The 72,089-nt window shown below is 45.8% G+C and overlaps 1 long non-coding RNA gene across 1 annotated transcript; it reads right to left on the reverse strand.

Moving 5' to 3' along the window:
• Positions 1-14,152: 14,152 nt before the first annotated feature.
• On the reverse strand, positions 14,153-31,630 carry LOC134810536 (uncharacterized). The gene is made up of 3 exons (XR_010158859.1): positions 30,828-31,630; positions 22,326-22,423; positions 14,153-15,439 (listed from the first exon to the last, which is right to left on the reverse strand). It is a non-coding gene; the product is annotated as an uncharacterized LOC134810536 (long non-coding RNA).
• Between the last annotated feature and the right edge of the window lie 40,459 nt (positions 31,631-72,089).

Here is a 72,089-nt window from a genome sequence, read left to right on the forward strand (position 1 = left end):
CATATGTTTTCGTGACCTAAAGGCTGACATTCAAATAGCTGTTACCTCATGTTCCACATCTGTGACCTTGGCAGGGGGAGATCCTCAACCCTGAACCTCACAGAGCTGAGTGGGAGAAGCCAGAGGGGTCTTGTGTTGTCAGGGACCTGGCATCATGCCTGGCACAGAGCACTTGCAAAATCTTCATTCTCAAGATTGGCATTTGTAGCTCTGGGGGATACACAGAGAGGTCTGTGTATGTATGGGTGGGTACATGTGGATAGGTGTGGGTCTATTTGTGTGTGTGGGAGTGCATGTTTCAGGGACACAGGCTATCAAAACCAGCACAAGGTGACTCCAATAAGGGAAGGGAAGAAAGCACATGGTAAACCAGGAAGACACTCTAGAGATGAGGCTTCCTGCACCCCGCATGCTCTCTTGGTGCCTGTGCCATTGTAGTCTTCAGTGCTCATGCTTGTCCTACCCTCAGGGTCCTCCCCCAGATCTCAGTGCCTGGCCTGTGGAAAGCTTCAGTAAATGGGGAAACATAAATATAAGGGAATATAACTAGCTTATTAGGGTAATTAAGTGAGAAGTAGCCATTTCCAACATGCATTAAGCTGTCCCTGATTTTTAGGGGCTGGAGGTCTAGTGAGAGACACAATTTGTGGCATGATGGGGAGGAAGTAGGATTCACAAAGAAGGTGAGCTGGGCTTTATAGGTTAAGTAGAAATTCACCAGGCAGGGAAGATGTAGGAAGATGCTCCAGGCAGAGGAGCAACAGGATCAAAGCCATGTGGTGAAAGAACAAGGCAAGTGGGTCAGCAATGCTACTAGAGGGGGAGGGGAAGAAGTCAAGGTGGAAATGGAGGGGCCTCAGCTCCTCAGAGCCTGGGGTGTTATGCTAAGGAATTTGGATCTTACTCTTTAGTCAAAGGGACAAGGGAAGGACATGACCAGGTTTGCTGTTTGAGAAAATTATCAGGCTGATATCTGGAAAGAGGAAGGTCTGGGGCAGCGAGACCAATGGGAGGCTTCTCTGCTCAGGTGAGAGACGGTGGTCATCTAGATTAGGGAGAATTTGAACCCACGGCTGTAGGAACTGAGAAGACAGTTCCAGTTTACCATATGAGGAGTACCTGCTGTGGCTGGCAGGGCACCAGCACTTCTACCCAGATTATCTCATTAAAATTCTAAAGTAGACCTGGTCAGTTCTGGAAGCCACCTGGGCCTCAGGCATGAGAGAGGAGGAGGAATTGGGGCAAATCTAGTGGGTGGGTGCAGTTGGAGATGCTGAGCCTATTAGCAAAGAGGGGACAGGAAAGTGGGGAGCAGGGAAAGGAGTGGCAGGGAGAGTGAGGCCTTTCCCTGCCTGGCTGCAGCCTTTACCCATGAGCTTCCCGTTCCTCATTCCTGCCAGATTGGCTGGACCCAGGACCAGGACCCTGGTTTGTGTTGAAGGTTCTGTCTCCTCTGTGGGCCTCCTTCCCTCTGCTTCTTCCTTCTGAGTATTGCTCAATGTTCTGCCTAAACACGAGTCTGACTGCATACTCTTCTGCTGATAAATCTTCAAGGATGCCTCTGATACTGGGCAAAGCCTGAGCTTCTTAGTTTTATGCTCTGGGGGTCTCCATTGTTTGATATCCCCTCCCCAGCTTCAACTCTGCCTGTTCCTCCTCATCAAAGTACCTGTATTTTAATATGCTACCTCCTTCCTTTTCCTCCAAGATTTTCAGAATTGTGGTTGTGATGATGATGATGATGGTGAGGATGGTGATGGTGAAGGTGGTGATAATGATAGTGATAGTTATGTTGAGGATGATGGTGAGGATAGTGATGGTGATAATGTTGGTGATGGTGAGGAAGGTGATGGTGAAGGTGGTGATAATGATAGTGATATGCTGAGAATGATGATGATGGTGAGAATGGTGAAGGTGAGCATGGTGATGGTGATGATAAGGATGGTGATGGTAAGGTGATAATGATGGTGATGATGAGGATGGTGATGGTGAAGGTGATAATGATAGTGATAGTTATGCTGAGGATGATGATGATGATGGTGAGAATGGTGAAGGTGAGCATGGTGATGGTGAGGGTAAGGATGGTGATGATGAGGTGATAATGATGGTGATGGTCAGGATGGTGATGGTGAAAGTGGTGGTGGTGATAATGATGGAGATGGTGAGGGTGGTGATGGTGAAGGTGGTGATAGATACTGATAGTTATGGTGAGTATGCTGCTGCTGATGCTGGTGAGAATGGTGAGGGTGAGACTGATGATGATAATGATGATGGTGATGGTGAGTATGGGGATGGTGATGGTGCATCCCTTGATTTGGCAATTCGACATCTTAAGAATTGTTCATTTCTTCTAGTATTTTTTTTTTTGAGTCAAGACTTCCCTATGTTGCCCAGGCTGGCCATGAACTACTGGCCACGAGTGATCCTCTCACTTTGGCCTCCTGAGTAGCTGTGATTACAGGCATGAACCATGGTGCCTGGCTTTACCTAGGAATTTATCCTGAGGAAATAATCAGACAAGTGTGCCAAGCGGTACTTAGAGAAGGGTATTTATTGTTGCATTGATGATAGTAGGTAAGACGTGGGAAGAATGTAAATGTCCAGCAATAAGAGATTGGCTAAATAACGGTGCTACAGCTAGGCAAGGGGCTGGCTTATGGCCATTCAGAACACAGACCCTCCTGATTGAGTCAAATCTCCTGTCACTGCTCTCACATTCCACACACCTCCCTCCTTTTCAGCACAAATTACAATCATAATTTTACATTTCTTTGTGAACCTCTTTGATGAATTTCTGTATCCCTAATTAGATGCTAAGCTCCATGGAGGCAAGGAGTATACTATGTTCATTGTTGTGTCCTCCATGCCAAGTTAAGTTCCGGGAACACAGTACACTCGAATAATTTGTTTTTAAATGAATGACTGAATCTATATTTCTTAGTATGGAAAGATGTTTGAAATACGCAATTAAGAGAAAGAGCAGATTATAAAACAGCATGCATGCTGTAGTACACACTGCAAACTCCCTCCTTTCTTGATCTTCTTTGGGGGACCACATGTGCACTCTCAGTCAATAAATTATGATTGATCCAAAGTCGATCATGACAATGCTATTCTCTACTGCTAGGGATGGTCATGAAATCAGGTTCTGGCCAATCTAAACACAGATTTCCACACCTAAAGAGAAATCCTCTGGGGGTCACCTCTGAAGTTCTTGCTTTTCTAATAAGAATACAGAAGTGACTGCTTTTGCTGGCCTTGTAAACTCATGTAGTGGTTGGAGCTGCAGTAGCCATCTTACAGCTGTGAGCTAAATTCCAATAGACTCACAAAGATGCTGGGCCTAACATTGTTGAACCAGTGAACTATAGCCAGGAACCATAGATACTCTAACTATGTAAGAAAAATGAACCTGTCTTTGTTTAAGTGACTAAACTTTCAGATTAATGCACTCCCCACAGATACAGAGCATGATCCCATATATACCTGTATGTACAAATATGAATAGAAAAATAATTAAAGTGATTATCTCTGCGTGGTAGGATTCTCCTTCATATTTTTTTATTTTATAAAGTTTTCCCAAAGGGCATGTAAATAATAATCAGACATATATTTCTGTACATTCAGAAAATAAACAATGGTACTAATTTTATTTTTTAAAAATAAACAAAATATTGGGCCCCAGAAGGTAGTTCACTACCGTATGATAAGTTAATTAGCCACTACTGAGATGAACACTTGTGGGTATCCTGGAGGACAGGTTCGGCAGCAGTGAGAGGGCCCCTCCAGAACAGTGGTTCCAAACTCTGGAAGGCGGGGCAGACCCCGAGGAAGTAAATGAGAAGCTGAGGGGAGAGAGGATGAGGCTCTGTGGGGAGAGAGGATGTTCCTCAGCCCTCACAAGGACATGTCAGTTTCACTTGAGATTAGGTCCCGGCCTTGGCTGGGCAGCCTGCCAGGCAGGTTCTCAGCAGCATGGGGTGATAACAGGAGTACGGGAAGCCTGGCAAGCTAGGGCAGCTCTGGGTCTTCAGGTGGGGCTGTCTTGGGCAGCAACTGTGTTGGCTGTAAACACAGATTTCCGGAAGCAGAGCGTTGCATTCTCTCCCACCACAAACCTGGACCATCAGGGATGTTTCCATAGCAGCATCCGTGCCAGTGAGGAATCTGGATATGATCTGTGATCCCCTCTCCCACTTTTCCTTTTCTCTTAGAATGGGACAGAGCAGACTGGAGCAGCTAGTGTCCTGTAATGACTCCAGTTTGCTGCTCTCTTCCTTATCTTCTTCCTCCTGCCCTCTGTCCCCTCTGCATCCTTCACCTTCTACATGAGGAAGGTCAAGTCACCGGGCTGAGCCTGGGCTTCTCATCTAAATCACGGAGTGCCAGTCAATGCCTCCCTTCCTCTTCCCAGGGAGCAACTTCAATCTTCCCTGCGTGCAGTGGAGAGCTAGACCCTGTTCCTTATTCCCTGTGGGACCATCCGCAGCCTGTTTCCTCACCCCTGTAATGGGACTGCAGTCCTCCCTGCCCACCTGGCAGTGCTAATTCCAGGCCGGGGGCCCTCCTGGGAAAATCACCAGTGTGGGTGATATGGTGGGTGTTTGTGTGTGTGGAGGGGTGGGGCTGCCACCTGGACATTTATAGACCCCATCCTTCCTCTCTCCCTGTGCTTGTCGCATGTCAGGAATCCCTCTCCTTTGTGCTATGAAACATAAGGCATTTTCAGGTCCATCATCTCATTGAGCCTTGCATCTCCTTGGTGAAGTTGGAGTTATTGTCACCATTTTACTGATGAGTAAAATGAGGCTCAGAAAGGGGAAAGTCGTTGCCAGGGTTCTGCTGTGGACTTATAGCGGAGCTGGGATTAGGATGCGTGTTCTGGATTCCTGGCAGGGTCCTAGCCCATCTGCAGCTAAGGCCTGTCTTTCTGCTCCCATGAGGTCCCTTTTCCATTCCTTTCCTCCCTATGACAGCCACTGTCACCACCACCCAGGGTCTGTGCTCACTGTCACACCACCCCTCACTGACGCCTGCGTCTGGGCTGGAACCCACTGTGTCCATCAGATGGATTTTCCTCAATGGTGGTTGGGCTCCAAATCCACTCTCCCCAGACTGACACAAATTGCACTACAGGGGGCCGCAACTGTAGGCATTTCTGGTCTAGAGAGAGAGAGATGGTCCCATAGAAATGTCAACATCACTTGGTGAAGAGGAGAGTGGAAACACAGGAGAAAGTTCAGGGAGTGACATCAGGAGGAGGTGGCCCTTGAGTTGGGTCTTGAGGGATGTGTAAGAGTTACCAGGCAAGGAACACTGGGAAGGGCATTCCAGGAGGAAAGAGCAGCATTCTCCAAGGCTCAGACTGGTCTGGTGGCTACAAGGTAGAGCTGGGTGACCTGGACCCCTTGAGACAGTGCTCCTTTTTCAGGAGGAAATCTGCAGTTCCCATACTTTGGGCTGTCTCAGAGTCCCCCAGAGATCTTGGGAAATTCCTGGATCCAGTTCCAGGGATTCTGGTCCAGGCAGAGGAATCTGCACTTCTCACAGGCAGGGGCTGTGACCTCACCCCACTGTTCTGATGCAGTTGGTCCCTGGATCACTCTTGGAGAAATACAAGCAGGACTGAGAGGCTTTGACCCAAGCACTGTGCAGGGGGTGGGATGGGGATAGATGTGGAATGGGCCAGAGGAATAGTGGTTGGAGCTATACCCTCCTGGACCACCCTGTCTAAAATGTGGCTCTCCCATCCCCCTTTCCCACTGATACATTCCATCCTCCTTCACTTTTTCTTTATTTTATTTTATTTTTTGTAGATACAGGGTCTCACTATGTTACCCAGACTGGTCTCAAATTCCTGACCTCAACCATCCTCACATCTCAGCCTCCCAAAGCACTAGGATTACAGGCATGAAGCACCATGCTGTCATCACCAACTCACATGCTGAACATTTGACTAGTTTATTTATTATCTGTTTCACTCTACTAGCATGAGGTCTACATGAGGAAAGGGACTTTGTCTATGTCATTCACTGCTGTAGCCAAGTGTCTACAATGTGTAAGTTCATGGAAGCTTTTTCTGTTTTGGTTTGTAATTTTAATTTTGGGAAGCAGAAGATATCTGAGTGGACTCAGTGACTGACAGGAAAAGGGAGAACAGTCTTGGTGTGCACAAGAGTGACAAGGAGACCTAGACAGAGAGATGTCAGAGGACAGTTCCTGGAAGAGGCTGACGGAAAGGTGAGGCAACTGGGGAGGGTCTCTCTGGAAATCAATTCCTTTGAAGCTGGCAGGGAGGGAGGAAGTGCATGGGTGGAGAGGAATGCCTGAAGAAGACCTCCTTGGCTTCCATATTCTTCATGAAGTGACAGGTGAGGGGCTTCCTGGGAAGAGAGGGCAGGAGGGGAGCAAATGTAGGCTGGTGATGGTGGGCCTGCAGCAGTGCCCCAGGGTGAAGGGGTGAATGCATTACTGAGGCTGGACCCTGGTCATGACCCTTGCCTTGGCCTCAAGACTCATTAAAAACCAGCCTCCTCCAGTGAGCTTAGATCATGCCACTGCACTCCAGCCTGGAGACAGAGTGAGACTCCATCTCAAAAACAAAAACAAAAAAACAGCCTCCAGTCCCAATGTGCCCAGCTGGACCATGCACTGCTTCCTGGATGTGCCACCATCACAGCCGGAACACAAATCCTGAGTCACTGCCTCTACAAAGCCTGCCTGGTTTCAGTGCCCATCGGACTGGCCTCCTGCAGCACCTGGTCTGCCACTACTATGTGACTTGCCTCTGCCTGCCTCTTATCACAGGTGCCTGTGTTTTTACCTGCCTCAGTGAGGGCTGTTGAGGACCGGGCCAGGCTGATCCATCTTAGGGGCTACAGCAGGTGCCAGCAATGGCTGGGCTGTGTCAGGGCTGGGCAATAGGCAAGCCAGGTTCTCACACTGGGCACTGGGTGCCCTTTGTGGACTCAACTGGGCATGACCACTGCTTCTGAGTGGCCAGAAGATTCCTGGGAGAGGCCTGGTTATCTTGGGCTGACCCTCGCTCCCCAGTTCCTTCCTCCCTCCCTCCCTTGCTGAAACCCTTTTGCATGTCCTCAAAATCCTGCTCCAGCACCAGCAGCCCACTGGTTTTCAGCAGCCTCAGGGAACTCTTCCTTTTCTTCCTTGCTGTGAGTAAGAGGCCTGATCCCCTGAGGTCACTGCTGCCTTGCGGTCCTCTGCTGCAGCCCTTCCCTGGGCCTGAGCAGGATAGGTCCTCCTTGCTTCTCATTGCCTCCCTCTTTCAGCTCATCATCCTTCTCTCCCATAAAAATACATTCATGTGCCAGGAAATGATGTTTCTGTTAACCCAGACTGCATGTGCAGTGGTGGACCCATGAAACTATAATGGAGCCAAAAGACACCTACTGCCTACCCCAGTGACATAACAATTGTAATGTTATGGCACAGTTACTTTAAAAATATATTTATTAAAAAAGATTTATAATTCTATAGAAAAAGAAATATATATCTCATAATTTATCCTAAGTGTCCAGTGTTTATAAAATCTACAGTAGTGCACATTCATGCCCTAGGACTTCACCTTCACTCACCACTCACTGACTCACCCAGAGAAGCTTCCAGCCCTGCACGTTCCATTCATGGTAAGTGTCCGAGACCAGTGCATCATGTCTAGGTACCATACTATATTTTTATATAGTGCAATACTATGCTTTTACTGTACTTTTCATGATATGTTTGGATGCACAAGTACTGACCATTGTGCTACAACTGCCAACAGTATTAACTGCAGTAACCTGTGCCCAGGTGTGCAGCCTGAGAGCAGTAGGCTGTGCCATAGAGCCTACGTGTATGGTAGGTACAATATTGAGGTGTGTGTAAGCACACTCTGTGACGTTCACACAAAGAAAAATTACCCAAGGACACAGTGACACAAGAAGGGAATCAATATTGAAGCTCTTGCCCTCAGATTGCACCCAGGGCCACATCCTTATGCATTGAAGACTTAGCTCCCAGTTCATGGACATTGTCTCCTACTGAGGTGATGCCAGCATGTACATAGAGAGTCCTCCTCATGCTCTGGCTCTTGGTCCCTCCACCCCTAGAGACCTTGTCTCCACCCTACCTGAGTCACCCACTCCTACCTGTATATTCTTGTCCTTGTCACTGCAGAAAATGTAGCTACTCCAGATCCTCAATTTCAAACACCCTTTTTTTTGACCACCACTTTCCGTTTTCCAGCTGCCTCCAAAATCCAACACACTTCAATGACTCCAAATTTTCACTTTTGTGTCTCACTCACTTTCTTGCAAATCTCCCCTCCTCCCAACTGAGACTATATGGTCCAGCCTGTCATCCATCCTCTCTAACACTCTCCACTCTCTTGCCCCACAATTGATTGTACTCCCAGGGCAAAACTGCACTCTGCTGAAAACCAGCCACCCACTCCCTCTGCTCCTGCACTCAGGTGGCTGAGCACAGCCAGAGAGAAACACACATGCCTTTTGCTCTCATTTAATCATCAAGCCCAAACCTCCAGTGTGCCCTTGATGATGTCCTATAAACTCACTCATTTCCTGAGTCCATAAGTCTGCCAGACTTCATTTGTTATCTTAATAAAAATGTATACAATCTAAGCATGTTATGAATACCAACTGATTTAATTATCATAAAACTCTATGAATCTGTTCTATAAGAATCACCATTTCACAGCTGAGGAGATGCTGGCACAGGAAGAGATGAAGTGACTTGTCCTGGAGCCCAGGCACCCAGCTCTGGAAGTGCTGCCCTGTCCCTAAGCGACAGTATCGTGCCTTCTCCTTCCTCCTTAAACCTCTAAAACCTTCCCCAGCCTTCCTTACACCTGCTGCCTTGCTTCCTATTTCAATTTGAAAATAGATGCAATAAAGAGAGACCCTTCCCTGGATCCCACCCCCACATCTCCCCAGCTGCTTGCCTCTGTGCTTCCTTCTCCACCTTCGCTTGTTATTGTAGCTGGAGTGTCTGCACTCATGTTAGGGGTGACTTTTCTCCATCATATCCACAGCTCAACCCTCAGGTTCTTTCCTAAGTGTCTGCTTTGCACACTGCCCCGTTCCACAATGCAGCTTTCCCACCCATCTCACACCCCGCATGCTTACTTATTCATCATCTGTTCTGCCCTGCTACAGTGAGGGCTACACAGGGGCAGGGATTCTGGGTATCTTATTCACTGCAGATTCCAGCAGTACCTGGCATCTAGAAGGTGTTGGTATTTAATGAAGTCAGTCATTTTATATGTCAGGCTCTGGCCTGGTGCTGGGGACACTAGGGTGATTCAGACAGGTCCCTGCTTATACCAAGTTTACAGTCCCATAGGGGAGACAAACACATTACCTGACAAATTTGCAGGCAGCCATTTATATTTTTCATCGTACAAAGTGGCCATTATTGTACTTGAGAGGAAATGCACTCAAGCCGTGAGCTGTAGCCCCACCTCCCCTACTTCAGGACAGAAAGCCCCAGGCTCCAGCCCTTACATTCCTGGGCCTCCAGGGCTCCCTGGACTTTAGGAAACAGCTAGTAAGGGAGTCCAATTCCACTTTGACTCAGAGCTGTGGGATGTCAACAAGGTGCTTCCCCTCTCCGGTCCTCAATGTCTTTGTCTATTACAAGAGAGGATGGTGCCAGCTCAGCAAGCTCCACGGGGCTGGGGCAAATGGGACAGGGAGGGTGAAAATGATTTGTGGACAGAGAGGAGGAATTCTGAGTGGCTATCAGAAAGGCACCATGTTTATTTGACAATTTCAAACATGACAGAACTGCAGAACACAGACATCAAGACTCCCCTGTAATTCCATTTGGAGTCTAAAGCTTAGATTTTGTTTTGTTTAAGCAGTGGCAAACATTATGTATAGATATAGATGTGGGATCATAAAATGTGTTTAAAAGTTATTGATGTGGGACAACTTTGCATATCAATATACAAGCATTTATTTTATTTGTTTTAATAGCTGTGAAATATCCCATTGTATGAAGAGACTAAAATCTGTCCTTCTATTGTGGATATTTGGAATGATGAACCATTGGAACAAAACAGAGAGGGCAATCAAAGCATTTGACAGCCTGGCAGGTCAAAGTGAGAGGTTTATTACAGAAGACAGTAATGCTAAAAGGGGAGGAGAGCTAAGTGAATCCACCTGCTGCAATGAGAGCCCGGAATCCCACCACCCTAAGAGGCAGGAGACAACGTGGCCAAAAGGGCAGAGGCCCCCAGGGCTCCCAGCAGTGCCAGATGCAAACTTGTCATCCCACCCTGTGTGTGGGCTTCCTATGCCCTGGACAGTCTTTCCTGAGGCAGAGGCTGTTTTAAGAGCTTAGAGCACCCATTCTACAGCAGAATTTCTTATGAATGAGGTCCCTGTTCTGTGCTCCTCACCTATCCTGGGCCCTTTTCCCAACTTGACTTTGGGTAGTGGGTGGATATAGGCCCCAGGTAAACACGAGGCCCCAGGTGGACATCAGGGCTCAAGTGGACACACAGGCTCCAGGTGTATATCAGGCCCCAGGTATATACCATTTTCCTGGTACATATCAGTAACCAAGGGGACATTGGACTCCAGGTGTACATCAGGCTCACAGGTGGACACCCAGGCCCCATATGGACACCAGCCTACAGGTGAGCATCAGGCTGCAGGAGGATACCCAGGCCTTAGGTAGATATCAGGCCTTATAAGGACACCAGGCCTCAGGTGGACATCAGGGCCCAGCTGGGGACTCAGGTTCTAGGAAGACACCCAGGTCGCAAGTAGCATCAGGGCCAAGGTGGATACTAGACTCCAGGTGGACATCAGTACCTAGTTGGACACTAGGTCCTAGGTGGACACCTGGGACCCTGGTGACCATCAGGCCCCAGATTAACTCCAGGCCTTAGGTGAACATCTGATCCCAGTTGGATATCAGGCCCCAGGAGAACATCAGTCCCCAGGTGGATATCAGCTTCCAAGTTGACATCAGGCCACAAGTGGACACTGGACTTGAGGTGTACATCAGGCCTCAGATGGACATTTGGAGTCTAAAGGCCCCAGGTGTACAGCAGGCTCAGGTGGAAATCAAGGCACAGGTAACACCATGCCCTAGGTGGTTACCTAGGCTTCAGGTAGACATCAGACCCGAGGTGGACACCTGGGCCTCAGGTGGTCATCAGGCCCTAGGTGGAAACTCAGGTCCCAGGTGCACATCACGTTCCAAGTGGACACCCAGGCCCCATGGTGATACCCAGGTTCCAGGTGGGCACTGGGCCCCAGATGAACACCAGGCTCCATGTGGATACCAGAACCTGGGTGCACACCCAGCTCTGAGGTGGATATCGGGCTCCAGGTGGACATCAAGCCTCAGGTAGATATCTAGTCCCCAGGTGGACATAAGACCCCAGTTCAACACCAGACCCTGGGTGGATACCTAGGTCTCGGGTGGATGCATCTCCAGCTGAACATCAGGCTCCAGGTGGACACCCAGGCCCTAGGTGAACATTAGGTCTTAGGTAGACATTAGGTCCCAAGTGGACAACCAGGTCCCAGGTGGACACCCAACCTTAACATGGACATCAGGCCCTAGGTAGACAGCAGGTTCAAGGTGAATATGAGGCTCCCGATAAACACCGGTCCCCAGGGAGACCCTTGTCCCCAGGTGAACACCAGCACCCAGGAAGACATCCATCTCCACCTGCACATCATTCCCCAGGTGTATACCTAGGCCCTGTGGGAGCACCAGGCCCCAAGTGAGTACATAGATCCCTGGTGGCCATTAGGCACCAGGTTGACACCCAGGGCTTAAGTGGACATGAGGCCCAAGATGAATGCTAGTCCCCACGTCGATAAATAGGCCCCAGGCATACATCAGGTCTGAGGTCTATACTCAGTGTTCAGGTGGACACTAGGCCCCAGGCAGATACCAGACCCCAGGTAGATACCAGGCCCTATGCAGACACCAGTCTGCAGGTGGACAGCAGTCCCCAAGAAGACATTATGCCCTGGGTGACACCTAGGCTTCAGGGGAACACTAGGCCAGAAGTGGTTACCTATGCCCCAGGTGGACATCAAGCCTTAGTGGAATTCCTAGTCACCAACTGAACATCAGGCCACAGGTGGATGCCCAGGCTCTAGGTGAATACCAGGTCTCGCATGGACATTAGGCCCCAGGTGAACATCAAGCCCCAAGTGAATACCTAGGTTCCTGGTGAACATCAGGACCCAGGTGGCACTCAGGCCCTACACTCAGGCCAAAAGTGGAAATCAGAACATATGTGGACACTCAGGGCCCAGGTGGCTATCAGGCCCCAGGTTTATATCACTTTCCTGGTAGACATCAATACCCAGGTAGATACTGGACTTCAGGTATACATCAGGTTCCTAGGTGGACACCCAGGCCTCAGGTGGACACCAGCCTACAAGTGGACATCAGACCACAGGAGGACACCCAGGCCCCAGATAGATATCAGACTCCAGAGGAACACCCAGGCCTCAGGTGGACATCAGGTCCCAGGTTAATTGCAGGCCCCAGATGGAACTCAGGCCCCACCTGGACAAAAGTCCCTAGGTAGATACGTAGGCCCTGTAGGCACTGGGGAACATCAGGCCTTAGGTGAAGTTCTAGGTTACAGGTGGACACCTTGCTCCAGTTGGACATCTGGTCCCAAGTGGACATCAGTCTCCAGGTGGACACAATGTCCCAAGTTGGACATCAGGCACCAGGAGGACTTTAGTCCTCTGGTGAACACCAGCTCCCAGGTTGACATCAGGCTACAAGTTGACACCTAGGACCCAGATGGACATGTGGCCCCATATGAACACTAGTCCCCAGTCAGCTAGGGACTGGGTCCACCTGGAGCCTGATGCTTAGCTAGAGACTGGATATCCACCTGAGGCCTTGGTATCTACCCAGGGACTGGTGTCAAAGTGGGGCCTGATATCCACCTGGGGACTAGGTATCCACCTGGGGCTTGATGTCCACCTCAAGCCAGATGACCTTCTGGAGTCTGATGTCCACCACAGGCCTGGGTGTCCATCTTGGGCCTGGTGTTGATTTGGATTCCAATGTCTACCTGGAACGTGGGGCCATGCTGTCCATTTGGAGCCTGGACTTTTCACCTGGGGCCTGGTAGACATCTGGCCCCAGTAAACATCAGCTTGGGGCCTGGTTGTCCACTTAGAGCCTGGAGTTTTCACCTAGGGCCTGAAGATCACCTGGGACCCAGGTGTCCACCTGGGACATCATGCTCCAGGTGTACACCCAGGCTCCGGGGTACAACGGGCCCCAAGAGAACTCCAGACCATATTAAACATCAAGTCTCAGGTGGATGCCCAGGCCCCATGTGTACACCAGGCCCCAAGTAGACAGTGGATGCCAGCTGAACATCAGCCCCAAGGTTGACACCCATACTACAGGTGGATATCAGGCCCCAGGTGAATACCTATGCTTCAGGTGTGCATCAGTCCCCAGGTGAACATAAGGCCACAGATAGACATCAGGCCTCAGGTGCACATCTGGCTCCAGGTAAACATCAGGTCTTACGTGGATACCCAATCCCCAGGTGGACATCAGAGACCAGGTTGACACAAATCCCAGTGGGTATCATGTCCCAGTGGACGTCCAGGCACCAGGTAACTGTAACCACTGTAACGAGAAATGGTAGGTCTAAGTACCATCATGCTCCTTGCTCACAAAAGGATGCTTAGCTATTTTATTCAAAATACAACTCCATTCATCACTCTGAGCAGCGATGTGTAGAAAGGAAAGAAAAATAAACCAGGCCCCAAGGAATCCATCAAAAATGAGGTAGATATTATAAGGGACAGAAATCCCCAAAGGAAATGTTATAGTTGACATAGAATAGTCTTTAAAACCCATTAATTTTCTCACACATTTGATACAAAGCATTATTTCCAGAGACTGAACCTAGAAAGAATTGCTTAAGACTAGGAGTCTTGTTCCAGTGTAGATCCCACACTGTTGAACATCTATACTTAGTACATCACATTATACATAGCACGGACATGACCTGTGTGCATTTAATTTTCTAATCCTTGTTCATCTCTGGCATATTTTACATATATATATATATAACATATATAACATACATACATACAAGTACACATGCACAAAAAGTATATAAGGGTAGGATAGTATAATTGTGCAGTAACGTTTCTTGTGAAAGTGGTGGAAAGTGGATTGCGTTGGCGACATGCTGGAATGTGCTTCCATTGGCAGAAGTAAGGCTTTCAAAACTAGTCGTTTCATTTTTCTCTAGCAACTGGGAATATTAATAATTGAAGATGTGTTGGTATAAAAATAATCATAATCACAATGAAGTGGTGTTAATAATTCTATCACAAGATATAATAGACATTATAGATATTATAAGATGTCAAAAAAAAGAAGATGCCACAAAATCTTTGAGATGATTGACACGTTAAATGCAGCCTCCTGTGCTGCCCTGGGGCGCCACTCTCACTGGGTTCTTGGCGGTGCTCACCCTACTCCACCTGCTCAACCCAGGCTCCTGCGCCCCCGGAGTCACGCCATGGGAGCGAGGAGCTTGCCGAGGCCCTAGACAGGGACCATGAGGAGGGGGTGCACGTGGAGTCCCCGCGGATAGGCTGGACGCCGGGCAGGAGCCTTTGCGGGGGTGCACAGCCTTCTCTGGAAGCCCTGGTCGCTGCCCGGTGCCTGCTGCGCCCTGCGAGCTCCACGGCGGTGGAGCCAGGCCTGCACTGCCTGCTCTCGGCCCTGCCTGCGGACCCTCTGCTCTTTGTCTTGCCCGTGGGGCCCGGGGCCTCAGCTGGCCCGGGATTCCTGAAGTTAGCTGATGATGGGCTGGCCTCTGGGACTGGGTCGTGGGCCTTGTGCACTGGCCGCCACGTCACCAGCGCCTACCCGGGGTGCTGCTGGAGATGCGGGATGCCCGGGCTCGGGCTCTGCTGGGTCCCCTGGCGCTGCGAACCCCGTCACCTTCCATCGCGGCCACCATGCTTCCCGCTGGTCAGCCCTGTTCTGCAGCCTTCCTGCGACCCCTCTGGCCCCAAGGAGGCATCACTCACAGCCGCTTGCGACACCGGGGCCGCCTGAACCTCCGCCAGGGCTGCGCCGCGCAAGTGGCTCCAGCCAGCCAGCCCTGGCCCATGAGCAGGACTTTCCGCTCCTCGAGATGATCGCCCTCGGCAGGGATACACGGCTATGGAGGAGGCAGCGGATACCTTCCAAAGTTTGTGGACACTCTTCTGCCACACCCAAAGTTTCACCATCAGCTGCGATGCCGACTGGGGCGTAGAGACCACTCCAGGATGTGGACCAGGCAGTGCCTTTGCTGGGCATCCGCAGAGCTGACCACCCCAAGTGCAGACCCGCACTTCGTGTAACTCCTACTGCACGTTCCACATCCAAAGTTCTGTTACCATTTCTAAGCAAGAGAAATCAAAAGAAACTGAAATCAGAAAGAAAGAGAGACAGAGAGAGAAAGCCATGAGCAAAAAAAAAAAAAAAAAAAAAAAAAAAAAAAAAAAAAAAGAGCAAAGCCTTTTGGAAAGCATAAAACACCCCAAAGCCAAAAACTAATTCTTATCTCTTTTAAACCTTCTGCACTTCTCCAATGATGAATGATTTTTTTTTTTTTTACCACTGACAATTCGTAATTATTAACTTCTCCGGCATTAATGAATAGAAATTGAATCACATGTGGGAGTATAATTTGTATCATATGAAGCTTTTCATATTTTAAAAAATAATTGTTCAGTTTTTCTCCATGGATTAACAATTAATGGAAAATTTTCAACATTGCTGTGTTAATGTCTCCTGAGATAATTAGATGTGAATAATCTTTTATAAACATAATTTCCTGGGTGGAATTTCTCATCTTCAGGAGCTCCATAAATAACCATGTCCCAAGAGAACTGTGAATTTGGGAACTGCAAGAACTGAGTCCCAACTTGTCCAGCCTGGAAGCTTTTGGGTGATCACTCTTGCAGATGACTTCACTGCCTTCTGTTGAAGGGCCAGTGAGAGCCTGGGGGTTTCAACCTGCAAGAGCCTTACCATTTTAGGGTTAGCTTTAACAATGAGGAAAAGGCATACTTTTTTGATATTCTCCGTATGTAATAAAATAGTTACCAAAACAAAGCAAAGTGTGAGTGGTGACTGTTGAGAGGACCCTTTCTATCTTTGCTGGATTCCCAGAGATTTCTGGGTTTCTTTTGGAGTCGATAGTATTTCCATGTTAATTCTGAGCTCTTAAAACCCACAATATGAGTTGCAGCCAGTGACTAGAGTTGCAGCCAGTGACTAGTGTTGCAGCTTGTTAAACTGATCACTGGTGGTAGAGCCTTTTCATTCTGCTCACTTCTTAAAAGGTCGGCTTGGTCAGGGATTAGTGCTCCCTTGCCAGAAATAAGCAGTTAGGAATCAAGTAAAGGAGTCAGCTAAAAGCGTAATTACTAAGTAGTGAGGTCACAGCTAGATGGTTGTTGATCTCATTTTCTCTCTGCTGCTGATTTCAAGGCTTTACACCATGTTTTGATGTAACATAGAATGTATACTATGAAGGACAAATAGTCTGTTAGCTTCTTGGAGCTATGCTCCATTACTGGAGCAGGGGACAACAATTTGAAGGACATTACTACTTAGACAGTTTAATCTGCCTTTGGCTAGAATAAACTTCAAGTTCCAAGGGCTGGGTTCAGTTGTTATGCAAATTTAGATTGTTGCGGTAAAATTTCCAAATAAAAGGATAGGACTCTTTAGATGAAATAAGAATTTAACTGTATTTGAACCCTGTTGAAGGCCAGACAAGTTTAGGCAAAATCCCATGACTGAACACTCTGTGATGAGTCCCTTTAAATTCCAACATATAATCTATGTTGGTAAATATGATACGTGCACTGGAAAAGGATGTGTATTCGGTAGTTGTTGAGTGTCATGTTCTGTATATGTCAGTTTATGTCAAGTTTCTTCATTGTGTTCATCAAATTTCCCTTTCTCTTATGGTTTTTCTTCTGTTGGTTCCATCGGTAATTGAAAGGTATGTTAAAATCTATATTGTAGATTAGTCCATTTTTCTTTTAGTTATATCAGTTTCTGTAGTAAATAATTTGAAGGGATATTTTATATTTATACATATTTAAAATTGGCATACTTTTCTAGTGACTGACATTGTAAAATCTTTTTTATCTTAGCTATATTTCTTGGCTTAAGACTAAACTTTCAATAATAACAAAGCAACATGAGCTTTGTGCTGATTAGTGTTTGCAGGCATGTTTTCCATCGTTTTACTTCCAAATGTCTGGATTCTTGTATTCAGATAAATTAAATAAACATAAAAAATAAATATAATATAAAACATTAAAAACTAAATATTCTAAAAATCCAGCCAGAGATGTTTCACTTTTAATTGAAGGGTTTAGGACCATGGCTCTCACACTGTGTGCTAAGGTGCCCTGAGATGCTGTGTTTAACTGACAGGGGCACCAGCGGATAGTGTGTGAGTATGTGTATGTGTGTGTGTGTATTTGAGATGGGGGTCTCACTCTGTCCCCCTGGCTGGAGTGGAGTGTGAGGTCTAGGCTCACTGCAGCCTCTGCCTCCCTGAGTAGCTGGGACAACAGGCATGCACCACCACGCCTGGCTAAGTTTTGTAATTTTAGTAGAGACGGGGTTTTGCCATGTTGCCCAGGCTGTAAATTTTTGAGAGAAACAAAGCAACATTTGCTGGAAACCTTAAGAACTACTAGCCTGAGGCAGTTCATAGTTTCAAAAGTAGTTAGTTAGAAGTGCATTTCTTTACCTTTAAGGTGGGTGTTGTTAATCACCGCGATGAAAGCAAGTATTGTGCTAAAGTCAGTGTGGAATAGGAATAAGGTCCAGTGGTTGAGATCCAGTCCGATTTTAAGATTTGAAAAGTTGTGCTGTGTGCCCAACAGGCACAAACATCCCATTAGTAAGTAAATTGTGCTTTTTTAAGAAAGAAACAAAAATACTGTTTCTACTTCCATTGCGTGTTATTTTTTATGTGTACTTGCAAATCCATCACCAAAATAAAAATAATGAACATATCCAGCACTCATAAACGTTTCCCCTTGCCCTTTTATAATCCCAAACTTTCTGTATCTTCCTACCTTACCACTCTCCCTGGCAATCACCAATCTGTCACTATAAAATAGTTTGCCTTGTCTAGACATTTATATAAATGAAATGTAGTATGCACCCTTTTTTGGAGGGGTCTGGCATCTTTCACACAGCATAATTATTTTGAGATTCAGCTATATTGCAGGCATCAATAGGTCATGAATTTTATAACTAAGTAGTATTCTGTTGTGCAGATCGGTCACAACTTACATATCCATTTGCCTGTTGATGGGTTTTTGCATTGCTTCCGGTTTTGGACTTATACAAATACATTTGCAATGAACATTCATGTACATAAGTTCCTATAACTTTGAGTAAATATTAGGAGTGCAATAGCTAATAGGTTTAGGTTTAGTTTTAAGAGACTGTCAAAATGTTTGCTAAAATGGTTGTACCATTTTATATTTTTATCAGCAGTATATAAGAATTCCACACTCTTGCCAACACTTTGTATGGGCCTTCTTTTAAAGTTTTAGACATTTTCATGTGTGTACAGTAGTATTTTATTGTGGTTCCATAATGCCTAATAATATCTAGTATCTATGTACTTACATGCCATCTGTATATATTTGGTAAAGTGTATGTTCACTTTTTTTTTGGCTTCTTCTTTTTTTGTTTTTTTCTTTGCTTTTTTTCTCATTATTAAATTTTAATAGTTTCTTTATATACTCTGGATTCAAATCCCTTATTAGATATGAGACTTGCCAGTATTTTCCCCTTGAATTTTCTTTTTTGTTCTCATAACACTATCTTTCAATTAGCAGATGCTCTTAATTTTGATGGGGTCCAATTTATTAATTGTTCTCATGCATTTGGTTTCTGGGGCTTCATCGAAGACATTTTTGATTAATTGAATATTATGAAGTTTTTTTTCTTTATTTTCATCTAAAAGTTCATATCTTTTAATACTTTATTTTATATTTAAGTTAATGGTCCTATAAGTGACAGAGCTTTAACCCAAGTCACTGTCATGCATAGCTGGACCCAGGGGCTTATATAAAATCATCAAGAAATGTTCTCCTTCTTTCTCTTGACACTTTTCCTTTTGTTTTAGCCTCATTTTTTCCTTCTGAAGATGACTCTCTTCTCTCTCTGTAGCAAGAGACAGTGCTACAAATAACCTACTTTACTTTGTCCTCACAGACCACAGTGGTAGAAAAAGCAAGAGTCCTTCCTGATGATTCCAAAAAAAAAGTACTGAAACAGTTGCTATGATCCAAGGGTAGAGTCTTTTGCCAGAGCTGGGCATCATGATCGCCTCTAGGGCTGGGGCTGGTAGGTTGGGTCAGGCCTAGTTGGTGCTCATTGAAATGGTCCTCAAAGAAAAGGGGGGCTCTCAAGAGGAGGGTTGCTGAACACCCCACCAAAAAATAGCCACTGTGTACATACCTACAATTCCTTGCCAGTTTATAAGCAACTGGTTGGGTGGAAAATGACTAGAAATTCAGTTGTCATTAACTTTCCTTTATAATGTCAGTAGGATGAGCCATACATTTAACCTGTTGTGGGTTATGTCCATGATAGTCATTTCTGTGTATTAGGTATCAATTTGGAGTATCATCTGAAGAAATATACTATTTTGTGATGTTATCCTTAAATTAATATTTTTAGGATAAAGAATTATAGGATGAAAGAAAAGTGTAGGATAGAAATAAAAGAATAGAGAAAATGAGAGCATGGATATACTGCAGAAAATGGCCAAACAGGAAAAGTACTTGTGAGAGGTACTGAAGTACATAAGTGATATCACATAGACCTCCAGGAAATTACAACTACTGGCATAAGAACAAATTATCCGAATAGTCTTTGCTAATACTGAGTCTTTTCTGCTTGCAAAACAAGTAAGAATGGTAAGGAATCGGGACATTGTTCAGATAGGCCTCAATGCATTTATTCATTTACCTGTTGATGGGGTTTGGGGGTATTAATGAAGGATGTTAAAAAATAATAATGGGCATGTTAGGTAATCATAATTGATTTGTCCATTTGGTGTGAAGAACATTTTGCCTACCTTCTTTTTTGTCGAGGGATTCATTTTCAATGTCATGTTGGATTCTATGGCTTACTAAATGTGTAATTGCCTATTTATGGATTCTGAAGAATTTTATAAAATGTATTTGCCAAACATTTTGAAAGCTTAGAACTTCTCCAAGGAAGAAGTTCTTTAGTGCTTTAGTGCTGCCCTGACAAATATGGTAGCCACAGCCATGTGAATATTGAGCATTTGAAATGTGGCTAGGCTGGATTGAGATGTGCTGTCAGGGGAAAACACACACCAGATTTTGAAGACTTAGTAGGAAATAAAATTAAACATATCTAATTAATAACTTTTATATTGGTTACACATTGACATAATATTATGTATGTATTTTACATATAAATATACATTCATGTGTATGTGTAATTAATATCTTCACATGAAATACTTCTCAATTACAATTGGAAGAATGATGACTTTGTGGTGGAGAAATCTGGCACAAACTTGATCATATGCCTCCTGCTGTGATGTCCTAGGAAGACCACAGCATTATTTCTGTGGTTTTCTTGTGAAAGATACGTGACCTAAGTGTGGATGTGGAAACCCATCAGATGGAAAAAGGTGAACACATCCTTCATAAATGCTTATGCTCTTTAAAACTCTTAAGGTTATGAAAAATAGGGCAAAACAGGGGAACTGTTTGAAGTTGAAGACTTCACCTTGTCTTCATGACATGACATGACATGACAATTAATGCAATGGGAAATTGTGGATTGGATCCTGGATTACAAAGTTCAAAAAAATGTATTTAGGGCGCCACTGAGAAAATTTGGATGAGATTATAACATCTGTTGATTGGACAGTAGTGTTGGGTGAATGCTGATATCCTGACATGGATGATTATGTTCTGGTTATGAGAACTTTCCCCAGATTCTTCATCGTTTGCCTATTGCATTCATGGACAATGTGGCGATGGTAGCAGGAGAAGATGCTACATGTTTCCAATAACATGAACTTCCCTGCAGCAGTGCTGCCTACTGCCCAGATGAGTGCCCTGACTGCCGACAATGAGCAATGCTGAGACCCTGGAAAGAGGAACTACCTTGCTTAGACCAGACAGATTTCTGGTAATGTTGTAATAATATTTTTTCCCTTCCTTCATGGAAGTGGTAAAGAACTGCCCTCACTGGAATAGATGCATATCGGAATATGGACTCTGCTTCATATGCTTCTCATAGCATCAAATTATTTACATTTGCTGAGTTCTTATTCTCTGCTATCATACAATTACTACTGATGATGGAGCTTATTTTATAAAAAAAGAAGTGATACAATGGGCTTCAGCCCGGATTTATTGGTCTTGTGACATCCCACATCACCCAGAGGAACATGACCTCACAAGAATCAGTTACTTCACCAACTGTGAGACCCTGAGGGGCTGGGTTTCTATCCTCCAAGATGTGTTAGATGCCCTGACCCAAGAGCACTCCTACCCAGAATGCATGGTTCCATGTAGCAAGGATCATTGTGATGGTGGTGATGATGATGGTGAGGATGGTGATGGTGAAGGTGGAGGTGGTGATAATGAAGTGATACTTATCTTGAGGATGATGAAGGTGATGATGATGGTGAGAATGGTATAGGTGAACATGGTGATAGTGAGAATGGTGATGGTGGTGATTGTGATGGTGATGATAAGGATGGTGATCGCGAAGGTGGTGATGATTATAGTGATAGTTATGGTGAGGATAATGGTGATGATGAGGATGATGATGATGAGAATGGTGATAGTGATGATGATAGTGAAGGTAATGATGATAATGATGATGATTATGAGGATGGGGAGGGTGACAATCATTATTACGGTGAGGATGGTGATGGTGAAGGTGGTGATAACGATAGCGATAGTTATGGTGAAGATGCTGGTGTTGATGATGGTGAGAATGGCGGGGGTGAGAATGGCGGGGGTAAGAATGGTGATGGCGATGATGATAGTGTTGGTGATTGTAAGGATGGTGATGGCGATCATGGTGATGATGATGATGGTGATGACTGGGCTATAAGGTAAAGGAGGCAGAAAAGTGGCAGTTTCTAGGAAGTATAGAGCCAGCTGGGAACTGCAAGGCAACCTTAGTGGGGGTGGAAGATGTCGGGCCCTTGCCTCATTTCTAGACATCTGGGGAAAGCTCACCCCTCACAGTAGTTCCAGGAACCCCTATCCAGCATTTCCTTCTCGCAATCAGCATGGAGCTTTTGGGGTGCAGAGAAGTGTCTTCTTTTCACTGCACTCTGTGGGAAGGGAAAATGGGGAGTGATATTTATGAACCCAGTATAATACAGTAGGGTCTCATCTCGTATATTTTGGGAGAATTTTCAGCTGAAGAGAGCAAGCCTCAGAGAAGTCAGGTAACTTTATCTTCAATAGCATCCAGTTGTGATTTATTGAGCAGTTACTATGTGCCAGGCAACATGCTGGGTGGTTCCTTATATGTTATCTCATGAAATCCTACAGCAACACAAGGAGACAGACATAACTACCCCATTTAAAAAATTGTGGTAAAATAAACTAAAATTTACTGTCTAACTATGTTTAAGTTTACATTTCTGTGGCATTAAATACATTCACAATGTTGTGCAACCAATTTCCAGAATGCTTTTCATCTTGTAAAACTACAATTCTGTAACTCATTTAAAAACTACTCCCCAATCCCCACCCTCCCCAGGACCTGGTAGCCACCATTCTCTTGTCTGTCTCTATGGATTTGACTACTCTAGGTGCCTTGGAAAAGTGGAATAATACAGCATTTGTCTTTTTGGTCTGGCTTATTTTGCTCAGCCTAATGTCCTCAAGGTTCATTCTTGACGCAGCAGGTGTCAGAATCTCCTTCCTTTTCAAGGCTGAACACTATTCCACTGTATGCATAGACAGCATTTTGTTGATCCGTCCATCCATCCATGGACACTTGGCTTGTTTCCACCTTTTGGTTATTGTCGATGATGCTGCTCTGAACGTGGTTGTGCAAGTATCTCTTCCAGGCTAGCCCCATTATACAGAAGAGCATAGAGAGATTCTGGGAGGAGGCATGACCTGCCTGGGGCCTTTGGTGAGGTGCTGGTGGAGGATCTCCCAGACCTCAAAGGCAGAGCTCCTCTCCCCACCCCATTGCCTTTCTTAGGACCTGCCTCCTGCTCCACCACACAGTGCCCACTCCCTGGTACTAGACTTGTTAAGGCCTCTTTTTTTTTTCTTTTATTTATTTATTTATTATTATTATACTTTAAGTTTTAGGGTACATGTGCACAATGTGCAGGTTAGTTACATATGTATAAGGCCTCTTGATCCCTGAAAGTTCAGGGACAGGAACTGGTGCACACAACTACAGTCACTCACTTCTCTGTCCCCTACTTCAGATTCTGTGCCAAAAAATACATGACAATGACCTGCTTTCCACTCTTTCACCAGATGTGGATGAGGCTCTTACTGCATGCCAGGCATGTGTGGGCACTGGATGGAGACCCCTGGGAAATGAGATGTGAGCTCCTCAAGGCCAGGGGCATCCCTTTCACTTGCTGCTACCCTGTGAGGGATGGAGGGGAACCCTGAAGCATTGGAGAAGTACATGAGTGACCTAGCTCAGATGATGATATCATAGTAACCCTGTTTATTATGACCTACCATGTGCCAGGCATTGTGCGAAGTAGTTTGCACACATTACCGGCTGTAAAGCTCAGAGACAACTGTAGGAGTGAATCTGTTATACCTCCCACTTTACAGGGGAGGAAACTGACCCCCAGAGAGGTGAACCAGTCTTCCCCAGGCCTTGCAGCTAGTCTCTGGGATGTGGATCCAGGTGGTCTGACTCAGAGATCCCCTTATCCTCTTGGTTTTTGTCCCTGCAGCCCTCTGGCGTGTCTCCAGGGCCCCGTACCCTTGGCCATCCCCAAGATGACCTGGACATGGGCTTCAGCAAAGGCAGCAACCCGAGCACATCTCCATTTGATAGGGAGGAAGCTCAGGCCCACCACAGGAGACCTGGGCTGCAGGTGGTGTAGGTGCTGGCTGAACCACGGTGCACCCATGTTGGAGGATGCATCCTAGGATGGGCAGAAGCAGGTGGTCTCCCTGCCCAACAACTGATAGTGGTACCTGAGAACAAAGGAGGAGGAGGCTTGGGACACAGGTATGGAGAAGCCCAAGAGGAAGAAGAAGATTTGGACTATGGGCTGCTGGATGGCCTCAAGGACCCCCTCCCAGAAAAGGAACTTTGAGACTTATACCCAGGGCTGAGATGAAAGTGCTCCCTATTTTCTACCCTGGAACTGCTGCAAACCTCAGTGTGACATCACAGGGCCTCATTTCCCTATTTGTAAAATCGGATTTTATGGGGGTTCCAATGAGACACTGGACCCAGAGCATTTTGGGAATTGTAAAAAATGTACAGTGAGGGAATAATTATTATCAATGGACCATTGCTCTTCCAATAGTTAGTATTCTTTAGCAAATATTTGAAGGTAAAATATGATTTGTTGAGGAGGTTTGCAGCAGCTGAGGCCCTCAAGAGTCTTTTCTGTCTCCATTCAAAGCTGGCCTCTGACAGGGACCTTCTTGGTGTTACCCCTGGGCCCCTCATCCTTTGTGCAGGCTTCTCACGGTTCTTATTTCTATTGCATCTTGTGGTTCCCTAGTGGATGGCATGCTCCGTCTTCACTCAGAGCTAACTGCATCTTCTCCAGGCCCATGTCCCTTGTGCAGCACCCACTGCTCCCTCACCAGGATTCAAAACCTTCTGTGACTGACCTCTGCTGACCTCCCAACTTTATCCCCCCTCATTCTTTCTGCTCCTCCAGTTCCTTGCCTGCGCACCTCAATCCTGTGGCTCACTCTCTCACCCAAGCTGTTCTCCATCAGGATTTCCTTGGCTCCCTTTTCTGCTAGGCAAATTTGTGTTCATCCTTCCAAGCCCTGCACAGATGTCCTCCTCTGAAAGCTCTCCCTGAGGTCACAGAGTCCTGGAAAAAGGTAGTCCTTGCTCCTCTGCTGCCTCTGGGTTTTGTGCCTTTATCACTTTGGTGTGACTGCCTGCCTCCTGCTGAAGGGAGGCATTTTGGCTTTACTCACCTCAGTATCTCCTGGGTCCAGCTGGGTGTCTGGCCTGGCACAGAATCGGTGCTCATCAAGGGTGTATAGAACTCACAAGGACCCAGGAATGTTTGGCAAATAATACCACCCTCCCACACTTCTCCAATGTTTACTTTCTAAGCTCCTTTACTCTTTGACATTCAAATTTCTAAATGGCCTGTATGTATTTACAAAGCCTTGGAAAACGCCTTCAGAGGGCAAACACACCCCACCAGCAGAGTGTGTTTGCATTGACTAGGATTATGGATGAAGTTGAGCTTTCTGGCAAATGAATCATTTGGCATTGGCTGAGTATCTGCTCTGTGCGGGATACTCAGCTGTGATCTCTAGAAAGAGAAGTGAACTACTGACGCAGTCCTTGACCCCGAAGAGCTCAGAATCCAGTGAGCTTGATTTCTTGTAAGTTAGAGACAGAGTTCAGAGCAGAGCTCAGGCAGGAGAAGAGAAGTAAGGTGGACACACCAGAGGCAGTGACAGCCACACAGCTGTCTGGGGACACTGAGTGCAGCAACAAATAGCTTAGGCTGCCTTGGCAGCCCAGGAAGGTATCACAGTCTCCTATTGCAGCATCTCAGTGATACTTTTGTTATGCTGATCTCTGCAAAGCCCCTCTGTGCCCCAGCCCAGGATGGTGGCAGCCATGCTGTAGAGAAAAGGTCAGTGACCAGGACCACAGGCTCAGAGCTTGCACCCTGGACCACCTGGGAATGGGAGCCCTTCACATGTTCTCTGCCTCTGTGTTCAGGTTGGGGGTTGGGGGTCCTTGTCAAGGAAGGGAGATGACCCCCATGCTGGGTCAAAAGGACACACTCCCAGGAACAGACTGTCTCTTCTTTCTGGGTAATTTCTGCCTCTGCAGTGAATGGTGAAACCAGACACATCCTCTCTGTTGGTATGACACAAAGACAGGCATTCCTGCTCATGGGCTGAATCTTCAGATGAGGGGAGGTGTAGCACACTCCTGTGCTCTGCTGACTAAGGCAGGGACACATGTCACCCCATCAGAATGAGTGCCAGACCAATGGCTACAATAAAATCATTTCCAATATTCAAAGGAGTCACCTTCATTCATCTACAAATAGTTTTCCTTTTCTTTTCTTTTCTTTTTTTTTTTTTTTTGAGACGGAGTCTTGCTCTGTCACCTAGGCTGGAGTGCAGTAGCATGATCTTGGCTCACCGCAACCTCCGCCTCCTGGGTTCAAGCAATTCTCCTGCCTCAGCCTCCCAGGTAGCTGGGACTACAGGCGCCCAACACCACATCTGGCTAATTTTTGTATTTTTCATAGAGACAAGGTTTCGCTATATTAGCCAGGCTTGTCTTGAGCTCCTGACCTTGTGATCCGCCCACCTTGGCCTCCTAAAGTGCTGAGATTACAGGTGTGAGCCACCGTGCCTGGCCCAAGTTTTTTTCTATAAAACCACCTGTTGCACTCAGGGTAGGGTAAATGACGCATCATGCCTGCTGGCAACATGGGCCCTATCTGGAAAGTGAGTGCCACCACCATGGCACAGTGCTGTGCAGTGCCTGTGTGGTGCTGAATCTCAGGAGCAGCCCCCATCCTGTGAACCACAACTACAGGGAAAGCCAAAAAAAGTGGTGGTGCCTAGGCATGTGCCCGGTGGAAGGGGGGAACAAGTGACATTTCCATCACAGCAATGAAAAATTAAAGAAAAGCTGGGAACCAGGAGGGGGCTTGTGACTGACCAGAGTCAAATTTTGAAATTCCTGCCAGAGGAGCAAAGAGGTTTCTGCAAAATTCACCCCACCGCCAAAGCTCCGTCGCCCAGGTAGCCCTCACACAACGTCCCCTGCAACAAGACCCAGCCCCAGCCCCAGCCCCAGACCCAGCCCAGTCCCCTTGGTTCCCTGACATTCGTTAAAGCCAAAAGATCCAGGGAGTCAGTCCACCCAGGAGCAGAGGAGAGGATGTCCCTCAAGAATGAGACAGGAAGTGCAGAGGAAATGTGACACAACCTGTGCTAGAAGACAAGGCAAGGCCAAGTCGGCTAGAGCTCATTCTAGGCAATCCACCCACCCATGAAGGGAAACATGGAGAACAAGCAAGCTTTTCTGTCTGAGACACTTATGGGAGCAAAGAGCTCCACGGTCACTAGATCTGCCCAATCAAGCAGAAACATGTTTGGAGAGAGAAACAATCATAACAGGGATCTCCAGGAAATGTCTTCCTGACAGAGTGGGAAGTCAAGGACTGGGAAGTCCCTCACGGACAGGGAAGACATGTGGCCAGAGCGTGAGGCATCTAGGACAGGGGAGGCAGAGCAAGAGGGAGGAAAGAGGAGAAGGAGCAAGAGGGAAGACAGCGCAGAGGGAGGACAGAGCAAGAAGGAGGACAGAGCAGAGGCCGGAGCCCAGGCAGGATACAGCATCGTGCCACCGCCACGGGTATAAGGGGAGGGGTTCCAAAAGGGTGGCTTGTCCAGAGAGGCCAGCGTTCCAATGACAGGGATTGTTGCCATCTCCGATTCCCGGCTTCCTCCTGCAGACTGTATTGTAGTGTGGCTTCATTTCTCAGAGAAGAGCCGTGAAAAGATAAAGTCATCTTCTCTGACGTGGGTCCGCTCCTCTCTTGCGGGACAAAGAGCTCCTGTAGGGCTCTTGTCCTCGGCTGCAGTGTGTTCATCTTGATCCTAGAAAAGAGGCCGCTCAGGATGGGGATGAGATTTCAATTGCTCCAGGACCGATGCATCTCCTCACATGGACCAGGTCTTCACACACCCAAAGCGGCTTCGCAGTGGCAAAAACAATTGACAACCAGCCTCATGACCCAGGCAGAGATGCAGAAAGAGGCTCACCAAAGACAGGCCGCCATGAGAGAAATCGCTTTGTGGTGCAAAGGGCGCATTCGGACAAAGACACACACACACATGGGCGCACACACACACAAACCGACAGAGAGAGGGAAAGAAACACACAGAGACTGAGAGACAGAGAGAGAAAAGAGAAACGGACACACACACAGACACACACAAACACACACACACAAACACAGACACACACACAGAGTCATACAGCAGAGGCATTGAAACTCACACCCCCAGGCAAGCCCTGAGGCTGCGGGGTTCTGCTCTCGACGAGAGCGACACTTGGGTGAGAGAGCAGCCCAGGGGCATGCAGGCAGACCTGTCCTCGAGATGACGGCGGCACGACTTTTGGGGAGACTCACCCCAACCAACACCGTCTGGGCAGGCCTGAGGCTGGGATGCCGTGCTGCCTCCCCCAGACTCGGCCTGGGGTTTCCTCATCCTGGTCAGCCCTTTGCGACTCCTGGCAGCCGGAGACGTCCCTGTCGACCCCGTGGAGAGGTCAGGCCGGAGTCTCAGAGCCCCGACACCCAAGCACTGCCACGGAGGGCTCCTGTTAGCCAAGCCTCCGGGACTGGTTTCTAAGACAACCGTGGGAACCACTGTGAGGGGAGAAGGCGCTCGCGCCTCACGCATGCGCATTGGCTGGGCCAACTGGCTCTCCGCTCCTGGCAGTCAGGCCGCGTCCCCTTTAAAGAACGCCGCCGCGGCGGCGGCGGCGTCTGGATCTGGGGTCCAGTTTGGGGCAGCGTGGGAGAGGGGGCCGCGGGTGTCTTGTCCTGTCCCAGGGCCAAACCCCCAGGAGTCCTGCCCTCAGGACCTCCTGGAGCCGACTTCCACCGAGGGAGGGGGAGCTTCAGGATGACTCCCCTGAAGATCTGATTTTGGCCCCCTACGAGTGAGATAGGATGGGCTCACCGCATCTGGTGAGGCAGGCAGGGCCTCGCTGCAGCACAGAATGATGCCATAGGTCTCAAGGCCTAGTGTCAGCTGCAACTTCACTGATCCATCAGCCCTCTGTGTCCCTCCTCCTTGGAAAGAGCAGTGGCCTGCCCGGCTTCTAAAAGCCCTGGGGCTCCGGAAAGCCGACTGCTCTTTACAGGACTCGAGCAAACAGGAACAGGGGCGAATCCGAGGGGGAGACCATGTGACCACACGCGGCACTGGCGTATCCCACAGTGGATGGTGTGAACGTGTGTCACCGGAGGCATACGGGGCCACCGTGAAACAAACGGTGGTGTCCAGGCATGTGCCGGTGGAAGGGGGGAACGAGGGAACTTTCCCTCAATGCCAAGGAAAATCAAAGAACACCTGGGACCCGGGGGGTAGGAGTCCTGTTCCTGACCCAAGCCACGTTTTCCAATGCCTACCAGGGGAGCAAAGAGGTTTCTGCAAAATTCGCCCCACCCCCAACCCTCCACCGCCCCAGTAGCCCTGACGCAACTTCGGCTGCACCCAGCCCCAGCCCAGTCCCTTTGGTTCCCTGATATTCGTTTCGGCCAGAAGATCAAGGGAGTCAGTGCACCCTGGAGCAGAGGAGAGGATGTCCCACAAGAATGAGACAGGAAGTGCTGAGGAAATGCGACACCACCTGTCCTGTAAGACAAGGCCAGTCACGGTCGCCCAGCGCTCATTCTAGGCAATCCACCCACCCATGAGGGGAAACGTGGAGAAGAAGGAATCTTCCCTGCCTGAGACAGGAATGGAAACCAAGAGCTCCAGGGTCATGAGACCTGCCCAATCCAGCAGAAACACGTTTGGAGAGAGAAACAATCGTGTGACACGGATCTCCAGGAAGTGTCTCCCTGACGGACTGTGAAGTCATCTTTCTTGAAGACATTTGGCCAGAGCGAGAGGCATCCAGGCCCCTGAGAAACAGGAGACGCAGAGTAAGAGGGAGGACAGGGCAGAGGCCGGAGCCCAGGCAGGATACTGCACCTTGCCACCACCGCGGTCATAAGGGGAGGTGGTCCCAAAGGGTGGCTTGTCCGGAGAGGCCAGCGTTCCAGTGACAGGGATTGTTGCCATCACCCATTCCCGGCTTCCTCTTGCAGACCGTATCGTGGTGTGGCTTCATTTCTCAGAGAAGAGCCGTGAAAAGATACAAGCATCTTCTCTGACGTGGGTCCACTGCTCTCCTGCGGGACAAAGAGCCCCTGTGGGGCTCTTGTCCTCAGCTGCAGTGTGTTCATCTTGATCCTAGAAAAGAGGCCGCTCAGGATGGGGATGAGATTTCAGTTGCTCCGGGACCGACGCATCTCCTCACGTGGGCCAGGTCTTCACACACACAAAGCGGATCCAGGGCGGCGAAAACGATTGACAACCGGCCCTCATGACCCAGGCAGAGGCGCAGAAAGAGGCTCACCAAAGACGGGCCGCCATGCCAGAAGCCGCTTTGTGGCGCACAGGGCACATTCGGCCAAAGACACACACGCACACGGGCACACACACACAAACCCACAGAGAGAGGGAAGGAAACACACGGAGACTGAGGGACAGAGACAGAAGAGAGAATGGGTGACACACACACAGACACACACACACAGACACACCCAGATACACACACAGAGTCATGCAGCAGAAGCATTGAAACACACACCGCCAGCCAAGCCCTGAGCCTGCGGAGTTCTGCTCTCAACGAGAACAACCCCTGGGTGTGAGAGCAGCCCAGGGGCACGCAGGCCGACCTGTCCTCGAGATCACGGCGGCACGACTTTTGGGGAGACTCACCCCAACCAACACCGTCTGGGAAGGCCTGGGGCTGGGATGCGGTGCTGCTTCCTCCGGACTCCGCCTGGTGTTTCCTCATCCTGGTCAGCCCTTTGTGACTCCTGGCATCCGGAGAGGTTCCCGTCGACCCCGTGGAGAGGTCAGGCCGGAGCCTCAGAGCCCCGACACCCAAGCACTGCCACGGTAGGCTCCCACTTTGCCAAGCCTCGAGGACTGGTTTCTACGACAACCGTGGGAAGCACTGTGATGGGAGAAGCTGCTCGCGCCTCGCGCATGCGTATTGGCTGGTCCGACTCGCGCTCCCCTCATGGCAGTCAGGCTGCATCCCCTTTAAATAACGCCACCGCTACTTGGCAGCGGCGAGGCTCCTGATGCAGCTGAGGCAGCGGCTGGATCCGGGGTCCAGTTTGGGGCGGCGTGGGAGATTGGGCCTTGAGTATCGTGTCCCAGGGCCAAACCCCCAGGAGTCCAGTCTTCAGGACCTCCTTGATCCGACTTCCACCGATGGAGGGGGAACTTCAGGGCACCTACTGGGTTCTCAGGACTCCTCTTCAGATCCTAGTTTGGACCCCTCCTTGTTAGAAAGGATAAGCTCAGCACATCTGGTTATTCAGGCAGGGCGTCGCTGCAGCACAGAATGTTCACATGGCCCTGAAGCCGTGGTGTCAGCTGAAAGTTCACTAATCAGTGAGCCCTCTGCCTCCCTCCTCCGTTGAAAGAGCAGTGACCTGCTCCGCTTCTAAAAGCTGTTGGGCTCTTGCAAGCTGACATGGCTTTCCAGGATAGGTGCAAACAGGGACGGTGCAAATCCGAGGTGGAGACAATGCGATCACGCATGGCACTCGCGTATTTCACAGCAGATGGTGTGAATGTGTGTCACCGGAGGCATATGTTGTGATGGCGAAACCAACATTGGTGTCCAGGCATGTGCCCAGTGGAAAGGCGGAACAAGTGGCCTTTCCCTGAGCTTGAAGGAAAATCAAAGGACACCTGGGAACAAGGAGGAGGCCTGGGCCTCAGTCCAAGCCGCATTTTGAAATGCCTGCCAGAGGAGCAAGGAGTTTTCTGCAACATTCACCCCACCCCGAAGCCCCTCCCCTGCCCAGGTAGCCCTGATGCAACCTTCCCTGCACCCAGCCCCAACCCCTTCCCCAGGGCCAGCCCAGTTCCTTTGGTTTCCTGACGTTCGTTACAGCCAAAAGATTCAGGGAGTCAGTCCACCTATGCGCAGAGGAGAGGATATCCCTCATTTGTGAGACTGGACGTGCAGAGATAATGGGACACCATCTGTCCTAAAAGACAAGGCCAGTCACGGTTGCCTAGCGCTCATTCTAGGGAATCCACCCACCCATGAGGTGAAACAAGGAGACCAAGGAAGCTTCCCTGTCTGAGACACGTATGGAAGCCAAGTGTTCCAGGCTCATCAGACCTGCCTAATCCAGCAGAAACAGGTTTGGAGAGAGAAAGAGTCATGACACGGATCTCCAGGAAGTGTCTCCCTGATGGACTGGGAAGCGATCTTCGTATAAGTTATTCAGCCAGACCAAGAGGCAACTAGGCCCCTCAGAAACAGGGGAGACAGAGCAAGAGGGAGGACAGAGCAGAGGCCAGAGCCCAGGCAGGTTGCAGAACCTTGCCATCGCCACGGGCATAAGGGGAGGAGTGCGAAACACGTGACTTGTCCAGAGAGGCCAGCGTTCCAGGGACAGGGATTGTTGCTGTCTCCCATTCCCGGCTTCCTCTTCAGAATTGTATCATGGTTTGGCTTCATTGCTCAGCGAAGAGCCATGCAGGGGTACAGCCATCTTCTTGAAGGTGGGTCTGCTCCTCTCCTGCCGGACAATGAGCTGCTGTGGGGTTTTGTCCTGGGCTGGAGTGTGGTCCTCTTGATCCTAGAAAAGAGGCCGCTCAGGATGGGGATGAGACTTTGATTGCTCTGGGACCGACGCATCTCCTCACGTGATCGAGGCCTTCACAAACCCAAAGTGGAACCGCCGTGAAAATGATGGGCAACCGGCCACAGGACCCAGGCAGAGACACAGAAAGAGGCTAACCAAAGACTGGGAGACATGCAAAAAATCGCATTTTGGCGAACAGAGCACATTCGTCCAAAGACACACACGCACACGGGCATACACACACAAACACACACACACACGCAGACCCATAGAGAGAGGGAAAGAAACACACAGAGGGTGAGAGACAGAGAAGAGATAATGGGAGACACACACACACACAGAGTCCCACTGCAGTGGCACAGAAACACACACTCCCAGGCAACCCCTGAGGCTAAATAATAGTGGAAAATATGTATCTAAGAATACACTTGGAACAGAAATGTGAAAAACCAAAAGTAAGACATATTATGAAGGATCAAATATAAAATGACCCAGTGCTAAAGAGGCAACAAAGAAAATTGTAGAAGAAAATGACAAGAGGCATTGTGCCTTAATGAGTTTGTGCTACTATATAAGAAAATACACTAGGTTGGGTAATTTCTGAAGAACAGAAATGTATTTCTCACAGTTCCATAGGCTGGAAGTCCAAGATCAAGGTGCCAGCAGGATTGGTGTCTGGTGAGGGTCTGCTCTCTGCATCCAAGATGCTATCTTGAGCACTGTGTCTTCAGGAGGAAATGCACTGTGTCCTCACATGGCAGAAGGTGGAAGGGCAAAACAGGGGAAGCCCACTCCCTCCAGTCCTTGTGTAAGGATCCTAAACTCATTCGTGAAGACTCTCCCTTCATGACTGAATCACTAGCTAAAAGCCCTACTTCCTAATCCTATGACATTGGTGATTAATTTTAGGGGGACACATTCAGAGCATAGCACCCTATATTCAATTTCTTAAAAATTATTTTGTTGTTTTGCTTTTCTGTTTTTCAAATGGCTTAAAGTGCACAAAATTGGATTAATCATAATCCTTGGATCATAGGATACCTTGGCTCCATTTCATCCTTGTCTGTGCCTGGGCCTCTGTGTAAATGTATTTGAACAACATGGTAATTACTTGTGAACTTACAACACAACCAAAGAACTAGGGTTCTGACCCTAACATCTCCTCCTCTGTCCTTTTTCCCAATTTTCACCCTTCAGCCCGAGGGTAACTACTACCCTGAATTTATGTTTAGGATTCTCTTCCTTTAAAAAAAAACATTGTTTTATTGCATACATATGATTACCCTAAATGACATATTATTTAGTTTTTAAGGGTATAATTTATTTACCCATTCTTCTATTAATTTACCCATTCTCCTATTAATGAACATTTGGCTTACTTCCAGATTTTTGCTATTACGAATGGCATTACATGAGCATTTTTTTTTTTTTTTTTTACTACTTCTGGTACATATGGGCAAGAGTTTCTCCAGGGCCTATGGTAGAGGAATTACTTTGCCATAACATATGAGAATGCTCAAGTTTATAAGAATCCAAATTGCTTTCCAAAGTGGTTGTTCTAATTTAAACTCTCACCTCCTGTATTAGTTCGAGATGATCTTGTTGATCCACAGTCTCTCCATATTTGGTGATATGGTTTGGCTGTGTCCACATCCAAATCCCAGCTTGAATTCTATCTCCCAGAATTCCCACATGTTATGGGAGGGACCCAGGGTGAGGTAATTGAATCACGGAGGCCAGTCTTTCCTGTGCTATTCTCATGATAGTGAATAAGTCTCATGAGATCTGATGGGTTTATCAGGAGTTTCTGCTTTGGCTTCCTCCTCATTTTCTCTTGCTGCTGCCATGTAAGAAGTGCCTTTTACCTCCTGCCATGACTCTGAGGCCTCTCCCACCAGGTGGGACTGTAAATCCAATTACAGTTCTTTTTCTTTACACCTCTTTTTCTTCTCAGACTTGGGTATGTCTTTATCAGCAGTGTGAAAACAGACTAATACAGTAAATTGATACCAGTGGAGTGGGGTGCTCCTGAAAAGATACCCAAAAATGTGCAAGCGACTTTGAAACTTGGTAACAGGCAGAGGTTGGAACAGTTTGTAGGGCTCAGAAGAACACTGGAAAATGTGGGAAAATTTGGAACCTCCTAGAGACTTGCTGAATGACTTTGACAAAAATGCTGATAGTGTTTTGAACAATAAGGTCCAGGCCGAGGTGGTCTCAGATGGAGATGAGGAACTTATTTTGAACTGGAGCAAAGGTGACTCTCGTTATGTTTTAGCAAAGAGAATGGCAGCATTTTGCCCCTGTCCTAGAGATTTGTGGAACTTTGAACTTGAGAATGATAATTTAGGGTATCTACTGGAAGAAATTTCTAAGCAGTAAAGCATTAAAGAGGTGACTTGGGTGATGTTAAAGACCTTCAGTTTTGTAAAGGAAGCAGAGCATACGGTTTTGGAAAATTTGCAGCCTGACAATGTGATAGAGAAGAAAATCCCATTTTCTGAGGATAAATTCAAGCTCTCTGCAGAAATTTGCATAAGTAACAAGAAGCTGAATGTTAATCCCAAAAACAATGGGGAAAATGTCTACAGGACATGTCATAGGTCATCACAGCAGCCCCTCCCCTCACAAGCCCGGGGCCTAGGAGGATAAAATGGATTTCTGGGTTGGGCCACGTTCACTGTGCGGTGTGTAGCCTAGGGCCTTGTTTCTCTGCGTTTCAGCCCCTCCAGCCATGGCTGAAAGGGGAAAACATAGAACTCAGGCCATGGCCTTGAGAGTGCAAGCACCAAGCCTTGGCAGCTTCCACGTTGTGTTCAGCCTGCACATGCATAGAAGTCAAGAATTGAGGTTTGGAAACCTCCACCTAGATTTCAGAGGATGTTTGAAAACACCTGGATGTCCAAGCAGAAGTTTACTGCAGGGGTGGTGCTTTGATGGAGAACCTCTGCTAGGGCTGTGCAGAAGGGAAATGTGGGGTTGGAGCCCCTACACAGAGTCCCTACTGGGGCACTTCCTAGTGGAGCTGTGAGGAGAGGGCCACTCTCCTCCAGACCCCAGAATGGTAGATTCACTAACATCTTGCACCATGAGCCTGGAAAAGCTGCGGACACTCAACATCAGCCCATGAAAACAGCCACGAGGTGGGCATACCCTGCAAAGCCACAGGGACAGAACTACTCAAGGCTGTGAGAGGCCACCTCTTGCATCAGCATGACCTTGATGTGAAACATGGAGTCAAAGGAGATCATTTTGAGCTTTAAAATTTGACTACCTTGCTGGATTTTGGACTTGCATGAGGCCTGTAACCCCTTTGTTTTGGCAAATTTCTCCCATTTGGAACAGCTGTATTTACTCAATTACCTGTACCCCCATTGTATCTAGGAAGTAACTAGCTTGATTTGGATTTTACAGGGTCATAGGCAGAAGAGACTTGCCTTGTCTCAGATGAGACTTTGGACAGCAGACATTTGGGTTAATGCTGAAATGAGTTAAGACTTTGAGGGACTGTTGGGAAGGCATGATCTGTTTTGAAGTGTGAGGACATGAGATTTGGAGGGGCCAGGAGCAGAATAATATGGTTTGACTATGTCCCTACCCACATCTCAACTTGAATTGTATTGCTCAGGATTCCCATGTGTTCAGGGAGGGAAGCAGGGGAAGTAGTTGAATCTTTGGGGCTGGTCTTTCCCATGCTATTCTTGTGATAGTGAGTAAATCTCACAAGATCTGATGGGTTTATCAGTGGTTTCGTCTTTTGCTTCTTTTTCCTCCTTCTCATATTCTCTTGCCACTGACATGTAAGAAGTGCTGTTCATCCACCGCCATAACTCTGAGGCCTCCTCAGCCATGTGGAACCCTTAATCCAATTAAGCCTCTTTTTCTTCACTGTCTTGGGTATGTCTTTATCAGCAGTGTGAATATGGACTAATACATTTCGTATTGTCAAACTTCTTAATATTTGTGGAGAGAATAGATGTGTAGTATCTTGTGCATTTCCTGGATTACTAATGAGGTTGAGAAAATTTTTATGTTTTGCAGCCTTTCTCTTTTGTGAAATCCCTATTAATGTCTTTTCCCAACTTTCTGTTGGGTTGCTATTTTTAAAATTAATTCATAGGAGCTCCTTATACTTAGTTGATATGATATTAACTCTTTCATAGGTTTCAGTTACTGCAAATATCTTCTCTAATTCATAGTTTATCTTTTCACTATTTTACTTTATTTTTTAATTTCTATTTTTTGTTTTTGAGACAGAGTCTCACTCTGTCATTCAAGCTGGAGTGCAGTGGCTCACTGCAACCTCCACTTCCCGGGTTCAGACCATTCTCGTGCCTCAGCTTCCCAAGTAGCTGGGATTACAGGTGTCTGCCACTAATACCCCGCTAATTTCTTGTATTTTTAGTAGAGATGGGGTTTCACCACATTGGCCAGCCTGGTCTCAAACTCCTGACCTCAGGTGATGCACTGTTGGGATGACAGGCTTGAGACACTGTGCCCAGACTATATTTCCACTTTTTGATGTAAAAAGTTCTTAATTTTGTGATAGTCAAAATGTCTAATCTTTTTTAATGGTTAAATGGCTTTTTGTGTCTCATTCACTTACATTTTCTACGAAAAGTTTAAAGTTTTGTTTCTGACATGTAAGTCTTTTGTCCGTCTGGAATTTAATGTTTGTATATAGAGTGAAGTAGGAATATAATTTCATTTTGTTTCTTATATCGATAACCATTATTTTTCTATTCTATTTATTGAAAAGTCCTTTCTTTCCTTGCTGATCTGCCATGTCACCTACATCACATATCAAAGATTAAATTTGTGGAGATTTGCTTGGGAACTCTCTATCCTGTTTCGTTAGTCAATTTATCAGTGAGGACCACACTGTCTTAATTGCTGTAGCTTTATAAAAGTTCTGATATTTGGAAGGACAAATCTTTCCTCTTCTTCAATGTCTTTGATATACTTGGCCTCTTCCCTTTTCCATACACACACACACACACACACACACACACACACATATATATGTATTTTATATATATATATATATATATATATAGAGAGAGAGAGAGAGAGAGAGGTCTCACTTTGTTGCCCAGGCTTGAGGACAGTGGTGCAATCATAGCTCACTTCAGACTTGAACTCCTGGGCTCAAGAGCTCCTCCTACCTCAGCCTCCCAAATAACTGGGACTCTAAGGCATGCATCACCACATCCAGCTAATTTTTTAAAAAAATTATTATTTTTTGCAATGATGGGGATCTTGCTATGATGCCCAGGCTGGTCTCAAACTTTTGGCCTCAAGCAATCCTCCCACCTCAGGCTCCCAAAGTGCTGGGATCACAAGAGTGAGCCAACAAACCTGGCTTCATTTTCCATATTTTAAGACCATTTTTAAAAAGCTGCTCAAGACGGCTTTTTTCTCTTGGTGTTACTTGCAACCCCCTTACTTAGCCTTGGAAATACTGTTAGTGAAGAAAATCTAAAGAGTCGAAAAATAAAATATTATTTCTTTTCTTCCAATTGCAAAAGAGCAGACACCTTCCTGAATCATAAAGCTAGTTTTGATAAATTGGTGAACTGAGAGCATACACAGTATTATTAATTCTGTTCTAATTTCTGCTTCACTGTGGAGTGTCTTCACAGAGTCTTAAAAGATTATTGCTGTGAAATATTCTTATACATGTAACACATAACCTCTACAATTCTGCAATTGTACTTGTCTGTCTTACCTAATACTCAGTTGCTTTGCTTCATGATATTTAAATTGGCATCTTTAATTTCCAAAAGGCATAAATACTAGTATAGATTTTTAGTTAAGCCAGAAGAAAGTAGCCTTTATTTACTAACATATCTTATATGTAAAAGTTTAATAAATCTCCCTGCTTCTTTTCTTTTGCATCATAACAACCACTGAAAATAGTATTTCTATAGCAGTTGGGGGTAAATGGACAATGACTTTTGTGGCCAGAGGTGAATGGCCCAGGGGCTTCTGCACTCCAGGTCCCACTGAGCCTGCCACACAGCTGAGGGCATCGGTATTTCCACACACCTATAGTGCACGCTGTCCCAGAACACAGCTCAGATGCTCTCCTTTATTCAAATGGGGAGTTGAGAGTATTGTCATTGTAATTAAATTAATAAATACATATTTATACACTGTTAAAATCTGGTTGGATTTGTGTCTCTTCACAAAATGAATTGCTTAAATGATACCACAGAGTTAATATAATTGAGTACATTTGCTTCTATGAGATGCTCTTTTAAATGGAATTAGAATCTAATTTGAAATGTCAATTAAAAGTTTAAATATTCAACTCAATTACATTTAGATTTTTGTTTTGTTTTGTTTTGAGATGGAGTTTAGCTCTTGTCACCCAGGCTGGAGTGCAATGGCACAATCTCAGCTTACTGCAAGCACCTTCTCCTGGGTTCAAGTGATTCTCCTGCCTCAACGTCCCAAGTAGCTGGGATTACAGGTGCCTGCCACCACACCCGGCTAATTTTTGTATTTTCAGTAGAGATGGGGTTTCACCACGTTGGCCAGGCTGGTCTCGAGCTCCTGACCTCAGGGGATCCACCCACCTCGGCCTCCCAAAGTGCTGGGATTATAGGCATGAGCCACCATGCTCGGCCTTTTAGACTACTTTATTTTAGTTACTTATTTTTATGACTTTATTGTTATAAAAATGCTAATTTAAAAAAATCAATCAATATAACAAAGAACATAGAAGATGATCAACAAGCATTCCCACCTCTGTAATCTAGAAATAACTGTCATCAATCCAAAAGCTTACACATGGCGGGTCCCTTCACATCAGTTCACAGTACAAAGTAACTCCTTTCTTGTAGAAGACATTATTATTATCATTATTATTTTTGAGATGGAATTTGACTCTTGTAGCCCAGGCTGGAGTGCGATGGTGTGATCTAAGCTCACTGCAACCTCTACCTCCCAGGTTCAAAGGATTCTCCTGCCTCAGCCTCCCAAGCAGCTGGGATTACCGGCATGCACCAAGATGGCCTGCTAATTTTTTGTATTTTTGTAGAGATGGGGATTCACCATGTTGGCCAGGCTGGTCTTGAACTCCTGACCTCAGGTGATCCACTTGCCTCAACCTTCCAAAGTGTTGGGATTACAGGCAGGAGCCACCACACCCAGACTAGAAAACATTATTCAATAGCAAACAGTAGCAGTATGCTTGGGGGTTTTAGGATTGATTATTTTCAAATCTCTAGAAAAGCTCAATGCATTACCTTAGGCTATAATCTCAGGGCAGAGTCTCATCTGTTAATGGGGGGCTGGTCTAAGGGTCCTTCCACCTCTCAGATTAATGGTTTCCCATGTTGAACTGCTCCCTGTCACCCACCCATCCTCAGTTTTGTTTGTTTGTTTTTACAGAGACAAGCTCTCACTATATTGCCCAGGCTGGTCTTGAACTCCTGGCCTTAAGCGATCCTCCTGCCTTGGCCTCCCAAAGTGCTGGAGTTACAGATGTGAGCCTCTGTGCTCAGCACATCCTTGGCTGTTCAATTGTGGAGGTAAGTAGTAGATGCCAAGTTTACCTCCAGGTCAGAAGGGGCAGATGCCCCAGGGCAGAATCATAACCATAACCAGGCCTCCCATTGCATGAAGACATTATGTTCTGAAGCTTAAACCTGGACAAAGTTCTGACCAGTAGCACTGTGTTCATGAATATCGGGTCAAAAATTTAAAACTGGGACTATCCAGAAGAACCTGGTAGATGCAGGTGCAGTCTACAGTCCAATGGTCAGCCATGATAACAGGCCACCTGTACTTTCTCTTTATCATGGAGTTCTTGATGTAAAAATTGATGACACTTTCTTCCTTCTGATGTGCTTCCCTTTCTTCTTCATTTTCCATAAGTAGTTTCCTCCATCCCACCTCCCAGCAGGCCACAGTCAATTCAGGACATTTTAACCATGAAAATGAGTGTCCATAACATGAATTTAGAGGCCAGACAGGGTGGATCACGCCTGTAATCCCAGCACTCTATGAGGCTGAAGTGGGAGAATGGCTTGAGCTTGGGAGCTTCAGACCAGCCTGGGCAACATGGTGAAACCCTGTCTCTAACAAAAAATAAATAAATAAATAAAAATAAGCCATGTATGGTGGTGCATGCTACTAGTCCCAGCTACTCAGGAGGCTGAGGTGGGAGGATTATGGGGCCAAGGAGGTCAAGTATGGAGTGGGCCAAGATCATGCCACTGCAATCCAGCCTGTGCAATGGAGTGAGACCTTATATCAAGAAAAAAAAAAAAAGATTTAAAGGACAGGCTGACTTTCTTGTTACAAGCCAATGCTCATTTGCTATTCCATAAATCCTAGGGCACCTCTTAAGAATTATGCTAAATCTACTCTACCCAGGCTCTATAAATGGAACAACAACACTTGGATGATATCAGAGCTGTTTACCGCATGGGTTACTGAGTATTTTAATCCCACTGTTGAGACCTACAGCTCAGAAAAAAAGATTCATTTCAAATACTTCAGCTTTTTGACAATGTACCTGGTGACTAAAGAGGTCTAATGGAGATGTACAGCGAAACGCATGCTGGTTTCATGCCTGCCAACACAACATCTATTCTGTAGTCCATGGATTGAGGCATCATTTTGACTTTCAAGTCTTATTATATGAGAAATATATTTTATAAGGCTGTTACTGCCATAGGTCATGATTCCTTTGATGGATCTGGGCAAAGTCAATTGGAAACCTTCTGGAAAGGATTCACTATGATAGATGCCACTATGAACATTCATGATTCACCAGAGGAGGTAAAAATAGCAGCATTAATAGGATTTTGGAAGAAGTTGATTCTGACCCTCATAAATGACTTTGAGGGGTTCAAGACCTTAGCAGAGGAAATAACCACAGTTGTGGTGAAGATAGCAAGAGAACTAGAATTACAAGTGGAGCCTGAAGATGTGAGTGAATTGCTGCAATCTTTTTTTTTTTTTTGAGATGGAGTTTTGCTTTATTGCCCAGGCTGGAGTGCAATGGCTTGATCTCGGCTCACCACAACCTCTGCCTCCTGGGTTCAAGTGATTCTCCTGCCTCAGCCTCTTGAGTAGCTGGCATTATAGGCATGTGTCACCGCATCCAGCTAATTTTGTATTTTTAGTAGACAAGGTGTTTCACCATGTTGGTTAGGGTGGTCTCAAACTCCCAACTGCAGATAATCCGTCTGCCTCAGCCTCCCAAAGTGCTGGGATTACAGGCATGAACCACCGCGCCCAGCCAAATTGCTGCAATCTTAATGGAAATAAATGGAATTAGATGGAAAAAGTTTAGCCTGGGGCTCAGGATCGGCTCTCCCTTTACTACGACATTCCTGTGCAGGGCACCAAGGAATCAGAGAATTCTACACTCCACTTTGACCTTGTGGGTTATTATGGCAGTATATTTATCAAAGTAGGAGAATAGAACACATTTAACTATTTGTTAGCTTCATTTATAACTCATAATTATTTAGACATAATGCAAATGTGGGCTGGAATTCATGTTCTGATTTTTTGTGGCCTTGAGCTAAGGAAAAGGGACCCAGGGAAATGGATTTTATATGCTTGGATGGCTTCATGGAATCCCCAACTTCTTTAGCTTCTTTGACAACTCAAGATTGTTACTAAAATCCACTTTGTATTATCTTTAAAAACCAAGGGATATCACTTTTGCTTATATAATATATAATATTATAATACATATTATATTATAATAATACATAATATAATATATATTACATTATATATTATTATATAATGTTATATGGTATATATAATTTAGATTATATAATAATACATATATAATATATATAAAATAATATATTATTGTTGCTTATTATGAATGAGGAAAGAAAGTGGTTTCTTGGGATGGAATCTACTCCTGGTGAAGATGCTGTGAACATTGTGGAAAGAACAACAAAGGACTTAGAATATCCTATAAACTTAGTTGATAGAGGAATGGCAGGGTTTGAGAGGATTGGTTCCAATTTTGATATAAATTCTACAGTGGGTAAAATGCTGCCAAACTGCGTAGCACACTACAGTGAAATCTTTTGTGAAAGGAAGAGTCAGTTAATGCGATAAACTTCATTGTCATCTTATTTTAAGAAATCGCCACTCCCTCTCCAGCCCTCAGCAACCACCACCCTGATCAGTCAGTAGCTATCAACATTGAGACAAGACCACCCAGCAGCAAAATGATGATGACTTGCTGAAGGCCCAGATGATGGTTAGCATTTTTTGGCAATCACGTATTTTCAAAGTAAGGTATATACATAATATTTTAGACATAATGCTATTGCACACTTAATTGACTACAGTAGCTTAAACATAACTTTTTTTTTTGAGTTGGAGTCTGGCTCTGTTGCCCAGGTTGGAGTGCAGTGGTGTGATCTTGGCTCACTGTAAACTCTGCCTCCCAGGTACAAACAATTCTCCTGCCCCAGCCTCCTGAGGAGCTGGGACTACAGGTGCACACCACCATTTCTGTATTTCTGGTAGACACAGGGTTTCACCATGTTGGCCAGGCTGGTCTCGAACTTCTGACCTCAGGTGATGCACCCGCCTCGGCCTCCCAATGTGCTGGGATTACAGGCATGAGCCACCATGCCTGTATGCACCAGAAAGCAAAAAATTTTGTGTGACTTGCAGAAAATTTCGTGTGACTTGCGCTGTTGTGATATTCACCTTATTGTGGTTACCTAGAACCAAACCTGCAATATCTCCAAGGTGTGCCTGTATCCCTAGAAGCAGAGCTGGAGTAAGGACTTGGGTGTGGGTGGTTTATTTGGGAAGTGATTCCAAGAAGCAAGAGTCAGAAGTGGGAAGAGCGAGCCAGGCAAGAAAGAAAAGCCAAAATGACATGCTATTGAGGCTCCTGCCATGCAGTTTTTTCTGCAGGACCTTCCGAGAGGCTCCGGAAAGTTATCCAGAACTGTCCACCTGAAACATGAGCCTGGAGCATTTGTCCACCTGTCCCACACTGGTTGAGGTCTTCCCCTGAGGCTGTTAACCTGCAAGTGTTTCTGGGCTGTATTTGTTCTCAGGCAAAATCCTACAATAATGGAGATGCCCTAGGGCAGAAAGTGTAGCTTGAGTTTGCTGGCAGCACAAGGGAAGCCTGCGCTTCCATGGAACTTCCCACAGTGGCTGAGACTGAATGAAAGGTGAGCTGAGAAGACATGACACAGGCGCCATTGCACTAAGCAATCGTAGCCATCAATCTGGGCAAGAGGAACCCTACCCTGAATCCTGCACTTGAGAAGGTGCCTCTCTGGCCCTCCACTGACTGTACCCTGGCCCACCCAGAGCTCTCACCCTCTCTTCTAGGGCACACGCTGGGCACTCAGGGCCCTGGCGAAATGTGCCTGAGCCAGCATGGCCTCTTCCCTGGGTCCATTTCAAAGCGCAAACTGTGCTTGTCCAAATGGTTCCCAAGGCTCTGCTGTCTGAAGGGGTGAGAATTGTGGATGGAGCTTGCATGGGGCCTAGGGAGTCCCCCACACAGGGGTACGCAAAGCTTCTCAAGTGCGGACAGGGCTACCTATGATGAAAGAAAAAAGTTTAGCCTGGGGCTGAGGATCGGCTCTCCCTTTACTACGACATTCCTGTGCAAAGCACCAAGAAATCAGGGAATTCTACACTTGACTTTGACCTTGTGGGTTATTATGGCAGTACATTTATCGAAGTAGGAGAATAGAACATATTTAATTATTTGTTAGCTTCATTTATAACTCATAATCATTTAGACATAATGCAAATGTGGGCTGGAATTCAAGTTCTGATTTTTTGTGGCCTTGAGCTAAGGAAAAGGGACCCAGGGAAATGGGCTCTATATGCTTGGATGGCTTCATGGAATCCCCAACTTCATTAGCTTCTGTGATGACTCAAGATTGTTACTAAAATTCACTTTGTATTATCTTTAAAAACCAAGGAATATTATGTAGATCAGTGGTTAGAAGGCACTTGACTCAAAATATCTATGAACCAAAGGATATAAATGACTAAAAGCAGGAGGACTATTATTACCTGAAGGGGTGGAGGGTTGATCTCAGGATATGACCTGTGAGATCATTCCTGCTGGCTCAGTGCTGGCTGAAAGGGGGACAGGAGAGCACCAGGAACAACACATATCTGGGACAGGAGGGAATGCAGGGAGGAAGGAAAGAGAAATAGGCCTTTTTATTTTTATCGACACATGGCAATTATACATATTTCTAGGGTACGTGTGATATTTTGATACGTGCCTACACTGTGTAGTGATCAAATCAGGATAATTTGCATATCCATCACCTCAAACATTTATCATTTATTTGTGTTGAGGACATTCCACATCTTTCCTGTAGTCATTTTGAAATATATGTTATTGTTAATGATCGTCACCCTACTGTGTTATTGAGCACTAGAAATTCTTCTGTTCCTTCCATCTAACTGTATTTTTGTGCCCATTAACCAACTTCTGGGAAGGGCAAAAGAGTGGGTGGATGAAAAGGGCCCTTTTTAAGGAAAAGTAAATCTTACAAGAAGGGAAGACATCTTAGGAGGAAAGATAAAAATGTGGACCATGGGCTTAGAGTAGGGACTGCAGAAATTGAATGGCAAAGAAAAAACCAACTTAGCAATGTGAAAATACATCTCAATGTCATTCCTTTCACAGGTCCAGTGTCTGATTATTTTGGGAAGCTGGATATGAAGTCAGAATCTTTCTTTGAGTCATACATTTTTATGATTATGATTATTATTGAATGATAGCTGACAATTATTGAGAGCAATTATTGAGGACAATTATTGAGCTTTCACAAGCTCTTTTCAAAGGCCTTTACATACATTTTCTCCACTTCTAATTGTGAGATATTCTTATTATTCCCATTTTGTAGATGAGGGATGCACAGGCATAAAGCCTATGTGGAGGCAGAGAGCAGCTAAGTAACCTGACCATGGCCCAACAGCAAACAAATGATGGGGCCACATGCAAATCCAGGCAGAACCCTTCTATTATATAAAGCTCAATGTTTTCTTGTTTGCATCTTGTTATGAATACATCTATTTGCAAATGGGCTTTGAAGCTACTTTAAAACATTTTGTGGCTGTGAGTGGTGGCTGACACCTGTAATCCCAGCATTTTGGGAGACCAAGGTGGGCAGATTGCCTGAGCTCAGGAGTTTGAGACCAGCCTGACCAACATGGTGAAACCCTACTAAAAATACAAAAAAATTAGCCAGGCATGTTGGTGTGCACCTGTAATCCCAGCTACTCTGGAGGCTGAGGCAGGAGAATCACTTGAACCCAGGAGAGGAAGGTTGCAGTAAGCTGAGATCATGCCACTGAACTCCAGCCTGGGCAACAGGTGAGATTCTGTCTCCAAATAAAAAATAAATAAGATTGAATTTTGAGCTCCTGACCATGTCCCTAGATTGTACTCATATGTATTTTCATGTCTAATAATATTTATTCTTAGTGCGTTTTTTAAGTGAAAGTATTTATTGAGCATCTACTGTATACCATGTGCTGAGATAGGCACCAGTGGTGCAGGGAACATATGGCACAGTCTCTGACCTCAGGTAATTTTTCACTCTCATACATATGTATTAGGACACCAATACATATGTGAATATAAGATAGTATGATAGATATTGCAACAAGTAATTTTTTACTGTAAACCTATTTTATAGGATTTTAAACTTAAACTACTTTCACCCTATTTCCAAAAAAAGTATTGCATAACTTTAAATGGATTCTGAGTTTGAAATCATCATACAAACTGCAGTAGCATCTTCTGGTGAAATACTGCTTTGTATCTATTAGAATAGTCCAAACAATTGGGAGAGAACTGCATTATTAGAGCTGTAAAAGTTACTGTCTAGAAATCTCAGAGAAGAAGAGGAAGTTCTATGGTAGATGAATAAGATGACATCTAAACTGTTCTCTTAAGCTACTGAAGTTCTGTGGATATCTCACAGCATAAAGTTCAAATGTATGCCCACAACTCCTCATGCCACAAGATGTGACACCTTTCCAATCTCTTTTTGCAAAAGTTTCCAATTATGTCTCTTTTAAGAGTACTTTTTATACCCACATATTCTGGATTTTGTAGTGCACACAAAGACAAGATGGGAAGGGGCTTCCATTTATTGATGCCAGTTGCTCTATGGACCAGGCCCTGCCCATGCATCCGTGTTGGTTCTTTTATCCCCACATCAACCGTAGCCCATAGGCATTAACTGCCATTGCACAGATGAGGAAATTGAAACTCTAAGAGAATATGCAATCTACCCAGAGTCATGCAGCTTGTGTATGTAAGGGTTGGAATGAAAATACAATCTGTGTGAGTCCTAAGTCCCCTTCCACCATATGGTTTCCATTTTATTTTGCAATGAGCTTGGCTGGGATATGTCTGCCCTAAAAGATAGTAAGTAGAAATATTTGTCTCTATACCTTAACCTGACATCCATGGGCTTGCTTTTTGTATTTGGATGTGTCACAACATTGTAATAATAATTTGATCTTATTTGAACTGTGAATATTATACTACTCAGTCTAGAGATTTATGACATCCCAGTCTAAACTGTATGATAGCAATGAAGTTTCTTCAGGGAGACAAGTATGAGTAATAAGGTAGTAATAAGTCGAATTTCTATGGAGTTGCTACTTCTGAATTAAAACTAGTTGAGGTTAAGTAGATATTCAAAAAGCGCTATAATCTTCACTTGAATAATACAAACACATTATTTTTACATATTTATTTATTTATGGAACATAGATGTAATTTTAAAACAAAATTTTTGCAAATTGTATTAAAATATATTAAAAACATAATACATTATGACCCAATCGAGTTTTTCACAGTAATTCAGTGTTAGTTTAAAATGTGAACTTCAATCAGTATAATTCACCATAGAATACAGTGTGTATGTCAGTATAATATATATATCAAAATTGGAAAGAAGTAAATTTATCTTTGTTTTGTAATAAGATGAAATTAAAATTTTAATGAATTTCAACTTTCATTTTAGATTCCAGAGGGTACCTGTGCAGGTTTATTACATGGGTGTATTGTGTGATGCTGAGATTTGGGGTACGAATGAAGGTGTGAGTGCCTGTCTTGAATTGCACCGAGAGCAATCTCCCCTGATCAGCAGAGGGTAAACTAACTTGAATTACACTTGAATTTCTTAGGAGAGCAGGTCACAAAGGGCAAATTGTGGTCCAGAGACAAAAGTGCTCGATGGTCTAAAATAAGCCTGCCATATCACTGAGGGTACAGGTCTTCACAGAAATATATTTCAGAAAGGGGTCAAACCCTTGTTTAAAGATAAATGTAAGCTGGGTGTGGAGGCACACGTCTATAATTCCAGCTACTCAGGAGGCTGAGGCAGGAGGATCCCTTGGGTTCAGGAGTTTAAGACCAGCCTGGACAACATAGGAAGATCCATCTCAATTTTTAAGAATGAGAAAAAAATAGATAAACTTAAGCATATTAAATTTTTAAAGAGTTTATTTGAGCAAACAGAGATTCATGGATCAGGCAGCTCCAAACTGAAAGTGGTTGGAGGATCTACTGGAGGTGTTTGTAAGGAAGGCTTTTATAGGGCGAATATAGAAGTAGAGTAGAGAAATTATTTGGTTGGCAAAAATTTGGGCAGTTGCATTATTTGAACTATCCTGGTGGTAGGTCTCTCATTACACAGCTAATACTCAGCGGGCCACTTGCTGATGGGCTAAGCTTGTTTCATTTTGTCTATGTAGGAACCCTGGCCATGGGAGCTATCTCAGCCTAATGCTCTCCCATTATGATATTTTACACCTTCTTTCTGTATCAGGGTAAGTGGGGGTCTTCCCCAGGAGGGTTCTAACCACCCTGTTTCCCTCAGCAAAATGAAACTGTCCCTTTTGCCTCTATAGGCAATCTTCTGAACAAGGCATTCCTAATATTCTTATCTCATCTTATTTTATCTTATCCTCTTTTCTGTACCTTGTTTACATGCTTCTGGAACACTTGTGTGTCTTGCACCCATCTCCTGCATTATTTAGGCAATCCTAAAAGAAGACCACTAGGATGGATTGGTAGAGAACTGCTGGCATATTGAGCCCTCTCTCTTCATATCTGGAACTTTCATAATTACCTTAGTTCTCCATTCCAATTTTGCACTTATCTTTGTTCTCCACTTCAAAATACATTTACCTGTAACAGAAGCTGAGTACATAAAAGGGACCTTGTCCAGTGGTACTTATGAGGCAGGAGACATGATATAGTTAAAATTATAAACTATAATCACTATATAGTTATATACTATATATAATCACTATATCACTCCCGGGTTCAAGTGATACTCCTGCCTCAGCCTCCTGAGTAGCTGGGATTACAGGCATGTGCCACCACACTAGAATAATCATATATGTTTTAAAATAGGAATAGATTTTCTCAGCTAAACTGTAGGGAAATGCTAAGGAAAGAGTGAGATTTGACTTGATAATTATGTGTCTGAATGAATCAGCCAATTAATAAAATGAAAACAGGCTGGGACAGTGGTGCATGCCAGTCATCCCAGCAATTTGGGAGGCTGAGGTGGGCAGATCACTTGAGTCCAAGAGTTTGAGACCAGCCTGAGCAACACATCAAAACCCCATCTCTACAAAAAATACAAAAATTAGCCAGGTGTGGTGGCTCATGGCTGCAGTCCCTGCTACTTGGGAGGCTGAGGTAGGAGGATCACCTGAGCCTGGAGATGTAGAGGCTGCAGTGAGCTGTGATCATGCCACCGTACTTCCAGCCTGGGTGACAGAGTGAGACCCTGTCCCAAAGAAACTAAACTAAAATGAAAACAAACACAAGATAAAAATTGATGGACTTATTTTAACACATAACATGATGAACACACATAGATAACAATACTAACCCAATGGATTTTTGTCAGTCAAACTCATGGTCACTAGTCTAAAGGAAATAGGAATAATGACTGTGAATTAACAACCATTTACAACATTAGAAATACAAAATACAAATTATCATCAGATATATCAGACTCACAATTATTTGACCTTTTAAGAATTCATCCTGCTCTCCATAATGAATAAGAAAGTATTGATAACTCTTTTTTCTCTTAACTTAGCCCTTCATGCTCCAGAATCTCTGAATTTGTGTTTACATCTTCACACTCTTTTTTTGTAATTATTTTCTGCAGCTTTTTTCTCTTCACTTGAGACATCTCATATATTCTCTTTACACTTTTCCACAAATGACTCAATTTTTTTCATAAGCTTCATTAATGAGTTCCATGTATGTGATGATAGTGTAATGATAAATTATCCATGTAGTTTCCCTCCAGTCTTGTTCATTACTCAAGTGACTCTCCTTGGTTTAGCAACAGGCTAGGAGGTACCTACAACATTTTGTTCAGGTTAAGCAGAAAGAAGAAAACAAAATCTATGTTCTCTTTTTTATATTTTAAACAAAAGTCAACAAATAATTTGGAAGTACCCATGATTAGACAGGGAGGATTTTATGCTCCTTCAAGAGTAATTGAGATTGTTTAATTGTATGGAGGAATGAGCATATCTCAAGGGGAATTGAGAAGATATATTTGGATGACAGAATCATTAAGAACTGGCTTTGCACCCTGGCTACACCATTGTACACAGGAAATATTAGGGTGCAGTGGTGCATGCCTGTAATCCCAGCACTTTAGGAGGCTGAGGCAGGTGGATCACCTGAGGTCAGGAGTTCAAGACCAGCCTGACAAACATGGTGAAACCGCATCTCTACTAAATACAAAAAATTAGCTGGGTGTGGTGTCACATGCTTCTAATCCCAGCTACTTGAGAGACTGAGGCAGGAGAATCACTTGAACTTGGGAGGCAGAGGTTGCAGTGAACTGAGATAGTGCCATTGCACTCCAGCCTGGGCAACAAGAGCGAAACTCTCTCAAAAAAAAAAAAAAAAAAAAATTAACTGTGTCACCAACTTTTTCACATAGGATGATTAAGGATTACAAAGCCCATGCTACCTCTAGGGGCTCCTACCACTGCCACACCACACATATATCTTGACAGGGCCTGTTACAGAGAAGAAAAGGCCCAGTAAATTAATATCACAATCATTGCCACATACCCACCAAAAGACTCAAATTAAAATTTTGATGAAATTAAGTGTCAAGAAGAATGCAAAGATTAGGGAATTATCAGACATTGTAAGACTGTCAGTTGGTGTGTTAACATTGGGATGAAACCAATAATACCTAGTAAAACTGAAGATATGTTTACCCTGTAACCTATGGTTTCACCTCTTGCTTTATACTATACATAAATACACACTAATGGTAACCAAATGGAAATACAAACATATTCACAACAACATCATTTGTAACTGACAAAAATGAACACAACCCACATGTCCATCAACAATGAAGGGATACACACTGGTGTACTGCATTTTTATTTATTTTTATTTTTTTATATTTCTTTTATGTATATAAATATAAATTTATGTATATATTTTGAGACAGAGTCTTGCTTAGTCGCCCAGGTTGGAGTGCAGTGCAGTGGTGCGATCTCGGCTCACTGCAACCTCCGCCTCCCGGGTTCAAGCAATTCCCCTGTCTCGGCCTCCCCACTAGCTGGGATTACAGGTGCGTGCTGCCACTCCCGGTAAATTTTTGTATTTCTAGCAGAGATGGGGTTTCACCTTGTTGGTAAGGCCCGTCTCAAACTCTTGTCCTGAGGTGATCCACCTATCTCGGACTCCCAAAGTGCTGGGATTACAGGTGGCAGGCACTGCGCCTGGGCTTTTTTTTTTTTTTTTTTGAGACTGTCACTCTATTGCCCAGGTTGGAGTACAGGGCGCGATCTTGGCTCACTGCAACCTCCAACACCTCCCAGGTTCAACTGATTCTCCTGCCTTAGCCTCTCAAATAATTGGGATTACAGGCACACACCACCACAGCTGGCTAATTTTTTTTTTTTTAACAGAGTCTAGTTCTGTCACCCAGGCTGGAGTGCAGTGGTGCAAACTCGGCTCACTGCAACTTCTGCCTCCCAGATTCAAGTGATTCTCCAGCCTCAGCCTCCTGAATAGCTGAGACTAGAGGCATGTGTCACCATGCCTTGTTAATTTTTTGTATTTTTAGTAGAGATGTGGTTTCACCGTGTTCGCCAGGATTGTCTCCATCTCCTGACCTCGTGGTCCACCTGCCTTGGCCTCCCAAAGTGCTGAGATTACAGTCATTAGCCACCACGTGGCCTAATTTTTGTAGTTTTAATAGAGATGGAGTTTCACCATGTTGGCTAGGGTAGTCTGGAACTCCTGATCTCAAGTGATCTGCCTGCCTCGGCCTCCCAAAGTGCTGGGATTATAGGCATGAGCCATCCTGCCTGGCTGGTGTACTGTTTTAATAGAATGCAGAAACAATGCTAAGTGTGACTCTTAGATACTTAATATTGAGTAAAAGGGGCCAGATGCACCAGGATACAGACTTTTACTCCAATTATGTAAGAGAAAAACCAGGCAAAATCAGACTTTATTTTAGGCATATAAAAAATGCATAATAAGGCCAGGCACTGAGGTCAGGAGTTCTAAACCAGCCTGACCAACTTGCAAAACCCCATCTCTACTACAAATACAAAAATTATCCAGGCATGGTGGCACATGGTCCATGCCTGTAATCCCAGCTACTTGGGAAGTTGAAACATGAGAATCGCTTGAATCTGGGAGGTGGAGGTTGCAGTGAGTCAAGATCATGCCACTACACTCCAGCCTGGGCGACAGAGCGAGGCTCCATTCCCCCCCCCCCCAAAAAAAAAGATATAAAATACATAATGAAATTATAAAGAGAACCAAGGAGAGGATGGCAGATATCCACAGGTAATGTGGATATCTGTTATATCTGTTACTAATAAGGGGAAGGAAGACTTTAGGATCAGTTAGGGGCATACAGATGACTTCTCGGTGGTGATAGTGCTCTATTTCTTCACGTGGATAGGTATCACACAGATGTTTATTTAATAACTGATGTATCCATATCTTGTTTGTATATTTTAAAATAAGAATGAAATAGAGGAAAGGAAGGTGAATGGAAAGAGATTTCTCCATTCATCAAAATTTTAAAGTCATGTTTTTCCTCAGGTTCTTCTCCAAGCTCAGTCTGAAGTGATGAAAGCAGCCAAGGGTTGTGGCTCACACCTGTAATCTCAGCATTTTGGGAGGCTGATGTGGACGGATCACCTGTGGTCAGGAGCTGGTCAACATGGTAAAACCCCATCTCTACTAAAAATACAAAAATTAGCTGGGCATGATGGTGGGCACCTATAATCCCAGCTACTCGGGAGGCTACAGTGAGCTGAGATCACACCACTTGACTCAAAAGAGTGAAACTCTGTCTCAAAACAAAACAACAACAATGACAAAGGAAACAGGAAAACATCCTCAATAATAGAGGATTTACTAAACTAGGGTGCAGCCACTCATACTGTGTCTTGATTTGTAGATTAAGAAAATGATGATCCTTCTTAGGTACTGATTTAGAGTGACATTTCTGTGAAAATAGAGAAATACGTACATATCCATAGAATACATATATGTGTTTAAAATTGTATATGAGCATGACATACACATACATATTTGTGTGTATGGCATCTGCATCCTTGTATGTTTAAATACGACCTGGCAATTGCATTCTTTGGTATATACTCAAATATTTGAAAACTTATATCCACTCAAATCCTGCACATGAATATTTACAGCAGCTTATACACAACTGACAAAGATTGGAAGTAACCAAGATATCCTACAATAGAGAAATGGATAAACTAACTCTGAAACATTCATGCAATGGAATATTCTTCAGGAATAAAAAGAAATGAACTACAAGGCATGAAAAGACATGGAGGAACCTTAAACATGTATTTCTAAGTGAAAGAAGCCAATACAAAAAGGCCACATAGTATAGAGTTCCAATTATATGGAATACTAGAAAAGACAAAACTAGGCAGATGGTATTATAAAAAGTTCAGTGGTTGCCAGAGGCTTGAGCAGAGGGAAGGATGAATAGGTGGAGCACAGAAGATTTTTAGGGCAGCGAAACTTTTCTGTGTGACCCTATAATGGTGGATATATGTCCTTAAGCATTTGTCAAAGCCCATAAATGGTAGAACACAGAGAGTGAATCTTAATATTAGCCATGAACTTAATAATATCAATATTGGCTCATCGAGCGTAACAAATTACCACAGTAACAAGATGATAATAGAGGAAGTGTGTGTACTATGGTGTGAGGTGGATATTAGAGCTCAATATGCCTTCTGCTCTATTTTTCTGTACACCTACAACTGTTCTAAAAATTAAGTCAGTTATTTATTTATTTATTATTTTTTTGAGATGGAGTCTCATTCTGTCACCCAGGCTGGAGCACAATGGCACGATCTCGGCTCATGGCAACCTCTGCCTCCCAGGTTCAAGCGATTCTCCTGCCTCAGCCTCCTGAGTAGTTGGGATTACAGGCACCAGCCACCATGCCTGGCTAATTTTTTGTATTTTTAGTTGAGACGGGTATTCACTGTGTCACCCAGGATGGTCTTGATCTGCTGACCTCGTGATCCAACCGCCTTGACCTTCCAAAGTGCTTGGATTACATGCATAAGCCACCACGCCTGACCTTATTTATCTTTTTGAGACAGGGTTTAGCTCTGTCACTCAGGCTGGAGTGCAGTGGTGCAATCATGGCACAATGCAGCCCCAACCTCCAGGGCTCAAGTAACTCTCCCGCCTCAGCCTCCTGAGTAGCTGGGACCACAGGCATGTGCCACCATGCCCAGCACGTTTCTTAGACCTCTGAAAAGATGCCCAACACCATATGTCACTAGGGGATTCAAATTAAAACAATGATGTGATACCATTACACATCCCTTAGACTGGCTTGAATGCAAACACCAATACCAAATGCTGGTGAAGATATGGAGCGACAGGAACTCATCTCTATTTCTGCTGAGAATGCAAAGTGGGACAGCCACTGTGGAAGGCAGTTTTGCAAGTTCCTGCCAGACTAAACATACGCTTACCATACGATCCGGTGAAAAAATGAAATTTTAAAAACATATTTTATATACTTAAAACATATACATTAAAATAAATATATATTTTATATATATTTTAAAAGTATATACATTTTTATTTTTTGTAGAGACAGTCTCTACAGACCATAGCGTGCAGAATCTATTAATTTTAAACTCTTGGACAAGCGTTTCAAACTCTTGAACAAGAAATTATTTGAAGAGTGAAAAATAAAATGATAGAGTATTGATTGGTAAATTCCAAGTGTTGTATATTACATAATTTGGATTAATTTTAAATTCCAAAAAGTGAAAATTTAAAAAATATTAAAAAAATTTCCTAATCCGAGGTCAATCCTAGTTCAACACATTCAAGAGCTGATTTCAGAGGAGAGATAAGTGGTCAACAAGTCCTTAGGTTTTGACTTTGTTTTCCGACTATTTGTGTTTGTGAATGGTTAATTTTTAGATTTTGTTCCTTTCTTCTTAGCGTATTGACTAATATTTTATTAAGCCAGAGAGACAGTAAGTTAGAATTATCTGTTTGTCCATTTTATCTGTTATAAATATTTCCTCCAAATTCACTTATCTAAAGTTTTTGGTATATTTAGTCGGGTGCAGTGGCTCACGCATGTAATCTCAGCACTTTTGGAGGCTGAGGTGGGGGATCACTTGAGGTCAGGAGTTCAAGATCAGCCTGGCCAACATGGCAAAACCCCGTGCTTACTACCATACAAAAATTAGTTGGGTGGCTGGTTGTTTTGGCTCACTCCTATAATCCTAGCACTTTGGGAGGCCAAGGTGGGCAGATCACCTGAGGTCAGGAGTAAAGAAACAGAGAGTAAAGAATTTCTGAGACCAAAAAGTCTGAGAACAGCTGCTCAATATATTCATTCAACAAATATTTGTCTCCTTACCGTGTGCACGGTACAGTTCTAGGCTCTAGGGATAAATAGCATTGAACAAAATTGACAATTCTCCTGCTCTCATCAAGTTTACATTCTAGTGGACACAATAAAAGAACAGAGATGATTTGTCAAAAAGCAGTCCGGGCACAGTGGCTCATGCCTGTAAGCCCAACAATTTGGGAGGCCGAGGCAGGGAGATCATTTGAGGTCAGGGGTTCGAGATCAGCCTGGCCAATATGGTGAAACCCTGTTTCCACTAAAAATACAAAAATTAGCCAAGGCTGGGTGTGGTGGCTCACCCCTGTAATCCCAACACTTTGGGAGTCCGAGGTGGTTTGGGTCACCGGAGATAAGGAGTTCAAGACCAGCCTGGCCAACATGGTGAAACCCCGTTTCTACTAAAATACAAAAAAAAAAAAATGTTAGCCAGGTGTGGTGGCAGATGCCTGTGCCAGCTACTTGGGAGGCTGAGGCAGGGGAATCACTTGAACATGGGAGGAGGAGGTTGCAGTGAGCCGAGATCACACCAATGCACTTCAGCCTGGGTCACAGAGCGAGACTCCATCTCAAAAAAAAAAAAAAAGTTTTAAGTGCTATGGAAAAAAAAGGGAAGTGGTAAATAGATTCAATTTCAGATAGGATGATCTCTGACAAGGCAAGAATCATGTTAAGACATGAAGAAAATTAAGACAATGATCCTTACAGGTATATGGACAGAGAGCTTCTTTTCTTTCCTTTTCTGTTTTATTTATTTATTTATTTATTTATTTATTTATTTATTTATTTAGACAGAGTTTCACTCTTGTTGCCCAGGCTGCAGTGCAACGGCACCGTCTCAGCTCATTGCAACCTCCACCTCCCGGGTTCAAGTGATTCTCCTGCCTCAGCTACTCTCCCAAGTGAAAGGTGACCAAGAGAGCCATTGAAAATAGTGAGAGTGGCCGGGTGCGGTCCCAGCACTTTGGGAGGATGAGATGGGTGGATCATGGGGTCTGGCATTCGAGACCAACCTGGCTGAGAGGGTGAAACCCCATCTCTACTAAAAATACAAAAATTAGCCGGGCATGGTGGTGTGCCCCTGTGATCCCAGCTACTCTGGAGGCTGAGGCAGGAGAATCACTTGAATCTGCGAGATGGAGGTTGCAGTGAGCCCAGATCATGCCACTGCACTCTAGCCTGGGTGACAGAGCAATATTCTGTCTCAAAAAAAAAAAAAAAGAAAAAAAAGAAAAGAAAAAGAAAATGGTGAGAGCACCGTGTTTGAAAAGTGGTCCAGGCACTGGGGTAAGGGGTGAGTGTCAGCCAAGTCATCAGCTATCAGAACAGGAAGCCATCAGGTAATATATCAAGTTGATATATTGAGAAGGAGCAGGATCTACCTATTATATAATATAGAGATAAGCACTCAGATATATAGATTAGAAATGGTTTAGAAAATTTAAACATTTGATTATTCAGGAAGTAGACCTGGGAGCATTGGAGAAACAGGGTGGGGGAGTAGACTGCATGGAAAGCTCTTTCTTAGTTTGTGAATTTTCAATTATGCACATAGGTTTCTTACATAACATGGAAAATTCAATTAAAGAAGAAACAACATTGTGTTCTGAGGTCCCAAAGTTTAGTGATTAATTAGAAAGACTCGCAAAACTGAGTGAAGCTGTTATACTCATAGTTTATTACAACAAAAAGATATAGACTAAAATCAGCAGCAGAAAAAGGTGCATAGGGCAGAGTCCAGGAGAGACAAAGAACAAGCTTCCGGTTGTCCTCTCTCAGTGACATCGTGTGGACAGTGCTTAATTCACCCAGAGATATGTGACGAAAAGTACAGAATATACTCCCCAACAAAAACCTTACCTGAGCCTTGGTGTTGAGCATTTTACTGGAGTTTGGTCACATGGACAAGAGCACCCATTTGGTTGACCTTAGTTTCTCTGTCTCCACCCTTCCCAAGGTCAAGCTGACACTGCATGGTCCAAGGTCCCCATAATAAATCACGTTGTTAACTCCCAGATAGGCAGGAGATTCCAAGGACTTAGAGGTTATTTCCCGGGAACTAGGATAGAGTCAAACCTTTCTTTGGAGTATGCCAGGTTTGGGCAATACAGGCCTACTAAGTTTCCTTGACTGCACACAAGTGATAATATGTAGGAAATGAGTAGTCACATATATTGCTGGTGAAAGTACAGTGTTATATAACCGTTTGGAAAGAAATCAAGTGTGTAGCACATAAAGATTATATTTGGTTTGTTTTTGTTTTTGTCTGAGACAGGGTCTCACTCTGTCACCCACACTGGGGTGCAGTGGCATGATCATAACTCACTGCAGCCTTGACCTCCCAGGCTCCAGCTATCCTCCCACCTCAGTCTCCTGAGTAGCTGGGACCACAGGCACCTGCAAGTACACCCAGCTAATTTTTGTGTTTTTTTACAGATAGGGTTTCACCATGTTGCCCAGGCTGATTTCAAACTCCTGGGTTCAAACAATCCCCTACCTCAGCTCCCCAAAGTGCTAGGATTACAGGAGTGAGCCACTGCACCCAACCTATATTTGTATATACATTAAATTGTATATGTTAGGCCAGGCATGGTGGCTCACGCCTGTAATTCCAGCATTTTGGGAGGTCAAGGAGGGCGGATCACTTGAAGTCATGAGTTTGAGAGCAGCCTGGCCTACATGGTGAAAACCCATCTCCACTAAAAAAACAAAGTTAGCTGGACATGGTGGCAGATGCCTGTATTCCCAGCTATTCAGGAGCCTGAGGCAGGAGAATCACTTGAAACAAGCAGTGGAAGTTGCAGTGAGCCGAGATCATGCCACCGCACTCCAGACAGGATGAGAGATCAAAATTCCATCTCAAAAAACAAAACAAAAAAATTGTATATGTTATTGTATGTATGTGTATATATGAAGTTGTATAGACACATATTAAATATATATACATATATTACACTTTATACACATACACTTGTTTCCTCATGCAATTTGTTTCAGCAGAAGTAAAAATTAATAAACATATAAGTAAAAGAATATTTATAGAAGCACTATTTTTTGTGGCAAAAGTACTTTAATATCTTAAATGCTCATATAATGAAAGATACTTTAACTCTTACAAAGAATGAGTTAGCTTTTTATCTACTATAAAGGTATCCTAATATCTTTATACCTAAAGTGATGTATGTGGCCAACTGTTATACTAAAAAAGGAGAATGCTTTATAATTAAAGAAAAAAGAAAGAAACGTTATATAGTAGCCCTCCCTTATCTGCAGGAGACGCGTTCTAAGACCCACAGTGGATGCCTGAAACTTGGGTAGCATTGACCCAATTGCTGTCAATCAGAACACATTTCTGTTTATGATTTCCACGCACAAATTTCATGCCTTTTTCATCTTAACTAAGCACTTATCACACACGTGGCTGTACTTTTTAGAGCTTGGGGTGCAACAAACTAGACTAACAGAAATTTCTTTTCCCTTCTTAACATTTTCACCACTAGAGGATTTGTTCTTACTATCGATCTTAGCAACCTGAGCACACTACTTCTCTCTTTTTCTTTCTTTCTTCCTTTCTCTTTTTTTCTTTCTCTCTTTCTTTTTCTTTCTTCTTTCTTTCTTTTTCTTTCTTTCATCTTTCTTTTTTCTCTTTATTTTATGTATTTACTTATTTATTGAGATGGAAGCTCAGTCTGTCATCCAGGTTGGAGTGCAGTAATGCGATATTGGCTCACTGCAACCTTCTCCTCCCAGGTTCGAGAGATTCTCGTGCCTCCACCCCCCAAGTAGCTGGGATTAAGGCGCTCTCCACCGTGCCCAAATAATTTTTGTATTTTTTGTAGCAATGGGGTTTCACCATGTTGGCCAGGTTAGTCTCGAATTCCTAACCTCAAAGGATCCACCAGCTTCAGTCTCCCAAAGTGCTGGGATTACAGGCATGAGCCACCATGCCTGGCCTGTATATTCTGTTGTTTACTGGGCAATACTTACATGAATCTTGGAGAACATCATGGAAAGATGCTCATCATCTTGTTAACTGGTTATTTCAAGAGTGGAACTGGAGGAGGAATAGTGCCTTTCCTGTGTATTTATTTGTAATGTTTCATTTTCATTATGAACATGTATTATTTTAATATGTTTAAATATTAATAAAGACAGGTAAATATATGTAATTTTAATTCAAGCTGAAATCCTCAAGGCAATCACATATAATTAAATAGATGGAGGAAAGAAAACATTTAAAATCCCTGAAGGAAAAGGAGGGAAGTCCGGGCAAGGAGTCTCATGCCTATGTCAGCACTTTGGGAGGCCAAGGCAGGCGGATCACTTGGGGTCAGAAGTTCGAGACCAGTTTAGCCAACATGGTGAAACCCTGTCTCTACTGAAAATACAAAAATTAGCCAGGCATGATGGCATGCACCTGTAATCCTAGCTACTTGGAAGGTTGAGGTGGGAGAATCGCTTGAACCCGGGAGGGAGAGGTTGCAATGAACTGAGATTGTGCCACTGCAGTTCAGTCTGGGTGACACAGTGAGACTCTGTGTCAATCAATCAATAAAAGGAGGGGGAAAATGCAGCTAAAAAATAAGGGATTCAAAAGTAGCAATGTACCATAATGCCTAAATTTGTGGGATTGGCGGGGTGTGATGGCTCCCACCTGTAATCCCAGCACTTTGAGAGGCCAAGGTGGGTTGATCACCTGGTCAGGAGTTAGACACCAGCCTGACCAACATTGTGAAACCCTGCCTCTACTAAAAATAAAAAATTTAGCAACGTGTGATGGCGGACACCTGTAGTCCCAGCTACTAGGGAGGCTGAAACAGGAGAATCACTTGAACCTGGGAATCAGAGGTTGCAGTGAGCTGAGATTGCCCCACTGCACTCCAGCCTGGGTGACAGAGTGAGACTCCCTCCAAATAAATAAATAAATAAATAAATAAATAAATAAATAAACAAACAAACACTTTGTGGGACAAATTCCAATCGAGTCCAGGGGAGCACACACTGGAGACCAACATCCCCCCTCAGGTCGCTTCAGGGTCGAGAGAGTGCATCTGGAACAGACTGGGAAACTCCAGCAGGCAAAGTAAGGTGCCAGGAATAGACACCACCTGACACACTCTCCATGTTCCCTCCACCCACCCCTCTCCCCACCAGTCTTCAATCGGGCTCCAATTCTGCACTCTCCCCAAGAACCTCAGACTGAAACATTGCAAGGAAGACACTGATACTCAAAGTCACAGGCTTAGGAATCTGAGCTACAAAGAAAAATGAGCCCCTGCTCCCCCAACTGCCTGGTACTCCCCTCAGCACTGCTGCCCTGCACCTGCCCCCTCCTCCATAAGGGCCTGTCAGCTGGGGGACCAGTGCAGTGTTATGATGTCATGATGTCCCCGTAGGCATATCACAGACAAGGGTCTGTCACCTGGGTGACCAGCACAGATTTATGATGTCACAATGCCCCCATAGGCAGATCACAGACAAGGGTCTGTCACCTGGATGAACAGTGCTGAGTTATGATGTCACAATGCCCCCTTAGGCAGATCAAAGACAAGGGTCTGTCAACTGGGTGGCCAGTGCAGAGTTATGAGGTCACAATGCCACATTAGGCAGATCACAGACTAGGGCCTGTCACTTGGGTGACCAGTGCAGAGTTATGATGTCACAGTGCCCCCTTAGGCAGATCAAATATCCAGGACTTTCACCTGGGTGACCAGTGAAGAGTTATGATTTCACAATGCCCCCTTAGGCCGATCTAAGGCCCGGGTCTGCAACCTGGGTGCCCAGTGCAGAGTTATGACGTCACAATGCACCCATAGGCAGATCACAGAGAAGGGCCTGTCACCTAGGTGACAAGTGCAGAGTTATGATGTCACAATGTCCCCTTAGGCAGACCAGAGACAAGGGCCTGTCACCTGAGTGACCAGTGCAGAATTATGATGTCACAATGCCACCTTAGGCAGATCACAGACAAGGGTCTGTCACCTGGGGGACCAGTGCAGAGTAATGATGTCACAATGCCCCCTTAGGCAGATCACTGACAAGGGCCTGTCACCTGGGTAACCTGTGCAGAGTTAAGATGTCACAATTCCCCCTTAGGCAGATCACAGAGAAGGGTCTTTCACCTGGGTGACAAGTGCAGAGTTATGATGTCACAATGCCCCTTAAGGCAGATCACAGACAAGGGGCTGTCACCTGGGCGACCAGTGCAGAGTTATGATGTCACAAAGCGCCCTTAGTCCGATCACAGACAAGGGTCTGTAACCTGGGTCACCAGTGCAAAGTTATGATGTCACAATGCCCCCTTAGGCAGATCACAGACAAGGGTCTGTCACCCGGTTTACCAGTGCAGAGTTAAGATGTCACAATGCCCCTTAGGCAGATCACAGACAAGGGTCTGTCACCCGGTTTACCAGTGCAGAGTTAAGATGTCACAATGCCCCCTTAGGCAGACAAAAGGAAAGGGCCTGTCTCCTGGGTGACCAGTGCAGAGTTACTATGTCACAATGCCCCCTTAGGCAGATGCCAGACAAGGGTCTGTCAACTGGTTGTCCAGTGCAGAGTTATGATGTCACAATGCCCCCTTAGGCAGATGACAGACAAGGGTCTGTCACCTCGGTGACCAGCGCAGGGTTATGATGTCACAATGCCCCGTTAGGCAGATGACAGACAAGGGTCTGTCACCTGGGTGACAAGTGCAAGGTTATGATGTCACAATGCCCACTTAGGCAGATCAAAGACAAGGGTCTGTCACCTGGGTGACCAGTGCAGAATCATGGTGTCACAATGCCCCCTAACGCAGATCTCAGACAAGGGTCTGTCACCTGGGAGACCAGTGCACAGTTATGCTGTCACAATGCCCCATTAGGCATATCACAGACAAGGGTCTGTCCCCTGAGTGACCAGTGCAGAGTTATGATGTCACAATGGCCCCTTAGGCAGATCACAGACAAGGGTCTGTCAGCAGGGTGACCAGTGCAGAGTTATGATCGCACAATGCCCCCTTAGGCAGATCACAGACAGGGGTCCGTCACCTGGGTGACCAGTGCACAGTTGTGATGTCACAATGCCGTCTTTGACAGATCACAGACAATGGTCTGTCACCAAGGTGACCAGTGCAGAGTTATGATGTCACAATGCCCCCTTAGGCAAATCACAGACAAGGGTCTGCCACCCGGGTGACCAGTGCAGAGTTATGATGTCACAATGCCCCCTTAGGCAGATCAGACACAAGGGTCTGACAGCTGGGTGACCAGTGCAGGGTTATGATGTCACAATGCCCCCTTAGGCAGATCACAGACAAGGTTCCGTCACCTGGGTTACCAGTGCACAGTTGTGATGTCACAATACCCCCTCTGACAGATCACAGACAAGGGTCTGTCACCTGGGTGACCAGTTCAGAGTTATGATGTCACACTGCACACTTAGGCAGATCACAGAAAAGGGTCTGTCACCTGGGATACCAGTGCATGGTTATGATGTCACAATGCCCCCTTAGGCAGATCAGAGACAATGGTCAGTCACCTGCGTGACCAGAGCAGAGGTATGATGTCACAAGGCCCCCTTAGGCAGATCACGGACAAGGGTCTGTCACCTGGGTGACCAGTGCAGAGTTACGAAGTCACAATGCCTCCTTAGGCATATCACAGACAAGGGTCTGACACCTTGGTGACCAGTGCAGAGTTATGATATCACAATGCCCCCTTAGGCAGATCACAGACAAGGGCCTATCACCTGGGTGACCAGCGCAGAGTTATGATGTCACAATATCCCCTTAGTCAGATCACAGAAAAGGGCCTCCCACCTGGTTGACCAGTGAAGAGTTGTAATGTCACAATGCCCCCTCAAGCAGATCACAGAGAAGGGCCTGTCACCCGGGGACCAGTGCAGAATTATGATGTCATGATGCCCCCTTAGACAGATCACAGACAAGGGCCTGTCCCCTGGGTGACCAGTGCAGAGTTTGGATGTCACAATACCCCCTAAGGCAGATCACAGAAAAGGGGCTGTCACCTGGGTAATCTGTGCAGAGTTATGATGTCACAATGCCCGCTTAGTCAGATCAAAGACAAGGGCCTCTCACCTGGGTGACCAATGAACAGTTAAAATGACACAATGCCCCCGTAGGCACATCAGAGACAGGGGCCTGTCACCTGGGGGACCAGTGCAGAGTTATGATGTCACGATGCCCCCTTAGGCAGATCAAAGTCCAGGGCCTGTCACCTGGGTGAACAGTGAAGAATGATGACGTCACAATGCCTCCTTAGGCAGATCAAAGACCAGGGCGTGACACCTTGGAGTCCATTGCAGAGTTATGATGTCACAATGCCCCCTTAGGCAGGTCACAGACAAGGGTCTGTCACCTAGGTGACCAGTGCAGTGTTATGATGTCACAATGCCCCCTTAGGCAGATCACAGGCAAGGGTCTGTCACCCGGGTGACCAGTGCAGAGTTATGATGTCACAATGCCCCCTGAGGCGGATCACGGACAAGGGTCTGTCACCTGGGTGACCAGTGCAGAATTATGATGTCACAATTCCCTCTTAGGCAGATCACAGATAAGGGCCTGTCAGCTGGGGGACCAGTGCAGTGTTATGATGTCATGATGTCCCCGTAGGCATATCACAGACAAGGGTCTGTCACCTGGGTGACCAGCGCAGATTTATGATGTCACAATGCCCCCATAGGCAGATCACAGACAAGGGACTGTCACCTGGATGAACAGTGCTGAGTTATGATGTCACAATGCCCCCTTAGGCAGATCAAAGACAAGGGTCTGTCAACTGGGTGGCCAGTGCAGAGTTATGAGGTCACAATGCCACATTAGGCAGATCACAGACTAGGGCCTGTCACTTGGGTGACCAGTGCAGAGTTATGAAGTCACAGTGCCCCCTTAGGCAGATCAAATATCCAGGACTTTCACCTGGGTGACCAGTGAAGACTTATGATTTCACAATGCCCTCTTAGGCCGATCTAAGGCCCGGGCCTGTCACCTGGGTGCCCAGTGCAGAGTTATGATGTCACAATGCCCCCATAGGCAGATCACAGAGAAGGGCCTGTCACCTAGGTGACAAGTGCAGAGTTATGATGTCACAATGCCCCCTTAGGCAGATCAAATGCCAGGGCCTGTCAACTGAGTGACCAGTGCAGAGTTATGATATCACAATACCCCCTTAGGGAGATGAAATGTCAGGGACTGTCACCTGGGTGACCAGTGCAGAGTTATGATTTCAGAATGCCCCCTTAGGCAGATCAAAGACCAGGGCCTGTCACCTGGGTGCCTAGTGCTGAGTTATGATGTCACAATGTCCCCTTGGTCAGATCAAAGACAAGGGCCTCTTACCTGGGTGACCAGTGAAGAGTTAAAATGTCACAATGCCTCCTTAGGCACATCACAGACAAGGCCCTGTCAGTGGGGTACCAGTGCAGAGTTATGATGTCACCATGCCCCCTTTGGCAGATCACAGACAAGGGTCTGTCACCTGGGAGTCCAGTGCAGGGTTATGAAGTCACAATTCCCCCATAGGCAGATCACAGAGAAGGGTCTGTCACCTGGATGAACAGTGAAGAGTTATGATGTCACAAAGCCCCCTTAGGCAGATCGAAGACAAGGGTCGGTCCCCTGGGTGAGCAGTGCAGATTTATGATGTCACAATGCCCCCTTAGTCAGATCAAAGACACGGGCCTGTCACCTGGGAGCCCAGTGCAGAGTTTTGATGTCACAATGTCCCCTTAGTCAGATCACAGAAAAGGGAATCTCACCTGGTTGACCAGTGAAGAGTTATAATGTCACAATGCCCCTTCAGGCAGATCACAGAAAAGGGCCTGTCACCTGGGGACCAGTGCAGAGTTATGATGTGATGATGCCCCCTTAGACAGATCACAGACAAGGGCCTGTCCCCTGGGTGACCAGTGCAGAGTTATGATGTCACAATACCCCTAAGGCAGATCACAGACAAAGGGCTGTCACCTGGGTAATCTGTGCAGAGTTATGATGTCACAATGCCCCCTTAGTCAGATCAAAGACAAGGGCCTCTCACCTGGGTGACCAGTGAAGAGTTAAAATGACACAATGCCCCCTTAGGCACATCAGAGACAAGGGCCTGTCACCTGGGGGACCAGTGCAGAGTTATGATGTCACGATGCCCCCTTAGGCAGATCAAAGTCCAGGGCCTGTCACCTGGGTGAACAGTGAAGAATGATGACATCACAATGCCCCGTTAGGCAGATCAAAGTCCAGGGCGTGACACCTTGGTGTCCCCTGCAGAGTTATGATGTCACAATGCCCCCTTAGTCAGATCATAGACAAGGGCTTCTCACCTGGGTGACCAGGGCAGAGCTATGATGTCATAATGCCCCTTAGGCAGATCACAGACAAGGGCCTGTCACCTGGCTGAGCAGTGCAGAATTATGATGCCACAATGCCACCTTAGGCAGATCACAGACTAGGGTCTGTCACCTGGGTGACCAGTGCACAGTTATGATGTCACAATGTCCACTTATGCAGATCAAAGACAAGGGTCTGTCACTTGAGTGACCAGTGCAGAGTTATGATATCACAATGCCCTCTTAAGCAAATCAGAGACAAGGGTCTGTCACCTCGATGGCCAGTACAGAATTATGATGTCACAATGCCACTTTAGACAGATCACAGACAAGGGTCTGTCACCTGGGTGACCAGTGCAGGGTTATGATGTCACAATGCCCCCTAAGGCAGATCACAGACGAGGGGCTGTCACCTGGGTAACCTGTGCAGAGTTATGATGTCACTAACCCCCTTAAGCAGATCACAGACAAGGGGCTGTCACCTGGGCGACCAGTTCAGAGTTATGATGTCACAATGCCCCCTTAGTGAGATCACAGACAACGGTCTGTCGCCTGGGGGACCAGTGCAGAGTAATGATGTCACAAGTACCCCTTAGGCAGATCACAGACAAGAGTCTGTCACCTAGGTGAGCAGTGCAGCGTTATGATGTCACAATGCCCCCGTAGGCAGACCACAGGCAAGGGTCTGTCACCCGGGTGACCAGTGCAGAGTTATGATTTCACAATGCCCCCTTAGGCAGATCACAGACAAGGGTCTGTCACCTGGGTTACCAGTGCAGACTTAAGATGTCACAATGCCCCTTATGCAGATCACAGACAAGGGTCTGTCACCTGGGTGACCTGTGCAGAGTTATGAAGTCACAATACCCCTTAGGCAGATCACAGACAAGGGTCTGTCACCTGGGTGACCAGTGCAGAGTTATGATGTCACAGTGCACCCTTAGGCTGATAAAAGACCAGGGCCAGTCACCTGGGTGACCAGTGCACAGTTATGATGTCACAATGCCCCTTAGGAAGATCAAAGTCCAGTTTCTGTCACCTGGGTGACCCGTGCAGAGTTCTGATGTCACAATACCCCCTTAGGCAGATCAAAGGCCAGTGCCTGTCACCTGGGTTAACAGTGTAGATTGATGATGTCACAAAGCCGCCTTAGGCACATCACAGACTAGGGTCTGTCACCTGGGTGACCAGTGCAGAGTTATGATGTCACAATGCCCCCTTAGGCAGTTCACAGACAAGGGTCGGTCACCTGGGTGACCTGTGCAGAGTTATGATGTCACAATGACCCCTTAGGTAGATCACAGACAAGGGTGTGTCACCTGGGTGACGAGTGCAGAGTGTTGATGTCACAAAGCCTACTTAGGCAGACTAATGGAAAGGGCCTGTCACCTGGGTCACCAGTGCAGAGTTATGACGTCACAATGCCCACTTAGGCGGATCAAAGTACAGTGTCTGTCACCTGGGTGACCCGTGCAGAGTTATGATGTCACAACGCCCCCTTAGGCAGATGAAAAACAAGGGACTGTCACGTGGCTGATCAGTGTAGTATTATGAAGTCACAATGCGCCCTTAGGCAGATAAAACACAACGGCTTGTCACCTGGGTGACCAGTGCACAGTTATAATGTCAAAATGCCCCCTAAGGCATATCAAAGGTCAGGGACTGCCACCTGGGTGACCACTGCAGACTTATGATGTCACAATGCCCCCTTAGGCAGATCAAAGACCAGGGCCTGTCAACTGAGTGACCAGTGCAGAGTAATGATGTCACAATGACCCCTTAGGTAGATCAAATGTCAGGGACGGTCACCTGGGTGACCATTTTAGAGTTATGATGTCACAATGACCACTTAGGCAGATCAAAGGCCCGTGCCTGTCACCTGGGTGCCCAGTGCAGAGTTATGATGTCACAATGTCCCCTTAATCAGATCGCAGACAATGGCTTGTCACCTGGGTGACCAGTGAAGAGTTATGATGTCATAATGCCCCATTAGGCAGACCACAGACATGGGCCTATCACCTGGGTTTCCAGTGCAGATCTATGATGTCACAATGCCCCCTTAGGCAGATCACAGACAAGGGCCTGTCACCTGGGTGACCAGTGAAGAATTATGAAGTGACAATTCCCCCTTAGGTAGATCACAGACAAGGGCCTGTCACCTGGATGACCAGTGCTGAGTTATGATGTCACAATGCCCCCTTAGGCAGATCACAGACAAGGTCCTGTGCAGAATTATGATGTCACAATGCCCCCTTAGGCACATCAAAATCCAGGGTCTGTCACCTGGGTGACCTGTATGGAGTTATGATGTCACAATGCACCCTTAGGCAGATCAAAGGCCAGGGCCTGGAACCTGGGTGACCGGGGCAGAGTTATGATGTCACAATGCCCCTTATGCATATCAAAGACAAGGGTCTGTCACCTGTGTGACCCGTGCAGAGTTAAGATGTCACAATGCCCCCTTCGGCAGATCACAGACAAGGGTCTGTCACCTGGGTGACCAGTGCAGAGTTAAGATGTCACAATGCCCACTTAGGCAGATCAAAGACAAGGGTCATTCACCTGGGTGACCAGTGCAGGGTTATGATGTCACAAAGCCCCTTTAGGCAGATCACAGTCAAGGGTCTCTCACCTGAGTTACTCGTGCAGAGTTAGGATGTCACAATGCCCCCTTAGGCAGAAAACGGACAAGGGACTGTCACCAGGGTGACCAGTGCACAGTTATAATGTCACAATGCACCCTTAGACAGATCACAGACCAACGTCTGTCACCTGGGTGACCAGTGCAGAGTTATGATGTCCTAATATCCCCTTAGGCAGATCACAGACAAGAGTCTGTCACCTGGGTGTCCCGTGCAGAGTTATGATGTCACAATGCCCCCTTAGGCATATCACAGACAAGGGCCTATCACCACGGTGACCAGTATAGAGTTATGATGTCACAATGCCCCCTTAGGCAGATCACAGACAAGGTTCTGTCACCTGGGTGACCAGTGCAGAGTTATGATGTCACAATGGCCCCATAGGGAGATCACAGACAAGTGTCTGTCACAACGGTGACCAGTGCAGAGTTGTGAAGTCACAACGACCCCTTAGGCAGATCACAGACAAAGGTCTGTCACCTGGGTGACCCGTGCAGAGTTATGATGTCACAATGCCCCCTTAGGCAGATCACAGACAAGGGTCTGTTACCTGGGTGACCAGTGAAGAATTATGATGTCACAATGCCCCCTTAGGCAGATCACAGACAAGGGTCTATCACCTGGGCGACAAGTGCAGTGTTAGGATGTCACAATGCCCCCTTAGGCACATCAGAGACAAGGGTCTGTCAATTGGGTGACCAGTGCAGATTTATGATGTCACAATGGCCCCTTAGGGAGATCACAGACAAGGGTCTGTCACCACGGTGACCAGTGCAGAATTATGATGTCACAATGCCCCCTTAGGCAGATCACAGACAAGGTTCTGTCACCTGGGTGACCCGTGCAGATTTATGATGTCGCAATGCCCCCTTAGGCAGATCACAGACAAGGGTCTGTCGCCTGGGTGACCAGTGCAGAGTTATGATGTCACAATGCCCCCTTAGGCAGATCACAGACAAGGGTCTGTCACCTGGGTGACCAGCGTGCAGTTATGATGTCAGAATGCCCCCTTAGGCAGATCCCAGAAAACGGTCTGTCACCTGGGTGACCAGCACAGAGTTATGATGTCACAATCCCCTTAGGCAGATCACAGACAAGGGTCTGTCTCCTGGGTGACCAGTGAAGTGTTCCGATGTCACAATGCCCACTTAGCCAGATCAAAGACAAGGATCTGTCACCTGGGTGACCAGTGCAGATTTATGATGTCACAATGTCCCCTTAAGCAGATCAGAAACAAGTGTCTGTCACCTGGGTGACCGGTGCAGAGTTATTATGTCAAAATGCCCCCTTAGGCAGATCACAGACAAGGGTCTGTCACCTGGGTGACAAGTGCATGGTTATGATATCACAATGCCCCTTAGGCAGATCACAGACAAGGGTGTGTCACCACGGCGACTAGTGCAGACTTATGATGTCACAATGCCCCCTTAGGCAGATCAAAGACAAGGGTCTGTCACCTGGGTGACCAGTGCAGAATTATGATGTCACAATGCCCCCTTAGGCAGATCACAGACAAGGGTCTCTCACCTGGGTGACCAGTGCAGATTTATGATGTCACAATGGCCTCTTAGGCAGATCACAGACAAGGGTCTGTCATCACAGTGACCAGTGCAGGGTTATGATGTCACAATGCCCCCTTAGGGAGATCACAGACAGGGCTGTGTAACGTGGGTGACCAGTGCAGAGTTATGATGTCACAATGCACCCTTAGGCAGATCACAGACAAGGATGTGTCACCTTGGTGACCTGAGCAGAGTTACGATGTCACAGTTCCGCCTTAGGCAGATCACAGACAAGGGTCTATCACCTGGGCCACAAGAGCAGAGTTATGATGTCACAATGTCCCCTTAGGCAGATCAAAGACAAGGGTCCGTCACCCGGGTGTCCAGTACACAGTTATGATGTCACAATGCCCCCTTAGACAAATCAGAGGGAAGGGTCTGTCACCACGTTGACCAGTGCAGTGTTAAGATGTCTCAATGCCCCCTTAGGGTGATCACAGACAAGGGTCTGTAAACTTTGTGACCAGCGCAGAGTTATAATGTCAGAATGCCCCCGTAGGCAGATCTGAGAAAACGGTCTGTCACCTGGTTGACCATTACAGAGTTATGATGTCACAATGACCCCTTATGCAGATCAGAGACAAGGGTCTGTCACCTGGGTGACCAGTGCAGAGTTATGATGTCACAATGCCCACCTAGGCAGATCAAAGACAAGGTTCTGTCACCTGGGTGACCAGTGCAGAGTTATGATGTCACAACGTCCCCTTAAGCAGATCCCTGACAAGGGTCTGTCAACTGGGTGACAAGCGCAGAGTTATTATGACAAATGCCCCCTTAGGCAGATCACAGAAAAGGGTCTGTCACTTGGGTGACTATCGCAGAGTTATGATGTCACAATGGCCCCATAGGCAGATCACAGACAAGGGTCTATCACCTGAGTGACCAGTGCAGAGTTATGTTGTCACAATGCCCACTTCGGCAGATCAAAGACAAGGGTGAGTCACCTGGGTGACCAGTGCAGAAAAATGATGTCACTATGACCCTTCGGCAGATCACCGACAAGGGTCTGTCACCTGGGTGACCAGTTTAGAGTTATAATATCACAATGCCCCCTTAGGCAGATCACAGAAAAGGGTCTGTCACCTGGGTGACTAGTGCAGATGTATGATGTTACAATGTCCGCTTAGGCAGATTACAGAAAAGGATCAGTCACCTGGGTGACCAGTGCAGAGTTATGATGTCACAATGCCCACTTAGGCAGATGAATGACAAGGGTCTGTCACCTGGGTGACCAGTGCAGAGTTATGATGTCACAATGGCCCCTTAGTCAGATCACAGACAAGGATCTGTCACCATGGTGACCAGTGCAGAGTTATGATGTCAAAATACCCCGTTAGGCAGATCACAGGGAAGGGTTTGTCACCTGGGTGACCAGTGCAGAGTTATGATGTCACAATGCAGACTTTGACAGATCACAGACAAGTGCTTGTAACCTGGGTGACCAGTGCAGAGTTATGATGCCACAATGGCCCCTTTGGCAGGTCAGGTACAAGGGTCTGTCACCAGGGTGACCAGTGCAGAGTTAGGATGTCACAATGGACCCTTAGGCAGATCACGCAGAAGGGACTGTCACCCGGGTGAACAGTGCAGAGTTATGATATCACAATGCCACCTCAGGCAGATCACAGACAAGTGCTTGTAACGTGGGTGACCAGTGCAGAGTTATGATGTCACAATGCAGACTTAGGCAGATCACATACAAGGGTTTGTCACCTGGGAGCCCAGTGCAGGGTTCTGATGTCACAAAGCCGCTTTAGGCAGATCACAGACAAGGGTCTCTCACCTCTGTGACCCGTGCAGAGTTGTGATGTCACAATGACCCCGTAGGCAGACAACAGACAAGGGACTGTCACCAGGGTGACAAGTGCAGAGTTAT

Source organism: Pan troglodytes, chromosome 6, assembly GCF_028858775.2.
Source record: "Pan troglodytes isolate AG18354 chromosome 6, NHGRI_mPanTro3-v2.0_pri, whole genome shotgun sequence".
Classification (NCBI taxonomy): domain Eukaryota; kingdom Metazoa; phylum Chordata; class Mammalia; order Primates; family Hominidae; genus Pan; species Pan troglodytes.